This window comes from Protomyctophum bolini (genome assembly GCF_963924005.1).
Source record: "Protomyctophum bolini genome assembly, chromosome: 11".
Lineage (NCBI taxonomy): Eukaryota > Metazoa > Chordata > Actinopteri > Myctophiformes > Myctophidae > Protomyctophum > Protomyctophum bolini.
In genome coordinates, this window is record NC_137872.1 from 6,876,641 (window position 1) to 6,948,729 (window position 72,089).

Below are 72,089 nucleotides of genomic sequence, written 5' to 3' on the forward strand. Positions count from 1 at the left end.
AAAATTTCAAAAAACATGGGCTATAACCCACCGTTTTTTTCATTTTTCATTTTTTTCAAATCCTCAAAAATTATGAAAAACGGCGCGCTATAGTATGCCGTACGATATGGGCTATAGCCCACGGTCAAAAATGATGAGAAACGAGGCTAACTTTTTTTTTCAAAATTTCAAAAAACATGGGCTATAACCCATCGTTTTTGTCATTTCGTCATTTTTTTCAAATCTTCAAAAATGATGAAAAACGGCGCGCTATAGTATGCCGTACGATATGGGCTATAGCCCACGGTCCAAAATGATGAGAAACGAGGCTAACTTATTTTTTCAAAATTTCAAAAAACATGGGCTATAACCCATCGTTTTTGTCATTTCGTCATTTTTTTCAAATCCTCAAAAATGATGAAAAACGGCGCGCTATAGTATGCCGTACGATATGGGCTATAGCCCACGGTCCAAAATGATGAGAAACGAGGCTACCTTTTTTTTTCAAAATTTAAAAAAACATGGGCTATAACCCATCGTTTTTGTCATTTCGTCATTTTTTTCAAATCCTCAAAAATGATGAAAAACGGCGCGCTATAGTATGCCGTACGATATGGGCTATAGCCCACGGTCCAAAATGATGAGAAACGAGGCTAACTTTTTTTTTCAAAATTTCAAAAAACATGGGCTATAACCCATTGTTTTTGTCATTTCGTCATTTTTTTCAAATCCTCAAAAATGATGAAAAACGGCGCGCTATAGTATGCCGTACGATATGGGCTATAGCCCACGGTCCAAAATGATGAGAAACGAGGCTAACTTTTTTTTTCAAAATTTCAAAAAACATGGGCTATAACCCATCGTTTTTGTCATTTCGTCATTTTTTTCAAATCCTCAAAAATGATGAAAAACGGTGCGCTATAGTATGCCGTTCGATATGGGCTATAGCCCACGGTCCAAAATGATGAGAAACGAGGCTAACTTTTTTTTTCAAAATTTCAAAAAACATGGGCTATAACCCATCGTTTTTGTCATTTTGTCATTTTTTTCAAATCTTCAAAAATGATGAAAAACGGCGCGCTATAGTATGCCGTACGATATGGGCTATAGCCCACGGTCCAAAATGATGAGAAACGAGGCTAACTTTTTTTTTCAAAATTTCAAAAAACATGGGCTATAACCCATCGTTTTTGTCATTTCGTCATTTTTTTCAAATCCTCAAAAATGATGAAAAACGGCGCGCTATAGTATGCCGTACGATATGGGCTATAGCCCACGGTCCAAAATGATGAGAAACGAGGCTAACTTTTTTTTTGCAAAATTTCAAAAAACATGGGCTATAACCCATTGTTTTTGTCATTTCGTCATTTTTTTCAAATCCTCAAAAATGATGAAAAACGGCGCACTATAGTATGCCGTACGATATGGGCTATAGCCCACGGTCCAAAATGATGAGAAACGAGGCTAACTTTTTTTTTCAAAATTTCAAAAAACATGGGCTATAACCCATCGTTTTTGTCATTTCGTCATTTTTTTCAAATCCTCAAAAATGATGAAAAATGGCGCGCTATAGTATGCCGTACGATATGGGCTATAGCCCACGGTCCAAAATGATGAGAAACGAGGCTAACTTTTTTTTCCAAAATTTCAAAAAACATGGGCTATAACCCATCGTTTTTGTCATTTCGTCATTTTTTTCAAATCTTCAAAAATGATGAAAAACGGCGCGCTATAGTATGCCGTACGATATGGGCTATAGCCCACGGTCCAAAATGATGAGAAACGAGGCTAACTTTTTTTTTCAAAATTTCAAAAAATATGGGCTATAACCCATCGTTTTTGTCATTTCGTCATTTTTTTCAAATCCTCAAAAATGATGAAAAACGGCGCGCTATAGTATGCCGTACGATATGGGCTATAGCCCACGGTCCAAAATGATGAGAAACGAGGCTAACTTTTTTTTTCAAAATTTCCAAAAATATGGGCTATAACCCATCGTTTTTGTCATTTCGTCTTTTTTTTCAAATCTTCAAAAATGATGAAAAACGGCGCGCTATAGTATGCCGTACGATATGGGCTATAGCCCACGGTCCAAAATGATGAGAAACGAGGCTAACTTTTTTTTTCAAAATTTCAAAAAATATGGGCTATAACCCATCGTTTTTGTCATTTCGTCATTTTTTTCAAATCCTCAAAAATGATGAAAAACGGCGCGCTATAGTATGCCGTACGATATGGGCTATAGCCCACGGTCCAAAATGATGAGAAACGAGGCTAACTTTTTTTTTCAAAATTTCAAAAAACATGGGCTATAACCCATCGTTTTTGTCATTTCGTCTTTTTTTTCAAATCCTCAAAAATGATGAAAAACGGCGTGCTATAGTATGCCGTACGATATGGGCTATAGCCCACGGTCCAAAATGATGAGAAACGAGGCTAACTTTTTTTTTCAAAATTTCAAAAAACATGGGCTATAACCCACCGTTTTTTTCATTTTTCATTTTTTTTCAAATCCTCAAAAATGATGAAAAACTGCGCGCTATAGTATGCCGTACGATATGGGCTATAGCCCACGGTCCAAAATGATGAGAAACGAGGCTAACTTCTTTTTTCAAAATTAAAAAAAACATGGGCTATAACCCACCGTTTTTTTCATTTTTCATTTTTTTCAAATCCTCAAAAATGATGAAAAACTGCGCGCTATAGTATGCCGTACGATATGGGCTATAGCCCACGGTCCAAAATGATGAGAAACGAGGCTAACTTTTTTTTTCAAAATTTCAAAAAACATGGGCTATAACCCACCGTTTTTTTCATTTTTCATTTTTTTCAAATCCTCAAAAATGATGAAAAACTGCGCGCTATAGTATGCCGTACGATATGGGCTATAGCCCACGGTCCAAAATGATGAGAAACAAGGCTAACTTTTTTTTTCAAAATTTCAAAAAACATGGGCTATAACCTACCGTTTTTTTCATTTTTCATTTTTTTCAAATCCTCAAAAATGATGAAAAACTGCGTGCTATAGTATGCCGTACGATATGGGCTATAGCCCACGGTCCAAAATGATGAGAAACGAGGCTAACTTTTTTTTTCAAAATTTCAAAAAACATGGGCTATAACCCACCGTTTTTTTCATTTTTCATTTTTTTCAAATCCTCAAAAATGATGAAAAACTGCGCGCTATAGTATGCCGTACGATATGGGCTATAGCCCACGGTCCAAAATGATGAGAAACGAGGCTAACTTTTTTTTTCAAAATTTCAAAAAACATGGGCTATAACCCACCGTTTTTTTCATTTTTCATTTTTTTCAAATCCTCAAAAATGATGAAAAACTGCGCGCTATAGTATGCCGTACGATATGGGCTATAGCCCACGGTCCAAAATGATGAGAAACGAGGCTAACTTTTTTTTTCAAAATTTCAAAAAACATGGGCTATAACCCACCGTTTTTTTAATTTTTCATTTTTTTCAAATCCTCAAAAATGATGAAAAACTGCGCGCTATAGTATGCCGTATGATATGGGCTATAGCCCACGGTCCAAAATGATGAGAAACGAGGCTAACTTTTTTTTTTCAAAATTTCAAAAAACATGGGCTATAACCCACCGTTTTTTCCATTTTTCATTTTTTTCAAATCCTCAAAAATGATGAAAAACTGCGCGCTATAGTATGCCGTACGATATGGGCTATATCCCACGGTCCAAAATGATGAGAAACGAGGCTAACTTTTTTTTTCAAAATTTAAAAAAACATGGGCTATAACCCACCGTTTTTTTCATTTTTCATTTTTTTCAAATCCTCAAAAATGATGAAAAACTGCGCGCTATAGTATGCCGTACGATATGGGCTATAGCCCACGGTCCAAAATGATGAGACATGAGGCTAACTTTTTTTTTCAAAATTTCAAAAAACATGGGCTATAACCCATCGTTTTTGTCATTTTTTCATTTTTGTCAAATCATCAAAAATGATGAAAAACTGCGCGCTATAGTATGCCGTACGATATAGGCTATAGCCCATGGTCCAAAATGATGAGAAACGAGGATAACTTTTTTTTTCAAAATTTCAAAAAACATGGGCTATAACCCATCGTTTTTGTCATTTCGTCATTTTTTTCAAATCTTCAAAAATGATGAAAAACTGCGCGCTATAGTATGCCGTACGATATGGGCTATAGCCCACGGTCCAAAATGATGAGAAACGAGGCTAACTTTTTTTTTCAACATTTCAAAAAACATGGGCTATAACCCATCGTTTTTGTCATTTCGTCATTTTTTTCAAATCCTCAAAAATGATGAAAAACTGCGCGCTATAGTATGCCGTACGATATGGGCTATAGCCCACGGTCCAAAATGATGAGAAACGAGGCTAACTTTTTTTTCAAAATTTCAAAAAACATGGGCTATAACCCATCGTTTTTGTCATTTTTTCATTTTTGTCAAATCATCAAAAATGATGAAAAACTGCGCGCTATAGTATGCCGTACGATATGGGCTATAGCCCACGGTCCAAAATGATGAGAAACGAGGCTAACTTTTTTTTCCAAAATTTCAAAAAACATGGGCTATAACCCACCGTTTTTTTCATTTTTCATTTTTTTCAAATCCTCAAAAATGATGAAAAACTGATTTTTGAGGATTTGAAAAAAATGACGAAATGACAAAAACGATGGGTTATAGCCCATGTTTTTTGAAATTTTGAAAAAAAAAGTTAGCCTCATGTCTCATCATTTTGGACCGTGGGCTATAGCCCATATCGTACGGCATACTATAGCGCGCAGTTTTTCATCATTTTTGAGGATTTGAAAAAAATGAAAAATGAAAAAAACGGTGGGTTATAGCCCATGTTTTTTGAAATTTTGAAAAAAAAAGTTAGCCTCGTTTCTCATCATTTTGGACCGTGGGCTATAGCCCATATCGTACGGCATACTATAGCGCGCAGTTTTTCATCATTTTTGAGGATTTGAAAAAAATGAAAAATGAAAAAAACGGTGGGTTATAGCCCATGTTTTTTGAAATTTTGAAAAAAAAAGTTAGCCTTGTTTCTCATCATTTTGGACCGTGGGCTATAGCCCATATCGTACGGCATACTATAGCGCGCAGTTTTTCATCATTTTTGAGGATTTGAATAAAATGAAAAATGAAAAAAACGGTGGGTTATAGCCCATGTTTTTTGAAATTTTGAAAAAAAAAGTTAGCCTCGTTTCTCATCATTTTGGACCGTGGGCTATAGCCCATATCGTACGGCATACTATAGCGCGCAGTTTTTCATCATTTTTGAGGATTTGAAAAAAATGAAAAATGAAAAAAACGGTGGGTTATAGCCCATGTTTTTTGAAATTTTGTTAGCCTTGTTTCTCATCATTTTGGACCGTGGGCTATAGCCCATATCGTACGGCATACTATAGCGCGCAGTTTTTCATCATTTTTGAGGATTTGAAAAAAATGAAAAATGAAAAAAACGGTGGGTTATAGCCCATGTTTTTTGAAATTTTGAAAAAAAAAGTTAGCCTCGTTTCTCATCATTTTGGACCGTGGGCTATAGCCCATATCGTACGGCATACTATAGCGCGCAGTTTTTCATCATTTTTGAGGATTTGAAAAAAATGAAAAATGAAAAAAACGGTGGGTTATAGCCCATGTTTTTTGAAATTTTGAAAAAAAAAGTTAGCCTCGTTTCTCATCATTTTGGACCGTGGGCTATAGCCCATATCGTACGGCATACTATAGCGCGCAGTTTTTCATCATTTTTGAGGATTTGAAAAAAATGAAAAATGAAAAAAACGGTGGGTTATAGCCCATGTTTTTTGAAATTTTGAAAAAAAAAGTTAGCCTCGTTTCTCATCATTTTGGACCGTGGGCTATAGCCCATATCGTACGGCATACTATAGCGCGCAGTTTTTCATCATTTTTGAGGATTTGAAAAAAATGAAAAATGAAAAAAACGGTAGGTTATAGCCCATGTTTTTTGAAATTTTGTTAGCCTTGTTTCTCATCATTTTGGACCGTGGGCTATAGCCCATATCGTACGGCATACTATAGCGCGCAGTTTTTCATCATTTTTGAGGATTTGAAAAAAATGAAAAATGAAAAAAACGGTGGGTTATAGCCCATGTTTTTTGAAATTTTGAAAAAAAAGGTTAGCCTCGTTTCTCATCATTTTGGACCGTGGGCTATAGCCCATATCGTACGGCATACTATAGCGCGCAGTTTTTCATCATTTTTGAGGATTTGAAAAAAATGAAAAATGAAAAAAACGGTGGGTTATAGCCCATGTTTTTTGAAATTTTGAAAAAAAAAGTTAGCCTCGTTTCTCATCATTTTGGACCGTGGGCTATAGCCCATATCGTACGGCATACTATAGCGCGCAGTTTTTCATCATTTTTGAGGATTTGAAAAAAATGAAAAATGAAAAAAACGGTGGGTTATAGCCCATGTTTTTTGAAATTTTGAAAAAAAAAGTTAGCCTCGTTTCTCATCATTTTGGACCGTGGGCTATAGCCCATATCGTACGGCATACTATAGCGCGCAGTTTTTCATCATTTTTGAGGATTTGAAAAAAATGAAAAATGAAAAAAACGGTAGGTTATAGCCCATGTTTTTTGAAATTTTGAAAAAAAAAGTTAGCCTTGTTTCTCATCATTTTGGACCGTGGGCTATAGCCCATATCGTACGGCATACTATAGCGCGCAGTTTTTCATCATTTTTGAGGATTTGAAAAAAATGAAAAATGAAAAAAACGGTGGGTTATAGCCCATGTTTTTTGAAATTTTGAAAAAAAAAGTTAGCCTCGTTTCTCATCATTTTGGACCGTGGGCTATAGCCCATATCGTACGGCATACTATAGCGCGCAGTTTTTCATCATTTTTGAGGATTTGAAAAAAATGAAAAATGAAAAAAACGGTGGGTTATAGCCCATGTTTTTTGAAATTTTGAAAAAAAAAGTTAGCCTCGTTTCTCATCATTTTGGACCGTGGGCTATAGCCCATATCGTACGGCATACTATAGCGCGCAGTTTTTCATCATTTTTGAGGATTTGAAAAAAATGAAAAATGAAAAAAACGGTGGGTTATAGCCCATGTTTTTTGAAATTTTGAAAAAAAAAGTTAGCCTTGTTTCTCATCATTTTGGACCGTGGGCTATAGCCCATATCGTACGGCATACTATAGCGCGCAGTTTTTCATCATTTTTGAGGATTTGAATAAAATGAAAAATGAAAAAAACGGTGGGTTATAGCCCATGTTTTTTGAAATTTTGAAAAAAAAAGTTAGCCTCGTTTCTCATCATTTTGGACCGTGGGCTATAGCCCATATCGTACGGCATACTATAGCGCGCAGTTTTTCATCATTTTTGAGGATTTGAAAAAAATGAAAAATGAAAAAAACGGTGGGTTATAGCCCATGTTTTTTGAAATTTTGTTAGCCTTGTTTCTCATCATTTTGGACCGTGGGCTATAGCCCATATCGTACGGCATACTATAGCGCGCAGTTTTTCATCATTTTTGAGGATTTGAAAAAAATGAAAAATGAAAAAAAACGGTGGGTTATAGCCCATGTTTTTTGAAATTTTGAAAAAAAAAAGTTAGCCTCGTTTCTCATCATTTTGGACCGTGGGCTATAGCCCATATCGTACGGCATACTATAGCGCGCATTTTTTCATCATTTTTGAGGATTTGAAAAAAATGAAAAATGAAAAAAACGGTGGGTTATAGCCCATGTTTTTTGAAATTTTGAAAAAAAAAGTTAGCCTCGTTTCTCATCATTTTGGACCGTGGGCATACATCGTACGGCATACTATAGCGCGCAGTTTTTCATCATTTTTGAGGATTTGAAAAAAATGAAAAATGAAAAAAACGGTGGGTTATAGCCCATGTTTTTTGAAATTTTGAAAAAAAAAGTTAGCCTCGTTTCTCATCATTTTGGACCGTGGGTTATAGCCCATATCGTTCGGCATACTATAGCGCGCAGTTTTTCATCATTTTTGAGGATTTGAAAAAAATGAAAAATGAAAAAAACGGTGGGTTATAGCCCATGTTTTTTGAAATTTTGAAAAAAAAAAGTTAGCCTCGTTTCTCATCATTTTGGACCGTGGGTTATAGCCCATATCGTACGGCATACTATAGCGCGCAGTTTTTCATCATTTTTGAGGATTTGAAAAAAATGAAAAATGAAAAAAACGGTGGGTTATAGCCCATGTTTTTTGAAATTTTGAAAAAAAAAGTTAGCCTCGTTTCTCATCATTTTGGACCGTGGGCTATAGCCCATATCGTACGGCATACTATAGCGCGCAGTTTTTCATCATTTTTGAGGATTTGAAAAAAAAGGACGAAATGACAAAAACGATGGGTTATAGCCCATGTTTTTTGAAATTTTGAAAAAAAAAGTTAGCCTCATGTCTCATCATTTTGGACCGTGGGCTATAGCCCATATCGTACGGCATACTATAGCGCGCAGTTTTTCATCATTTTTGAGGATTTGAAAAAAATGAAAAATGAAAAAAACGGTGGGTTATAGCCCATGTTCTTTTTTAATTTTGAAAAAAAAAGTTAGCCTCGTTTCTCATCATTTTGGACCGTGGGCTATAGCCCATATCGTACGGCATACTATAGCGCGCAGTTTTTCATCATTTTTGAGGATTTGAAAAAAATGAAAAATGAAAAAAACGGTGGGTTATAGCCCATGTTTTTTGAAATTTTGAAAAAAAAAGTTTGTCTCGTTTCTCATCATTTTGGACCGTGGGCTATAGCCCATATCATACGGCATACTATAGCGCGCAGTTTTTCATCATTTTTGAGGATTTGAAAAAAATGAAAAATTAAAAAAACGGTGGGTTATAGCCCATGTTTTTTGAAATTTTGAAAAAAGAATTTAGCCTCGTTTCTCATCATTTTGGACCGTGGGTTATAGCCCATATCGTACGGCATACTATAGCGCGCAGTTTTTCATCATTTTTGAGGATTTGAAAAAAATGAAAAATGAAAAAAACGGTGGGTTATAGCCCATGTTTTTTGAAATTTTGAAAAAAAAAGTTAGCCTCGTTTCTCATCATTTTGGACCGTGGGCTATAGCCCATATCGTACGGCATACTATAGCGCGCAGTTTTTCATCATTTTTGAGGATTTGAAAAAAATGAAAAATGAAAAAAACGGTAGGTTATAGCCCATGTTTTTTGAAATTTTGAAAAAAAAAGTTAGCCTTGTTTCTCATCATTTTGGACCGTGGGCTATAGCCCATATCGTACGGCATACTATAGCGCGCAGTTTTTCATCATTTTTGAGGATTTGAAAAAAATGAAAAATGAAAAAAACGGTGGGTTATAGCCCATGTTTTTTGAAATTTTGAAAAAAAAAGTTAGCCTCGTTTCTCATCATTTTGGACCGTGGGCTATAGCCCATATCGTACGGCATACTATAGCGCGCAGTTTTTCATCATTTTTGAGGATTTGAAAAAAATGAAAAATGAAAAAAACGGTGGGTTATAGCCCATGTTTTTTGAAATTTTGAAAAAAAAAGTTAGCCTCGTTTCTCATCATTTTGGACCGTGGGCTATAGCCCATATCGTACGGCATACTATAGCGCGCAGTTTTTCATCATTTTTGAGGATTTGAAAAAAATGAAAAATGAAAAAAACGGTGGGTTATAGCCCATGTTTTTTGTAATTTTGAAAAAAGAAGTTAGCCTTGTTTCTCATCATTTTGGACCGTGGGCTATAGCCCATATCGTACGGCATACTATAGCGCGCAGTTTTTCATCATTTTTGAGGATTTGAAAAAAATGAAAAATGAAAAAAACGGTGGGTTATAGCCCATGTTTTTTGAAATTTTGAAAAAAAAAGTTAGCCTCGTTTCTCATCATTTTGGACCGTGGGCTATAGCCCATATCGTACGGCATATTATAGCGCGCAGTTTTTCATCATTTTTGAGGATTTGAAAAAAATGAAAAATGAAAAAAACGGTGGGTTATAGCCCATGTTTTTTGAAATTTTGAAAAAAAAAGTTAGCCTCGTTTCTCATCATTTTGGACCGTGGGCTATAGCCCATATCGTACGGCATACTATAGCGCGCAGTTTTTCATCATTTTTGAGGATTTGAAAAAAATGAAAAATGAAAAAAACGGTGGGTTATAGCCCATGTTTTTTGAAATTTTGAAAAAAAAGTTAGCCTCGTTTCTCATCATTTTGGACCGTGGGCTATAGCCCATATCTTACGGCATACTATAGCGCGCAGTTTTTCATCATTTTTGAGGATTTGAAAAAAATGAAAAATGAAAAAAACGGTGGGTTATAGCCCATGTTTTTTGAAATTTTGAAAAAAAAAGTTAGCCTCGTTTCTCATCATTTTGGACCGTGGGCTATATCCCATATCGTACGGCACACTATAGCGCGCAGTTTTTCATCATTTTTGAGGATTTAAAAAAAATGAAAAATGAAAAAAACGGTGGGTAATAGCCCATGTTTTTTGAAATTTTGAAAAAAAAAGTTAGCCTCGTTTCTCATCATTTTGGACCGTGGGCTATAGCCCATATCGTACGGCATACTATAGCGCGCAGTTTTTCATCATTTTTGAGGATTTGAAAAAAATGAAAAATGAAAAAAACGGTGGGTTATAGCCCATGTTTTTGAAATTTTGAAAAAAAAAGTTAGCCTCGTTTCTCATCATTTTGGACCGTGGGCTATAGCCCATATCGTACGGCATACTATAGCGCGCAGTTTTTCATCATTTTTGAGGATTTGAAAAAAATGAAAAAAACGGTGGGTTATAGCCCATGTTTTTTGAAATTTTGAAAAAAAAAGTTAGCCTCGTTTCTCATCATTTTGGACCGTGGGCTATAGCCCATATCGTACGGCATACTATAGCGCGCAGTTTTTCATCATTTTTGAGGATTTGAAAAAAATGAAAAATGAAAAAAACGGTGGGTTATAGCCCATGTTTTTTGAAATTTTGAAAAAAAAGTTAGCCTCGTTTCTCATCATTTTGGACCGTGGGCTATAGCCCATATCGTACGGCATACTATAGCGCGCAGTTTTTCATCATTTTTGAGGATTTGAAAAAAATGAAAAATGAAAAAAACGGTGGGTTATAGCCCATGTTTTTTGAAATTTTGAAAAAAAAAGTTCGCCTCGTTTCTCATCATTTTGGACCGTGGGCTATATCCCATATCGTACGGCATACTATAGCGCGCAGTTTTTCATCATTTTTGAGGATTTGAAAAAAATGAAAAATGAAAAAAACGGTGGGTTATAGCCCATGTTTTTTGAAATTTTGAAAAAAAAAAGTTAGCCTCGTTTCTCATCATTTTGGACCGTGGGCTATAGCCCATATCGTACGGCATACTATAGCGCGCAGTTTTTCATCATTTTTGAGGATTTGAAAAAAATGAAAAAAAATGAAAAATGAAAAAAACGGTGGGTTATAGCCCATGTTTTTTGAAATTTTGAAAAAAAAAGTTAGCCTCGTTTCTCATCATTTTGGACCGTGGGCTATAGCCCATATCGTACGGCATACTATAGCGCGCAGTTTTTCATCATTTTTGAGGATTTGAAAAAAATGAAAAATGAAAAAAACGGTGGGTTATAGCCCATGTTTTTTGAAATTTTGAAAAAAAAAGTTAGCCTTGTTTCTCATCATTTTGGACCGTGGGCTATATCCCATATCGTACGGCATACTATAGCGCGCAGTTTTTCATCATTTTTGAGGATTTGAAAAAAATGAAAAATTAAAAAAACGGTGGGTTATAGCCCATGTTTTTTGAAATTTTGAAAAAAAAAGTTAGCCTCGTTTCTCATCATTTTGGACCGTGGGCTATAGCCCATATCGTACGGCATACTATAGCGCGCAGTTTTTCATCATTTTTGAGGATTTGAAAAAAATGAAAAATGAAAAAAACGGTGGGTTATAGCCCATGTTTTTTGAAATTTTGAAAAAAAAAGTTAGCCTCGTTTCTCATCATTTTGGACCGTGGGCTATAGCCCATATCGTACGGCATACTATAGCGCGCAGTTTTTCATCATTTTTGAGGATTTGAAAAAAATGAAAAATGAAAAAAACGGTGGGTTATAGCCCATGTTTTTTGAAATTTTGAAAAAAAAAGTTAGCCTCGTTTCTCATCATTTTGGACCGTGGGCTATATCCCATATCGTACGGCATACTATAGCGCGCAGTTTTTCATCATTTTTGAGGATTTAAAAAAAATGAAAAATGAAAAAAACGGTGGGTTAATAGCCCATGTTTTTTGAAATTTTGAAAAAAAAAGTTAGCCTCGTTTCTCATCATTTTGGACCGTGGGCTATAGCCCATATCGTACGGCATACTATAGCGCGCAGTTTTTCATCATTTTTGAGGATTTGAAAAAAATGAAAAATGAAAAAAACTGTGAATTATAGCCCATGTTTTTTGAAATTTTGAAAAAAAAAGTTAGCCTCGTTTCTCATCATTTTGGACCGTGGGCTATAGCCCATATCGTACGGCATACTATAGCGCGCAGTTTTTCATCATTTTTGAGGATTTGAAAAAAATGAAAAATGAAAACAACGGTGGGTTATAGCCCATGTTTTTTGAAATTTTGGAAAAAAAAAGTTAGCCTCGTTTCTCATCATTTTGGACCGTGGGCTATAGCCCATATCGTACGGCATACTATAGCGCGCAGTTTTTCATCATTTTTGAGGATTTAAAAAAAATGAAAAATGAAAAAAACGGTGGGTTATAGCCCATGTTTTTTGAAATTTTGAAAAAAAAAGTTAGCCTCGTTTCTCATCATTTTGGACCGTGGGCTATAGCCCATATCGTACGGCATACTATAGCGCGCAGTTTTTCATCATTTTTGAGGATTTGAAAAAAATGAAAAATGAAAAAAACGGTGGGTTATAGCCCATGTTTTTTGAAATTTTGAAAAAAAAAGTTAGCCTCGTTTCTCATCATTTTGGACCGTGGGCTATAGCCCATATCGTACGGCATACTATAGCGCGCAGTTTTTCATCATTTTTGAGGATTTGAAAAAAAAGAAAAATGAAAAAAACGGTGGGTTATAGCCCATGTTTTTTGAAATTTTGAAAAAAAAAGTTAGCCTCGTTTCTCATCATTTTGGACCGTGGGCTATAGCCCATATCGTACGGCATACTATAGCGCGCAGTTTTTCATCATTTTTGAGGATTTGAAAAAAATGAAAAATGAAAAAAACGGTGGGTTATAGCCCATGTTTTTTGAAATTTTGAAAAAAAAAGTTAGCCTCGTTTCTCATCATTTTGGACCGTGGGCTATATCCCATATCGTACGGCATACTATAGCGCGCAGTTTTTCATCATTTTTGAGGATTTAAAAAAAATGAAAAATGAAAAAAACGGTGGGTTATAGCCCATGTTTTTTGAAATTTTGAAAAAAAAAGTTAGCCTCGTTTCTCATCATTTTGGACCGTGGGCTATAGCCCATATCGTACGGCATACTATAGCGCGCAGTTTTTCATCATTTTTGAGGATTTGAAAAAAATGAAAAATGAAAAAAACGGTGGGTTATAGCCCATGTTTTTTGAAATTTTGAAAAAAAAAGTTAGCCTTGTTTCTCATCATTTTGGACCGTGGGCTATAGCCCATATCGTATGGCATACTATAGCGCGCAGTTTTTCATCATTTTTGAGGATTTGAAAAAAATGAAAAATGAAAAAAACGGTGGGTTATAGCCCATGTTTTTTGAAATTTTGAAAAAAAAAAGTTAGCCTCGTTTCTCATCATTTTGGACCGTGGGCTATAGCCCATATCGTACGGCATACTATAGCGCGCAGTTTTTCATCATTTTTGAGGATTTGAAAAAAATGAAAAATGAAAAAAACGGTGGGTTATAGCCCATGTTTTTTGAAATTTTGAAAAAAAAAGTTAGCCTCGTTTCTCATCATTTTGGACCGTGGGCTATAGCCCATATCGTACGGCATACTATAGCGCGCAGTTTTTCATCATTTTTGAGGATTTGAAAAAAATGAAAAATGAAAAAAACGGTGGGTTATAGCCCATGTTTTTTGAAATTTTGAAAAAAAAAGTTAGCCTCGTTTCTCATCATTTTGGACCGTGGGCTATAGCCCATATCGTACGGCATACTATAGCGCGCAGTTTTTCATCATTTTTGAGGATTTGAAAAAAATGAAAAATGAAAAAAACGGTGGGTTATAGCCCATGTTTTTTGAAATTTTGAAAAAATAAGTTAGCCTCGTTTCTCATCATTTTGGACCGTGGGCTATAGCCCATATCGTACGGCATACTATAGCGCGCAGTTTTTCATCATTTTTGAGGATTTGAAAAAAATGAAAAATGAAAAAAACGGTGGGTTATAGCCCATGTTTTTTGAAATTTTGAAAAAAAAAGTTAGCCTCGTTTCTCATCATTTTGGACCGTGGGCTATAGCCCATATCGTACGGCATACTATAGCGCGCAGTTTTTCATCATTTTTGAGGATTTGAAAAAAATGAAAAATGAAAAAAACGGTGGGTTATAGCCCATGTTTTTTGAAATTTTGAAAAAAAAAGTTAGCCTCGTTTCTCATCATTTTGGACCGTGGGCTATATCCCATATCGTACGGCATACTATAGCGCGCAGTTTTTCATCATTTTTGAGGATTTAAAAAAAATGAAAAATGAAAAAAACGGTGGGTTATAGCCCATGTTTTTTGAAATTTTGAAAAAAAAAGTTAGCCTCGTTTCTCATCATTTTGGACCGTGGGCTATAGCCCATATCGTACGGCATACTATAGCGCGCAGTTTTTCATCATTTTTGAGGATTTGAAAAAAATGAAAAATGAAAAAAACGGTGGGTTATAGCCCATGTTTTTTGAAATTTTGAAAAAAAAAGTTAGCCTCGTTTCTCATCATTTTGGACCGTGGGCTATAGCCCATATCGTACGGCATACTATAGCGCGCAGTTTTTCATCATTTTTGAGGATTTGAAAAAAATGAAAAATGAAAGAAACGGTGGGTTATAGCCCATGTTTTTTGAAATTTTGAAAAAAAAAGTTAGCCTCGTTTCTCATCATTTTGGACCGTGGGCTATAGCCCATATCGTACGGCATACTATAGCGCGCAGTTTTTCATCATTTTTGAGGATTTGAAAAAAATGAAAAATGAAAAAAACGGTGGGTTATAGCCCATGTTTTTTGAAATTTTGAAAAAAAAAGTTAGCCTCGTTTCTCATCATTTTGGACCGTGGGCTATAGCCCATATCGTACGGCATACTATAGCGCGCAGTTTTTCATCATTTTTGAGGATTTGAGAAAAATGAAAAAAACGGTGGGTTATAGCCCATGTTTTTTGAAATTTTGAAAAAAAAAGTTAGCCTCGTTTCTCATCATTTTGGACCGTGGGCTATAGCCCATATCGTACGGCATACTATAGCGCGCAGTTTTTCATCATTTTTGAGGATTTGAAAAAAATGAAAAATGAAAAAAACGGTGGGTTATAGCCCATGTTTTTTGAAATTTTGAAAAAAAAAGTTAGCCTCGTTTCTCATCATTTTGGACCGTGGGCTATATCCCATATCGTACGGCATACTATAGCGCGCAGTTTTTCATCATTTTTGAGGATTTGAAAAAAATGAAAAATGAAAAAAACTGTGGGTTATAGCCCATGTTTTTTGAAATTTTGAAAAAAAGAAGTTAGCCTCGTTTCTCATCATTTTGGACCGTGGGCTATAGCCCATATCGTACGGCATACTATAGCGCGCAGTTTTTCATCATTTTTGAGGATTTGAAAAAAATGAAAAATGAAAAAAACGGTGGGTTATAGCCCATGTTTTTTGAAATTTTGAAAAAAAAAGTTAGCCTCGTTTCTCATAATTTTGGACCGTGGGCTATAGCCCATATCGTACGGCATACTATAGCGCGCAGTTTTTCATCATTTTTGAGGATTTGAAAAAAATGAAAAATGAAAAAAACGGTGGGTTATAGCCCATGTTTTTTGAAATTTTGAAAAAAAAAGTTAGCCTCGTTTCTCATCATTTTGGACCGTGGGCTATAGCCCATATCGTACGGCATACTATAGCGCGCAGTTTTTCATCATTTTTGAGGATTTGAAAAAAATGAAAAATGAAAAAAACGGTGGGTTATAGCCCATGTTTTTTGAAATTTTGAAAAAAAAAGTTAGCCTCGTTTCTCATCATTTTGGACCGTGGGCTATAGCCCATATCGTACGGCATACTATAGCGCGCAGTTTTTCATCATTTTTGAGGATTTGAAAAAAATGAAAAATGAAAAAAACGGTGGGTTATAGCCCATGTTTTTTGAAATTTTGAAAAAAAAAGTTAGCCTCGTTTCTCATCATTTTGGACCGTGGGCTATAGCCCATATCGTACGGCATACTATAGCGCGCAGTTTTTCATCATTTTTGAGGATTTGAAAAAAATGAAAAATGAAAAAAACGGTGGGTTATAGCCCATGTTTTTTGAAATTTTGAAAAAAAAAGTTAGCCTCGTTTCTCATCATTTTGGACCGTGGGCTATAGCCCATATCGTACGGCATACTATAGCGCGCAGTTTTTCATCATTTTTGAGGATTTGAGAAAAATGAAAAAAACGGTGGGTTATAGCCCATGTTTTTTGAAATTTTGAAAAAAAAAGTTAGCCTCGTTTCTCATCATTTTGGACCGTGGGCTATAGCCCATATCGTACGGCATACTATAGCGCGCAGTTTTTCATCATTTTTGAGGATTTGAAAAAAATGAAAAATGAAAAAAACGGTGGGTTATAGCCCATGTTTTTTGAAATTTTGAAAAAAAAAGTTAGCCTCGTTTCTCATCATTTTGGACCGTGGGCTATATCCCATATCGTACGGCATACTATAGCGCGCAGTTTTTCATCATTTTTGAGGATTTGAAAAAAATGAAAAATGAAAAAAACTGTGGGTTATAGCCCATGTTTTTTGAAATTTTGAAAAAAAGAAGTTAGCCTCGTTTCTCATCATTTTGGACCGTGGGCTATAGCCCATATCGTACGGCATACTATAGCGCGCAGTTTTTCATCATTTTTGAGGATTTGAAAAAAATGAAAAATGAAAAAAACGGTGGGTTATAGCCCATGTTTTTTGAAATTTTGAAAAAAAAAGTTAGCCTCGTTTCTCATCATTTTGGACCGTGGGCTATAGCCCATATCGTACGGCATACTATAGCGCGCAGTTTTTCATCATTTTTGAGGATTTGAAAAAAATGAAAAATGAAAAAAACGGTGGGTTATAGCCCATGTTTATTGAAATTTTGAAAAAAAAAGTTAGCCTCGTTTCTCATCATTTTGGACCGTGGGCTATAGCCCATATCGTACGGCATACTATAGCGCGCAGTTTTTCATCATTTTTGAGGATTTGAAAAAAATGAAAAATGAAAAAAACGGTGGGTTATAGCCCATGTTTTTTGAAATTTTGAAAAAAAAAGTTAGCCTCGTTTCTCATCATTTTGGACCGTGGGCTATAGCCCATATCGTACGGCATACTATAGCGCGCAGTTTTTCATCATTTTTGAGGATTTGAAAAAAATGAAAAATGAAAAAAACGGTGGGTTATAGCCCATGTTTTTTGAAATTTTGAAAAAAAAAGTTAGCCTCGTTTCTCATCATTTTGGACCGTGGGCTATAGCCCATATCGTACGGCATACTATAGCGCGCAGTTTTTCATCATTTTTGAGGATTTGAAAAAAATGAAAAATGAAAAAAACGGTGGGTTATAGCCCATGTTTTTTGAAATTTTGAAAAAAAAAGTTAGCCTTGTTTCTCATCATTTTGGACCGTGGGCTATAGCCCATATCGTACGGCATACTATAGCGCGCAGTTTTTCATCATTTTTGAGGATTTGAAAAAAATGAAAAATGAAAAAAACGGTGGGTTATAGCCCATGTTTATTGAAATTTTGAAAAAAAAAGTTAGCCTCGTTTCTCATCATTTTGGACCGTGGGCTATAGCCCATATCGTACGGCATACTATAGCGCGCAGTTTTTCATCATTTTTGAGGATTTGAAAAAAATGAAAAATGAAAAAAACGGTGGGTTATAGCCCATGTTTTTTGAAATTTTGAAAAAAAAAGTTAGCCTCGTTTCTCATCATTTTGGACCGTGGGCTATAGCCCATATCGTACGGCATACTATAGCGCGCAGTTTTTCATCATTTTTGAGGATTTGAAAAAAATGAAAAATGAAAAAAAACGGTGGGTTATAGCCCATGTTTTTTGAAATTTTGAAAAAAAAAGTTAGCCTCGTTTCTCATCATTTTGGACCGTGGGCTATAGCCCATATCGTACGGCATACTATAGCGCGCAGTTTTTCATCATTTTTGAGGATTTGAAAAAAATGAAAAATGAAAAAAACGGTGGGTTATAGCCCATGTTTTTTGAAATTTTGAAAAAAAAAGTTAGCCTTGTTTCTCATCATTTTGGACCGTGGGCTATAGCCCATATCGTACGGCATACTATAGCGCGCAGTTTTTCATCATTTTTGAGGATTTGAAAAAAATGAAAAATGAAAAAAACGGTGGGTTATAGCCCATGTTTTTTGAAATTTTGGAAAAAAAAGTTAGCCTCGTTTCTCATCATTTTGGACCGTGGGCTATAGCCCATATCGTACGGCATACTATAGCGCGCAGTTTTTCATCATTTTTGAGGATTTGAAAAAAATGAAAAATGAAAAAAACGGTGGGTTATAGCCCATGTTTTTTGAAATTTTGAAAAAAAAAGTTAGCCTCGTTTCTCATCATTTTGGACCGTGGGCTATAGCCCATATCGTACGGCATACTATAGCGTGCAGTTTTTCATCATTTTTGAGGATTTTAAAAAAATTAAAAATTAAAAAAACGGTGGGTTATAGCCCATGTTTTTTGAAATTTTGAAAAAAAAAGTTAGCCTCGTTTCTCATCATTTTGGACCGTGGGCTATAGCCCATATCGTACGGCATACTATAGCGCGCAGTTTTTCATCATTTTTGAGGATTTGAAAAAAATGACGAAATGACAAAAACGATGGGTTATAGCCCATGTTTTTTGAAATTTTGAAAAAAAAAGTTAGCCTCATGTCTCATCATTTTGGACCGTGGGCTATAGCCCATATCGTACGGCATACTATAGCGCGCAGTTTTTCATCATTTTTGAGGATTTGAAAAAATGAAAAAAACGGTGGGTTATAGCCCATGTTTTTTGAAAATTTGAAAAAAAAAGTTAGCCTCGTTTCTCATCATTTTGGACCGTGGGCTATAGCCCATATCGTACGGCATACTATAGCGCGCAGTTTTTCATCATTTTTGAGGATTTGAAAAAAATGAAAAATGAAAAAAACGGTGGGTTATAGCCCATGTTTTTTGAAATTTTGAAAAAAAAAGTTAGCCTCGTTTCTCATCATTTTGGACCGTGGGCTATAGCCCATATCGTACGGCATACTATAGCGCGCAGTTTTTCATCATTTTTGAGGATTTGAAAAAAATGAAAAATTAAAAAAACGGTGGGTTATAGCCCATGTTTTTTGAAATTTTGAAAAAAAAAGTTAGCCTCGTTTCTCATCATTTTGGACCGTGGGCTATAGCCCATATCGTACGGCATACTATAGCGCGCAGTTTTTCATCATTTTTGAGGATTTGAAAAAAATGAAAAATGAAAAAAACGGTGGGTTATAGCCCATGTTTTTTGAAAATTTGAAAAAAAGTTAGCCTCGTTTCTCATCATTTTGGACCGTGGGCTATAGTCCATATCGTACGGCATACTATAGCGCGCAGTTTTTCATCATTTTTGAGGATTTGAAAAAAATTAAAAATGAAAAAAACGGTGGGCCCATGTTTTTTGAAATTTTGAAAAAAAAAAAGTTAGCCTCGTTTCTCTTCGTCGTACGTGTTCCATGCTGAAAATAGCTGATCTACAAGTTCACAACGCGTTGCGTCCGCGGCGCGTTTTCAGCTTGTAGCACGCAGAGATATGCAGGCTGTGAGAACTAAACTGATAGTGATAACTGATAGCCTTCACAATAAAAGCATGCAGCTTTCACAAGTAGCCTACAAGTTAGCCCATAATAAAGACAAGGGAAATTATTAAGAATTCGGTGGCATTTCACATTGCAAAAGAGCTATTTCCCCCCCCAAAAAATATAAATAAGGAATTAATTTGCATAATGGTAATGGATATTGTAAAAGTTGTCACTTTATTAAGGTTTGGACTTCATTCCAAATAGGAATAAAGTCTGCGGTTCTATGGCTATGGGCTGTGGCAACAATAAAAAAAACAAAAACAAAAAACAAAAAAATACTAAAATAGTTGGAACCAACCAAAATGTTGAATTATGATCTATGAACTGAACAAGTTCATTTTTAACTTTTTTAACTGTGAACTGAACTAGTTAAAAAAAACTGCCCAATACTACCAGAATCCACTGAAAAAAATAATTATTTTGTCTGGGAGTTAAACCACATATTGACCCATCTATAACTAAGTAAACATGTCATGTTCATTTTGCAGAGTAACTATAAGCTGAAGTTAGGCAGGCAGCCATTTTTATTTCATTATTTAGTTTTTGCCGATTCACAAGCAGAAGTCACAGCCAGCGTCCACGTTCGCTGCAGTCGGCGGTCGCTGACTCACGGACGGACGGATGGTCATCCGGCGGTTTAGGCATTTTTATTTTCAGTTGAGTCACTATCAGAAGGTCAAGAAAGACGCTGGGCGGCCATTTTGTTGACTTGGAACGGCAATGTCCTCCTTTTTAAGCGGTCGACGGGGGTCGAGTCTTTGAGATTTCTTTGTTAGAATACAACACAAAACATGTTGTAGTTATATGTTCATTGTTCGATATATTAAAAAAACAATCCAAGTCGTCTGGTCCAGTTCCAGTTCCAATTCCAGTTCCAGCCAGTTCAGTCCAGGCTCGTTCCAGTGTCCAGGTCCATCCAGACCCAAAATAACAACTCCCAATCCGAGGAGTTTGTTTATTTTTTTGTCCACAAAATGTGAGAACTGTAAACTGTGAATCAGTACAAATAACACTGAAAGGCCTGCTGTGTGCTTCCTCGTATGTATGAGGGTGTCTGGCATTGAACATGGCCAACCCCAGGCTCTAACACCCCGAACGCCCGGGGTTAACGCCCAGCCATTTATAACAGCGGAGCACATTTAGCGACGGACCGGATGTTATCCCGGGTGTGGCTGAACTAGCTAGATGTAGCCAAAACACTCCCGAGGCGAACGACAACAACGGGAGGTAAGATCAATTCTAACGCAACTAGCGACGGGACCGCGATGGCGCGGCTAAAACATAATCTTTGATTATAATTGGACGGAATTATTTAGATCAAGAGTTATTCACGTTTTAAGATCTTCAATCTCGTCGGCTAAAATGGGGGGGGGGGGGGGGGACAGTTTCGATGACGTCCCACCGGAAAATAACATCGAATGTTGCGCAACAGACGCTCCCAGCCTGTGGAGCGATGCGGTCCGTTTTTATATCAATAATCTCCGTCCTGAGCGCTGGGCGTTACTAATTGAAAGGGTGGAGAACTTCGTCCTGTGCACTCAGGGTGTTAACGAGGTGCCTTATGAGCACCCTCGTGGGCGGTGGGGTCCATACGTTGGCTAGACACACTAAATGGAAACATGGGTGGTGGGGTGCATACGTTGGTTAGACACACTAAATGGAAACGTGGGCGGTGGGGTGCATCGTGGGTCTTGGGGTGAATAGGCTACGTAGGTTAGACACACTAAATGGAAACGAGACCTGGAATGGATCTATCCCTTCACATGCAGCCCTCGTGGGTCGGCCATGTTCAGCACGAGACACCAGCGAACGACGAAGCACACATCGCTCTCCTGTCCTCAGTTCACGTCCAGTTTACCGGTAGTCGTTTTGCTCTTGTCATCTTTGTTCTCAGTTAAAAGCACTTTGTGAGGAACCTGCTTTGTTAAAAAGTGTTTTATTTACAACGAAACGATGCCGTCGTTTTTTTTTGTTCCTGGTATTATTTAGCTGTTGAAGTGTCAGAAGAGATTAATACTGTTGTTAGCTAGCTGTCACAGAAGGCTAGGTAGCTGTTAGCTATCTGTCACAGAAGGCTAGGTGTTAGCTAGCTGTTACAGAAGGCTAGGTAGCTGTTAGCTAGCTGTCACAGAAGGCTAGGTAGCTGTTAGCTAGCTGTCACAGAAGGCTAGCTAGCTGTCACAGAAGGCTAGCTAGCTGTTAGCTAGTTCTCACAGAAGGCTAGGTAGCTGTTAGCCAGCTGTCACAGAAGGCTAGGTAGCTGTTAGGTAGCTGTCACAGAAGGCCATGTAGCTGTTAGCCAGCTGTCACAGAAGGCTAGCTAGCTGTTAGCTAGCTGTCACAGAAAGGCTAGCTAGCTGTTAGCTATCTGTCACAGAAGGCTAGGTTGCTGTTAGCTAGCTGTCACAGAAGGCTAGCTAGCTGTTAGCTAGTTCTCACAGGAAGCCTAGCTAGCTGTTAGCTAGTTCTCACAGGAAGGCCAGCTAGCTGTTAGCTAGCTGTCAAAGAAGGCTAGCTGTTTTTGTGCTAGCGTGCAGAAAGAAGGTAACGTCACACAGGGACGGATGCTATAAGCAGCCGGTTGCTAAGCAGCCACGGATGCTAACACTGGTTGTTAAGGAGCCACGGATGCCGACACTGGTTGTTAAGCAGCCACGGATGCTGACACTGGTTGCTAAGCAGGTTGCCATGGCAACACGAGGGTTTCACAACATTCTGGGTATAGAGCGGCGCAGTCCCTCCCCCTTTCAGAACAACGAACGGCCCAGGAAATGAAAACGCAATGCATTTCCCCATAGGCAGTTCTTATTTAATTTATTTAAAGACCTTTTAAGCGTCGTACGAAGCCAACTTTTGTCGTGACAAATCATGACAACACACACAATATTGCGTGTGGAAATGGGGAAATGCATTGCGTTTTCATTTCCTAGGCCGTTCGTTGTTCTGAAAGGGGGAGGGACTGCGCCGCTCTTTTGAAGAAGAAGCACAAGGGCATTCTGGGATTGGTTTATGATTGGTGGAGCAGTAAACCAATAGCGGAAGAGTTGGTATGTTTTGTGTTTGTTTTCTGTCCCTGTGTTTGTGTTGCTCCTCCCATCCTCTTCTCTTCTCTCGGTCTCTCATCGCTCCGTTTTCATTTAATTTTTTTTGCCGTCTTCTACCCGACGACCCACGGGGTGGTGAAGGCTGATTGGACGATGCAGCGTTAGGGTGCGAAGGCATTTTTAAAGCGACGTGTGCCCCGCCCACCTCCTGTCCCCCCCCCCCCCCCCCCCCCCCCCCCCGACAGGAAGTAGGAAGTGGAGGAGGGGTCTAGGAGGGCTCGGCGGTTTTGAGAGCGCCGACTTTGGTCTCCAGATCTGAGATCTGAAAAGAAATATATGCACGCACGCAATATTTATATACAGTATAGTAGTAATAGTGTTATATATTTACATATATTATAATACCTCCTCATGCAGGTTCTCTGTAGTAATAGTGTTATATATTATAATATATTTACATACATTATAATATATTATAATACCTCCTCATGCAGGTTCTCTGTAGTAATAGTGTTATATATTATAATATATTTACATACATTATAATATATTATAATACCTTCTCATGCAGGTTCTCTGTAGTAATAGTGTTATATATTATAATATATTTACATACATTATAATATATTATAATACCTCCTCATGCAGGTTCTCTGTAGTAATAGTGTTATATATTATAATATATTTACATACATTATAATATATTATAATACCTCCTCATGCAGGTTCTCTGTAGTAATAGTGTTATATATTATAATATATTTACATACATTATAATATATTATAATACCTTCTCATGCAGGTTCTCTGCCTGTTCTTTGTGTGAAGCTTCGGTCTGTTCCTGAGCCTGACGCTGAGCGGTCTCCTTCTGGAGGTACTCTGTCTCTCTGTGTGGGCGCACACACACACACACAGTCATGCACACACAGTCACGCACGCACACGCGCACGCACACACACACACACACACACACACACACACACACACACACACACACACACACACACACACACACACACACACACACACACACACACACACACACACACACACACACACACACACACACACACACACACACACACACACACACACACACACACACACACACATAGCATAGGCTCAACTTATTATGTACTATTTTTTCATCAGGTGCTTTAGATAGCATACTGTTAGAATGGACAGTGTGTTGTCCTCACTGACTGTAAACGGCTCTGGGATAAATGCCTATACATTTTAAATTCTCTCTCTCTCTCTCTCTCTCTCAGTACATACTTGTGTTGGTACTCTCTCTCTCTCTCTCTCTCTCTCTCTCTGTGTCTCTATGTCTCTCTCTCAGTACATACTTGTGTTGGTACTCTCTCTCTCTCTGTGTCTCTATGTCTCTCTCTCTCAGTAGCCTACATACTTGTGTTGGTACTCTCTCTCTCTCTCTCTGTGTCTCTATGTCTCTCTCTCAGTAGCCTACATACTTGTGTTGGTACTCTCTCTCTCTCTCTCTGTGTCTCTATCTCTCTCTCTCTCAGTACATACTTGTGTTGGTACTCTCTCTCTCTATCTCTGTGTCTATATGTCTCTCTATCAGTACATACTTGTGTTGGTACTCTCTCTCTCTCTCTCTCTCTCTCTCTGTGTGTGTCTCTATGTCTCTCTATCAGTACATACTTGTGTTGGTACTCTCTCTCTCTCTCTCTCTCTCTCTCTCTCTCTCTCTCTGTGTCTCTATGTCTCTCTCTCAGTACATACTTGTGTTGGTATTCTCGTATCATCCTCTTGGCTTTGTTGTACTTCCTCTCCAGGGTCTGATACTGAGACTGAGTCTCCTTCAGGTGTTCGTCTACGGCCTGCAACACACGCCACGCACGCACGCATGCACGCACACACGCACAGCATCAAGACATCCATACAGACACAGAACACAACACACGTCACACACAGTGTTCCAGCGAGAGGTGAAAACATCAAACTAATTCTCACGTTCTGACGCTCCCATTTTATATTATTTTGTGGAAAGACGGGAGACAATACATTCTGAACAGAACTACTAGGGTTTTCAACTACAGTACTTTACTAACAGACGGAAGGCAATTGACCTTTTTACCAATAAAATAACATTAAAGGAACTGTTAACAGGTTAACCCATTTAGACCTAAATTCGATTCTACAAATGTCTTCTAAATCCTGACAGTTTTCTGAAAAACCTCATGTTTCTATGTCAGTTGGTGCTCAACCTTTTTTCATGTCAAGGACCCACAGAATTATCTGTATTTGGCTGCGGACCCACATCTGAAAATATGTTGTGCCAGTGACCCCCCAGAAGCAACGATTTGAGTTAAAAACGCTCGCTCTGAAAGAATATAGACTAGATCCATTTGCCTCCATCCAGTAGATTACAGTAACAGATTACAGTAACAGATTACCTGACACAGCGACTGAGCCTCCATCCAGTAGATTACAGTAACAGATTACAGTAACAGATTACCTGACACAGGGACTGAGCCTTCACCCAGTAGATTACAGTAACAGATTACAGTAACAGATTACCTGACACAGGGACTGAGCCTCCATCCAGTAGATTACAGTAACAGATTACCTGACACAGGGACTGAGCCTCCATCCAGTAGATTACAGTAACAGATTACAGTAACAGATTACAGTAACAGATTACCTGACACAGGGACTGAGCCTCCATCCAGTAGATTACAGTAACAGATTACAGTAACAGATTACCTGACACAGGGACTGAGCCTCCATCCAGTATCCTTCCAGTTTCTCCATCCTGTCTTTATTGTCTCGGATGTTTTGCTCCAACTGAGCGCGCTCCATACGCCACCGCAGCTTGTCCTGCTCCGCGTGGGCCAACTGCACGCACACACACACACACACACACACACACACACACACACACACACACACACACACACACACACACACACACACACACACACACACACACACACACACACACACACACGATGCATTGACATGCATTAGTCTACGCACCCCCATTTAATGGCATTTCTATCTCTGGGACCCCCAATTTATATTGCAATAAAATCATCATTTTAATTTAACTCTGAAAGTGTACCAAATATTTGGTTCCATTTGTACACTCTCAGAGTTACAGACCCATAAGGGTCCATTCGGTTCCGTTTGTACACTCTCAGAGTTACGGACCCATAAGGGTCCATTTGGTTCCGTTTGTACACTCTCAGAGTTACAGGCCCATAAGGGTCCATTCGGTTCCGTTTGTACACTCTCAGAGTTACAGACCCATAAGGGTCTGTACGTTAAAATTAATTAGACGGTAAAACCGGAAGTTGCTGTGTTTTTGGTCATAGTAAACCAGGGTTTTAAATTGAGCAAAACCGCCCAACCTTAATCCACACATCAGTCATATCAAAACTTGACTATTGTAACTCGCTCCTTACTGGCCTACCGGCATGCACACTTAAGCCTCTCCTATTGTAACTCCCTCCTTACTGGCCTACCGGCATGCACACTTAAGTCTCTCCAATAGCCTCTCAACTTCTGTAGCTTAGATGGTATGTTATGTACACATAGCACTCTATAGTTATTATACTCATAGTTTCATCATTATAGTTAATAGCTTAGGTAAGATCCTTGAAGACTATTTATATTGTATGTGATGTATTACCATGTGTTGTTTACTGTAAATCGCTCTGGATTAAGAGCGTCTGATAAATGAATACATTGTAAATTGTGATTGTGAGATGAAGTGCCTGGTTGGCCCAGCAGAGGGAGCCCGTGTTGCTGCCAGATGCTGGACACCTGCTCTGAGGTCAGAGATGTAATGAACTGTGGATCTAAAATACTTTGTTGGCAGTTTAATAAAATTACAAAAAAATTATAAAAAAACGCCAAATGGACTTGGACTGGAAAAAACAAAGCTAACTATGACCAGTTAGTGTGAAGATTTCCTAAATCTTCCAAGATCATTTATCCCTCACATCCCTCACTCCCTCAGGTCCTTATAGGAAGAGATCTAGGATCAGGTAGCCCAGCAGGTCCTTATAGGAACGGATCTAGGATCAGGTAGCCCAGCAGGTCCTTATAGGAACAGATCTAGGATCAGGTAGCCCAGCAGGTCCTTATAGGAACAGATCTAGGATCAGGTAGCCCAGCAGGTCCTTATAGGAACAGATCTAGGATCAGGTAGCCCAGCAGGTCCTTATAGGAACAGATCTAGGATCAGGTAGCCCAGCAGGTCCTTATAGGAACAGATCTAGGATCAGGTAGCCCAGCAGGTCCTTATAGGAACAGATCTAGGATCAGGTAGCCCAGCAGGTACTTACAGGAACAGATCTAGGATCAGGTAGCCCAGCAGGTACTTACAGGAACAGAGGCATCTAGGATCTTGAAGACCAGACACAATGAGAGCTGACATACTCTCTCTTCCACTCTTAGCCATCCCAGGCTACTGAAGTGGGCGGAGGTAAAGATGAGACCTGCCCCCTTTTTGAAACTAGCTCCTTGCCACTCGCCCTACACACTTCCACTTGGTTTGAGCATAGATATATAAATCATAGAGACAGCACTGGATGGGAGGGGAATCCCGGTGCTGTCTCTATTATTTATATATCTATGCTCAAACCGAGTGGAAGTGTGTAGGGTTTCAAAAAGGGCCCTGGCGCTCAATTTTAGTAGTAACCTCACAGCTTTGTTTTCAAATGGCTTAGAGATACCTCTGTACCATGAAGTATAGCATAGTCGAGGTGGCACTGGATGAGGGCACCGGCCAAGGTCCTCATAGCACTGCTGTTGACATATAGGGGGATATCCTGCCCAATAAACCAGTTCTCTGGTTGACCCTCGAGATCACTTTCATTGCCATTTTCTCACCCGTGAGTTTGTTATCCAGGATACAACCCAAGTAAGACCTCTTCCTTATTTGTGACCACATTGTCACCCACTCTAACTGTGAAGCCCTGGGGCCTTGTTGAGGTTTAGACTTGAACTGATTATGTCATGATGATGTCATGATGATGTCATGAACTGTGGACCAATGAGAGAAACATGTTGATTCTCACCTTCCTCTTCAACAGCTGCACCTCCGCCTGCGTCACTGCATGTTTGATCTGGAGCTACGTGCACGCACACACACACAAACACGCCACACACAGACACGCATGCAAGCGCCACACACACACACGCACACACACACACACACACACACACACACACACACACACACACACACACATGCCACACACGCACGCATGCACACACACAGAGAGAAAAAACAATAGACATGAATACCAGCTTCATTCTTACTACTTTGGAAATATTATTCTGTGCACAGCTGCACGCACACACACACCTCTTTGAACTTGTGGGCCAGTTTCTCGGGGTCGACCTCCAGCGGTGACATCACTTCCTGTGCGTCAGCGAGGTCAAACACCTCCACGGAGTTTGGAAAAATAGGACTCATCTCCCCTTCCTCGTCTGTGGCGTAGTCTCCCGTCTACACACGCACACGCACACGCACACACACACACACACACACACACAACAAAATTCAAAAATACATTAATAATAAAATTATCTGTTTTTGGCCACGGACCCCCCATCTTAAATTATGTCGTTCCAGGCCCCCCCAGAAGCAAAGATTTGAAAGAATATATATTCAAAGATTTGCGCCACATTTTGACGATTTAAAAAAAATAGCAGACCTACAAGCTCGTAGCGCGGCACTCAGTGGCGGGCTACAAGCTTGTGGATCTGCTATTTTTCAATATCTAAAGCATAACATCATTCTTAAAACACCAAAATGGGTTAACTTTGTATAAAGAACTATGTTGAGTGACTATGATGTCGGTTACTAGGCAACTGCCTCCAGAGAACTTAAACAATAATGCTTGACGTGTCAAAGTGGTGTAGAGCAGTGGTTCCCAAACCTTTTCATGTCAAGGACCCCCAAATTGACACAAATTAGCCCCGCGGACCCCCAGTTGAAGAGATATGCCATGCAGGGACCCCCATGAGAGAAGATCTGTACGGCTCTATAGTCAGTGATTCTCAACCCGTTTAATTTCAAGGACCCCCAGTTTGACATGCATTAGTCTATACGGACCACCATTTAATGGCATTTCTATCCCTGGGACCCCCAATTTATATTGTAAAATCAATTTTAATTTAACAAATGGACCCGTCATCCATGTGTTGGTTATATCTCTGCTCCATCATCTCTCTGTGTGTGTGTGTGTGTGTGTGTGTGTGTGTGTGTGTGTGTGTGTGTGTGAATGTGTGTGTGTGTGTGTGTGTGTGTGTGTGTGTGTGTGCGCGCTACCTCCTCCTCCTGTATGTGTGTGTGTGCGTGCGCTACCTCCTCCTCCATGTAGTGGATGTGTGTGTGCGTGCGCTACCTCCTCGTCCTCCTCCATGTAGTGGGTGTGTGTGTGCGTGCGCTACCTCCTCGTCCTCCTCCATGTAGTGGGTGTGTGTGCGCGTGCGCTACCTCCTCCTCCTCCATCATGTAGTGTGTGTGTGTGTGCGTGCGCTACCTCCTCCTCCTCCTTGTAGTGGGTGTGTGTGTGCGTGCGCTACCTCCTCGTCCTCCTCCATGTAGTGGGTGTGTGTGTGCGTGCGCTACCTCCTCCTCCTCCATGTAATGGGTGTGTGTGTGCGTGCGCTACCTCCTCGTCCTCCTCCATGTATTGGTTGTAGCGTTGCTCCATCATCTCTCTCTGCCACCTCTCCTGCTCCACCGTCTGCTGGATCAGCTGAGCCACCTCGCTCTGCTCGCCCGGCTTCTCTCGGCCAATCAGGAACCTGACGACGTTATAGAGGTCTTCCAATTTGACCAACACGTACCCAAATAGGCACCAAATGGACCCGCGGCTATTATTAGAATACTACAGGCTATTATTAGTGCGTGCTTGCGTGCGTGCGTATGTGCATGTGTGTGCGTGCACGTGTGTGTGTGCGTGCGTGTGCTACCTGACTGTTCCAGTAGTATTCCTGAGGACAGAAGCAGCGAAGCTCTGAGTGACTCCAACCAGACTGGTTCCATCCACCTCCACGATGAGGTCATTCACCTGGATGCTACACACACACACACACACACACACACACACACACACACACACACACACACACACACACAAACAGACACAAAATAAAAATAAAGTGTGATTACTGACATAATGCTACAATAGCGTAGTTCTTGCCCTAGCCTCGACGGACTTTCAGTCCTATGTGAAGGTTTAGCACATTTGATGCTACAGACGAGTATACTGGTCTCATCAATGAAAAGCGCTCGGCGCTTTAGTCACCAGGGGTTCTCAACGTTTTCGTCTGGGGACGCCCGGGAATTATGTATTCCCCGGCACCCCAGAGCTCCTATTTTGAAGGAATCCCGGGGAAAGATTGCGTTAAAATATGTTTGTACATTGAAAATAAAACAGACAAAACAGACTCTATGGCTCTGGTCTGGAACTTGAGACTAACATCACTGTGCAGATATTAGTCTGGAACTTCGGTGTGGAAGTTTTATTTCCAACTCGCGGTTACAAAGAGATTCCAACGTCAGAGCAAAAAATAAAAGTCTCGCTTTGAATAGTGGGCTCCGATTGGTCACCCACAACTCTGGGGTGAGCGAAATGCAATTGAAACCGAGGAGTGCCAGACCCAATCGGATTCCTCTGGTTTCCAGGCCATCTAACCCGCCAACAATTACCCATGATGCATTGCGACGGTCATGCTCTTACCGTGTGTCTCTGTGCGCCGCTCCGCCGTCCGTCACCGTCTTCACGAAGATCCCCAACTTCTCCAGTCCCATGTCTGCCCCCGCCCCCATGCCGATGATGCTGATGCCCAGGCCGTCTGCGTCTGCAACCATAGAATATACACACCCATCACTATGATATACACACACCCATCACTATGATATACACACACCCATCACTATGATATACACACACACAACCATCACTATGATATACACACACACACCCATCACTATGATATACACACACACACCCATCACTATGATATATACACACACCCATCACTATGATATACACACACACACACACACACACCCATCACTATGATATACACACACACACACACACACACACACACCCATCACTATGATATACACACACACACACACACACACACACACACACACACACACACACACACACACACACACATCACTATGATATACACACACACCCATCACTATGATATACACACACACACACCCATCACTATGATACACACACACACCCATCACTATGATATACACACACACACCCATCACTATGATATACACACACACCCATCACTATGATATACACACACACCCATCACTATGATATACACACACCCATCACTATGATATACACACACACACATCACTATGATACACACACACACACACCCATCACTATGATACACACACACCCATCACTATGATATACACACACACACCCATCACTATGATATACACACACACACACCCATCACTATGATATACACACACACACCCATCACTATGATATACACACACACCCATCACTATGATATACACACACACACATCACTATGATATACACACACCCATCACTATGATATACACACACACATCACTATGATATACACACACCCATCACTATGATATACACACACACCCATCACTATGATATACACACACACATCACTATGATATACACACACCCATCACTATGATATACACACACACCCATCACTATGATATACACACACACACCCATCACTATGATATACACACACACCCATCACTATGATATACACACACACATCACTATGATATACACACACCCATCACTATGATATACACACACACACCCATCACTATGATATACACACACACATCACTATGATACACACACACCCATCACTATGATATACACACACACACCCATCACTATGATATACACACACACATCACTATGATACACACACACCCATCACTATGATATACACACACCCATCACTATGATATACACACACACACCCATCACTATGATATACACACACACATCACTATGATACACACACACACACACACCCATCACTATGATATACACACACACACCCATCACTATGATATACACACACACATCACTATGATACACACACACACACCCATCACTATGATATACACACACCCATCACTATGATATACACACACACCCATCACTATGATATACACACACACACACACCCATCACTATGATATACACACACACACACACCCATCACTATGATATACACACACACACACACCCATCACTATGATATACACACACACACCCATCACTATGATATAAACACACACACACACACACACACACACCCATCACTATGATATACACACACACACCCATCACTATGATATACACACACACCCATCACTATGATATACACACACACACCCATCACACATCACTATTATATACACACACACACACACACACACACACACACACACACACACACACCCATCACACATCACTATGATATACACACACACCCATCACAGATCACTATTATATACACACACACACACCCATCACACATCACTATTATATACACACACACACACACACACACACACACACACACACACACACACACACCCATCACACATCACTATGATATACACACACACACCAATCACACATCACTATGATATACACACACACACCAATCACACATCACTATGATATACACACACACCCATCACACATCACTATGATATACACACACACCCATCACACATCACTACTATATATACACACACACACACACACACACACCAATCACACATCACTATGATATACACACACACCCATCACACATCACTATGATACACACACACACCAATCACACATCACTATGATATACACACACACCCATCACACATCACTACTATATACACACACCCATCACTGTTTTTAGTGCAATCGCCGTGTCTGCTGTTTTAGGCTGTTGAAGAACTCTAAACGTCTCACATTATCCCAACTCAGGACGAGGATAATATTAGAACCAAGTCCCATTCAGCCGCTCAACGAGCCTATAAACCAAAGGTGACCTAAGGGGCCTTTTCACTAATTGCCCCCAAACTCTGGAACAGTCTCCCACTACACATCAAGTCTAGCCCCACCATCGGAAGTTCCAAATCCTCCCTAAAAACTCACCTTTTCTCCACTGCCTTCAGCTCTTAGACCGTGAACGTTTTTAACCTCTTTGTAATTAGTAGGCTATTGCGTGTTCTCATGTTCCTTGTGATGTTGTTATATTGTATTGTTCTTGTGTGAAGTATTGCTAAACGTTCGTTTTATTTTATGTATTTTATGAGGTCCTTTTATGAAAGCACTTCGACGAGACGTTCCGCAGTTTGTGCACATCACTTTTTGCCTTCAGCTCTTTTTGCCTTCAGCTCAGGACAGCTATACGGTAGTAAATAAATATGGTGTGTTGACTGACAGGCACAGGATTCCACCAAGCACACCGCTCCATATCGATATAGAATGTATACACTATAGTATACACACTATACATGGACCTCCATTGATGATCATAAAACAAATACGTTTGAGTTGTTGTCCCCTCAAGCTGCATGTTGTTTCCATGTCGGGTCCATTTGGTACCTCGTTACAAAAACACCAAAAAACATTTTAATGCCAACAGAAAAATCTGTGACATACACACTATATCTCATTCTAACACGGTAATCCTATAGTATTATACTCAGTCCTGATGGTGGCGGTATCTTCACCATTATGCCGATTTTGATCAAATAGAGTGAATCTGGCGATGTCATTTCCTGTCCACATGATCACAACATCCGCTAGTTTTCTCCACTGTGTTACACAGTCAGATGTCTGGGATGCTAAGCTATCATCGTTTATTTTAATAACCAAGTCAAATTTAGCTCTAATCAAGCCCCAAATATCGCACATTACGCAGCGATGCACATAAAGACCGTGCGCGTGCGTGCGAGAGCGTGCACGTGAGGATTTCGGCCGGTTTTAGGTAGGTTACATCGGCCGTTAGCCAAACAAGCTAAAGGTTGCTACCTTTTGCTACATTAAGCCCCCGATTATAGGGAATAAAACCTTTACGTCATTTACGTCAAGGGTTATGATGGCTTTTTTTATTCATTACCTCAATTACGTAAATAGCCATAAGGGGGTTAAACATGCTCCACCCGACTATGCAGTACCCGTTGTACCCGTGTCAGAGTACCCGTTTGTCAGGCATGCCAAAATATGTGTGATGTAAAAACAGGCCAGCTCCATATATGGATACCATTTAGATATTCTACAATATGACGTAATCATGCAATGACATCACAACTGTGTAATTGTTCTTTTAAAAGACGTGTCCGATGCACTAAACAGCAGTTAGTGACTTTCAACAAGGAACCCGAGCTGCCTTCATCCTAACAAGTTCATCTGTAAACTAGTTGTCAACACTCATTGACGGTGGAGCTGCTGTGTGAAATGTTTCACTGGACGATACATCTGGAAGTAGAACATAGGAAGAAGGAAGACGAACAGGCTGCTGTGGTGGTCGGACTCGGACACGAGATCTACTGCTTTGGAGGAAAGGCAAACCAGAAAGGAAGAGATCCCATTGAAGTGTTCGTCTTCAACACACTGTCTTTACGCTGGAGGAAGTTGACCCCTGCACTGACCCCTGGAAGAGGAGAACCTCACCTTGAGGCTCCCTCCAGGCGCTTGGGCCACACAGGTATTCTGATTGGAGATACGGTCTACCTCTGGGGAGGGGGGAATAACCAAGGTTACTGCAACGTGCTTTATACATTTGATGTTGACGCCCACATATGGTTCAAACCCAGGGTTTCTGGGACTGTTCCAGAGGGGAGGTGGGGCCACTCAGCCTGTGTGTTGGGGAAGGTCATGTTCATCCATGGAGGACTGACCCAGAGATTAGACTGCACTAATGACACCTACAAATTGGACACCAGCACACTGGTCTGGACTTTAATTAACACCAGAGAAACTTATTCACCTGCTACATGGCTTCACTCTGCCACCATCATCGGGACAAAGATGTTCGTATTTGGGGGCTGGTCGGATCAGTACTACAACACCATCAGAGTGTTGGACACAGAGACCAACCACTGGATGAAAACATCTTCTCCACAGCTTCTTCCAGAAGAACGCTGGTGGCATTCATTCTTTACCTACAATGGAGAGCTGTACATATTTGGTGGTTGGAACGGTAACCAGAGCTTCAATGATCTGTGGGAATTCAGTCCAGAGACGTTCTCCTGGAAGAAGATTGAGCCCAAGGGGACACGCCCGTCTAAGATGCATAGGATGTGCTGTTGCATGATGGGAGATCGTGTCATCCTCTTTGGAGCACGCAACAGACCAGGTGACCTGTATGTCTTAGACTTCAGTCCTAGCCTCAATACATTATGTAAGCTAACGGTTATTCAGTATGGTCTAGATCAGTCTGAACTCCCACACAACATCAGGTGGGAACTGGCAGCCATGACTAGCTAAAATAATACAGCGAGGCAACAGAGACTATACCGACAGCAGCTTAGAAGATAAACAGTCCTCTACACTAGTGCTTCTCAATCGGTGTTCCGGGGACCACCAGGGGTCCTTGAGGAAGTTCCTGGTGGTCCCCAGATAAATGGAGAAGTTGGTAACGAAATGGACCCATATAGATATTTACCTCTTGAGAGTTTTACACTCAAGTGTTTAATTATTATTATACATCTGCGTTTAGCGATTAGCGATTAGAGTGGGTACATACCCTTCTGGAGCTCCACAGGGAACAGGTCCAGGCGCTCCACTCTCTTCTCCAGCTCGTACTCTGCCGAGGCCGCCATGGGGTCGACGTCCTCGTTGCGACGGTCGTAATCCTCGTTAGAGTACGTGCTGAACACCTGGGGGGGGGGGGGGGTCGGAGGGCAAAGGTCATTCAACGGAGAGAGGTCACAGTTTCACCTTCACACACACACACACACACACCGCAGGATCATCTGAGATACCGTTGTCCTAAATCGGTGGTCCTGAGGGGGTTCCAGGTGGTCCCCAGCTAAATGAGGGAGACCAGGTGGTCCTTGAGGGGGTTCCAGGTGGTCCCAAGCTAAATGAGGGAGAGTTGGTGACCAAATGGACCCTTATTAGATCTTTAAAGTAGCTATAGGCAATAATATGGTAACCTTGAACCTTGAATATGTCAAAATTGTAATTACTTTTTATTTTTATTTTATTTTTCAGACAGCCAGCAATGGGTAGAACGCTCCCAAAACATGTAGTCTCTGTGACACATCTAGGGGCCCAATATGCATAAAAAAAAACGCCAAAGCCAACTCGGATCGTGACAAATCATGACAATGAACACAATGTTTTGGGCCAATCAAATAATTTAAAAGAAGAAAAACAAAACAAATAAGTGTTGTCTCCTGCCTTTATTTTCTTCTTTCCAATGATTTGATCGGCCCAAAATATTGTGTTCATTGTCATGATTTGTCACGTTCCGAGTTGGCTTTGACCGCGGCGTAACCGTCTTTAAATAAATACTTTAAAAAAGCCTATGGGCAAAATGCATTGAGATTAATTTCCTGGGCCACTCGTCTTTCTGAAAGGGGAGGGACTGCGACGCTCTATAGTGTAAAAATGTACGAGTAAAATTAGTTTTAGTTTACCCTGTCACCTGAATGTACTGTATTCAATACGTGCGTGTGCATGTGTGCACATGTTTATTCTTGCACCCTCATTCCTCAACATAAAAACAGCTCCCATTGTCATGATAGTTCCTGTCCACACCTCTGTGTGTGTACTGCTCTCTCTCTCTCTCTCTCTCTCTCTCTCTCTCTCTCTCTCTCTCTCTCTCTCTCTCTCTCTCTCTCTCTCTCTCTCTCTCTCTCAACAAAAGTTCTATTCAGGACAAACGTAGTTATCTCTCAACTCCCAGAGAAAGCGAGAGTGTGTCGTGACACTCTCTCTCTGTGTGTGTGTGTGTGTATGTATGTATGTGTGTGTGTGTGTGTGTGTGTGTGTGTGTATGTGTGTGTGTGCGTGCGCGCGTGTGCGAGCGTGCGCAAGGCCGTGTGTGCGCGTGCGCACAACATTCCACATACATTTAGTAGTTTTAAATCAATTGTGCATTACATTCACCCATCCACAAACACACTTTCACACACCAATGCCAGAGGAAACCATGAGGCACCAACCAGCACATCAGTAAAAATGAGGGGTTCAGAGTCTTGCTCAAGGACACTTTGACACTAACTCTGGGGGAGCTCCACGGGGTTCGAACTGGCAACCTTGCGGTTACCATCCAGCCATGCACTCTAACCCTGAGCCACCCCCACACCGTGCGTGTGTGCATGATGACTGTGATGTCACTGTGCAGAACACGCCCCCACACTGTGATGTCACTGTTCTGAAGACACGCCCTTGCGCGCACGCACGCACACAGTGACTCTCTCTAGAGGAAGTGCGCACACACAGACAGAGAGAACTGAGAACTGTATGCCTTAACCCATTTTGGGCGGGTGTTTTAAACATTATGTTATAATTTAGCTATTGAAAGATAGCACATCTACAAGCTCATAGAGCTCATGAAAAATCATGAACATGTGGTGCAAAGCTTTGAATATATTCATTCAGAGTGAACGTTTTTAGCTCAAATCTTTGCTTCTGGGAGGTGGTCCCTGAAACAAAATATATTCAGATGGGGGTCGGGGGCCAATTTCATATATTTTTGGGGGTCCTTGACATGAAATATTGAGAACCACTGATACAGAAACATGAGGTATTTCAGAAAACTGTCAGAATTTAGAAGACATTTTTTTATTTTCGAGGTCAGGCCTAAATGGGTTAACTAATCCCAGGTTTAATTCCAGACAGCACATGCTCACACGCGCACACTAGACATGTGGAAAATAATCGATACGTATCGATACATCGATTATGACGTGCGCGATGCGAGTGAATCGGTTCATTCACTGTGTGTCGGTAAAATTGACGGGTGAAATCTCGATGGATCGTTCGCGGAGTGCTTGCACCGGTAAAATCCGTGGTTGCACTGTTTTTTCATGGTAAATTTCACCCTATCCTGTGTTTCCGAGGCGCATTGAACGTACCATCAGAAAAGGAAGGAAAAAAAAAGGTCTCTCGCAGCCAGCTCCGCACAGTGTGCGGCTGTGCGCTGCGAGCACGCAGCTACTCTGTGCAGAGTATACACGTTGAGACAACAGACTATAAAGAGCACCCGCGACGAACAGAAGTGAACCCCACGCACAAAGGAAGCACAACCTTTAGCTTTATAAAATAGCTGTCCGTCGATCAGTTGACTTTTCACTGTAGCGCTGCGTGCTGCAAATGATCCACACCCCACAGCTGTTCTAGCTGATTCTCCGACGCGAATCTGCGTCGCGACTCGCGATCATCAATTTGTAATTAAAGAAAGCTTCTGCTTCTGCTTCTGCACACGTGTACAACAACAACAACGCCACAGCTGGGTCAGTGTACTGCTTGCGTTTAAAGTCGTTTACAACCGTTCCACAACTTTCCACTGTCCAGCTTTCCCCTGCTATTCTCTGGGATAGAAGCCTTATTTATATTCTGCAGCAAGACGGTGTCGCACGCCTAAAATTGCAGATCCACAAGCTCACAGCGGGGCGTGGATGAGACGCGTTGTGAGCTTGTACATCTGCTATGTATTTATAACGTTAATAATACATGCAGGCCAGGGTCTTCAATGTTTTTTAGGTCAAGCCAAGGACCACTTAGCTGAGAGTGAGAGATCAAGCAGGGACCCCCACTATACATAGGCAATTATATTATTAAACTGTGTTGCAGATTAAACTACTTGTTTGACAGCACTACGAGTGTGACCTGTCATTTTTGTTTTGTTTATTTGTTTATTTTCTATTTATATGTTGGTAACATTAATTGAGCTATTACATAGGATATTACATTTTAATCTCTTGAACCCTCTATACTCAAAACCTCAAATTGACCTTTGAGATATAATTATTATACTATAGCCTATGATTATTAGTAATCTAACAATTCCACAATAACCAGCAGAGAGCAGACCCTTTGTTTACTTACATAATTCTATAATTTGGGTTGTTTGAGATGCAGAGCTATAATACTAACCTACAGTAAAACAATAAATTGCTTTGAATTTAAATGTAATGCATTTTTACATGTTTTGGGAAATTAATAGAGCTTTAATATAAATCCTTTCTATTGTGATGAATCTCCATCAAATCGCATCGTATCGGTAGAGGGGTGAATCGCATCGTATCGCATTGATTTGAACTAAATGGTTATCGCATCGCATCGCATCGGGAAGAGGGAGAATCGTATCGCATCGTATCGCCAGGGGATTCCATGTATCTCTAATGTATCGTATCGCTGGCAGTGCATCGAGATGCGTATCGAATCGTGAGATGAGACGAGATTCACATGCCTAGCGCACACACACACACACACACACACACACACACACACACACACCTTGATCGGTCCCGTGCTGAAGCAGATCTTCCTATTCGCCGGCGGAGGCTCCTCCTCCTCGGGCAGCCCGTCAACCTCGTGGCAGCTGCTGATTGGCTGGTACGGCCGCCCGTCATCCTCCTCCTCCTCGTCATCCTCGTCCAGCTGGCTTCCTGCCGAGTCGCTGTAGGCGCTGATGTCAATCATGTCTGACTCCTCCCCCCTGTCAAGCATGTCTGCTTCGGACACCTCCACCTCCTCCTCCTCCTCCCCCCTCCACTCCTCTCCTAGCTCCTTGTCTCCTAGCTCCTCATCTCCTAGGACTGACACCAGACAAAAGAAATTCTCCATGAATTCATAATTCTCCAGAAATGACTTCTTATATGACACGATGGTAAGATGGTAAGTAACATTCAGAATGTAAGGGTGTGTGTGTGCATGGACGATATTGGTTCATTATGGCGATGAGATACGATACGATTCAATGATTTCAAATCGATACAGTAACTATTTAAAATACATTGACATTATTTTTTTATTTTTTCTTAAAATATAGTATTGATACAATCAATTAATTGCATAGCAAAACGATTCGATACAGATTATTCACATTGCAAAACGATACGATACGATACATAGTCAATGTTGCCGTTTTCATTTCGATATACTTCGATTCCTGAAATTAAAACCATATAGTAACTGCAATTTTTTACTATAGCGTTAGACCACCAATTGCGATCATCCCTACCTCCCTCCTCCTCCTCCCCCTTCCTCTCTGGCTCCGCCTCCTGCACGGCGGTGGGAGGAGTTTCTCTCTCTCCGTTCTCCAGGGGGGCGTGGCTCTCCGGGGGGGCGTGGCTCTCCAGTAGGGCTGTGACACGATATGGGAAAAAATAATAATACTTATACGGTATTTATGCAAAATATTGCAATATCGATACGATATTATCGTTAAATTGCCATAGTCTATATTTTAAGTCTTGCAACATTGAAAACTAAACATTATTAAAAAAATATTAGTAACAATAGATATTTTTCAAAAAAAAAGCATGGATGGGATGTTGCTGGCTTTAGAAATGGACGAGCGTGGCAGTCCCGCCCCATTTCCTCATGACCATGACAGTCCCGCCCCCATTCATGACCACGACAGTCCCGCCCCCATTCATGACCACGACAGTCCCGCCCCATTTCCTCATGACCATGACAGTCCCGCCCCATTTCCTCATGACCATGACAGTCCCGCCCACATTCATGACCATGACAGGCCCGTCCCCATTCATGACCACGACAGTCCCGCCCCCATTCATGACCACGACAGTCCCGCCCCCATTCATGACCACGACAGTCCCGCCCCCATTCATGACCACGACAGTCCCGCCCCCATTCATGACCACGACAGTCCCGCCCCCTTTCATGACCACGACAGTCCCGCCTCCATTCATGACCACGACAGTCTCGCCCTTTTTCATGACCATGACAGTCCCGCCCCCTTTAATGACGACAACAGGCCCGTCCCCTTTCATGACCATGACAGTCCCGCCCCCTTTAATGACGACAACAGGCCCGTCCCCTTTCATGACCATGACAGTCCCGCCCCCTTTAATGACGACAACAGGCCCGTCCCCTTTCATGACCATGACAGTCCCGCCCCCTTTAATGACGACAACAGGCCCGTCCCCTTTCATGACCATGACAGTCCCGCCCCCTTTAATGACGACAACAGGCCCGTCCCCTTTCATGACCATGACAGTCCCGCCCCCTTTCATGACCATGACAGTCCCGCCCCCTTTCATGACGACAGTCCCGCCCCCTTTCATGACCACAGTCCCGTCCCCTTTCATGACGACAGTCCCGCCCCCTTTCATGACCACGACAGGCCCGGAAGAGAATTCCCCGTTCATTTCCCTCACTAAACGTTTCAGAAAGTATTTATTTAAAGACGTTTACGCCGCGGACAACGACAACTCTTGTTGTGACAAATAATGACAATAAATACCGCGGCGCTCTATATAGAGACGATATATCGCAATACCGTTGCCGTAGCCAAATGACCTCACATTGTAGGCTCTACAGAGCCGAAGCGACTTTTATTCGGCTCTAAAATAGGAGTATGAATCGGCCCTTACTCTCCAAGGGGGCGTGGTTATCTCGGGGGGCGTGGTTATCCAGGGGGGCGTGGTGGACGTCGGCCTGCACCAGGTGGGACACCGTAAACTCTGCCCCCTCGGGTCGGGACTCCGCCTCCCGGTCGGCCGGCGCAGGGCTCCGATTGGTGGGTTCGGCCGTGGTGGGCGGGTCCGCTCTGATCCTGCTCTGCGATGATGCAGTAAGCTCCTCCCTCTCGGACCCCTGAGACACACCCACTTCCTCTCCTTTACCCCAAAGCCCCTCCTTCACCTGAGAGAGAGAGAGAGAGAAAGAAAGAGAAAGACAGAGAGAGAGAGAGAGAGAGAGAGAGATTTAGCCCTTCGCTAAACCCCACCCCAAAAGCCACCCAGGTGATGGCAATAATACTAATGACCGTAGTCTGACCGTGCAACATGAAAACACAGACTGGGCGAAATTATTACTTGCGCGCTCTGCTTGCGCAAGTAATAAAACTTTATATGTATAGCACCTTTCATGACATGAAATGCAGCTCAAAGTGCTTTACAGAACAATGGAGACTAAAAGAAAAGCAAGGCAACGACAATACAAAAACAAGCAGTAATGCAATACAGTGAGGACATGAATAACAAAAAAAATAAAAGATAAATTAAAAGCAATGTTGTAGAAGTGGGTCTTGAGCTGAGCTTTAAAAATGTCTACAGAGGTTGCCTGACGAAGGTACAGTGGGAGCTTGTTCCATGCCGACGGCCCGTAGAAGCAAAAAGCTGCTTCCCCGTATTTTTTTGTTGCCATTTTTTTAGGCAAAGCGAGCAGGCCAGCAGTGGAAGACCTCAGGGGGCGGTTTGGGACATATTTAGACAAGCAGTCATGTAGGTAGGAAGGTGCGAGACCATTGAGAGCTTTATAGACAAGTAAAATCATTTTAAAATCAATCCTAAAAACCGGATGCCAAAACTGGAGTAATATGTTCTATATGGCCAAGGAGTGTATTTTGTGTTTAGTCAAAACTAATGCTTGGAATGGATTCAGAATCATGAAAACCCTCTAGTTTGACATGTCGCATGCTACTTAAAGCAAAAGGAAAGTCTCACATTTCTGACATTTTTGCCTGCCATAGGATGTTAATGGTAGGGTCACAAGAAACCCCTATAAAGAAAATTGCCCAATACCGACAGCCGGTCAGAAAGTGGATTCATGAATATACAGTATGTATATAGACAATATTTTAGGCCAATAAAAAAAGACTATATACCAAATGTCCCACCCGTCCACCTCGACTGCCGGACCAATAGGCACTCAGTGAAGGGCTAACTGCCGTCCCCTGATGACCTAAATGATGCCTGGGCTGCTTAACCCATTCTGACCTGAGATCAGATTCTAAAAATGAAATGTTTGAAAATGACAGTTCTCTGAAAAAGCTATGTTTCTATGTCAGTCGTTCCACTCGGTGGCGCGCTATGAGCTTGTAGATCTGCTATTTTTCAATAGCTAAAGGGGTTCAAAAGGGGTTCCCGACAAAAATGGGTTAAAGGATTTCTCCTGAAGCAGAGGAAGTTGTCTCACCTTGGTCTCCAGTGGAGGCGGAAGGGGAGGTTTGGGCGGTCTGGATGGGGCCGTCGGGCTCTCTCCCCTGGGGAGCAGAGGGGGGTCCGAGGACCCCCCCGGCCCCACTGGGGGGTCCTTCAGAGGGGGCTCCGGGGAGCCCCCCGGCTCCGCTGAGGGGTCCTTCCTCTCGAACACGGCGCTCAGCTGCTGCACTGTGGGACTGACGGCCTCCCGGGACCCCCCAGGTGGGGCAGGGAGGGCAGGGGGTCCCAGACCCTCAGAGGAGGGGAGGGGGGGTCCCAGACGACCCCCAGCGGAGATAGGCCTGTCACAATTACACATTTAAGTTAACGACTGTCATCACACAAATCATTTCACAATTAAAGATTGAATTGGGTTTTTGGTATTGGAACATAATGAATACAAAATAAATGTCTGTTTGCCTGGTAACAGTTGTAAAACATGCACAGGGCAGATTATGACAAATAACTGATATATACAAAGAAATTACTGACATTTTTATACATAAAAAAGGTAAAAGAAACTAGCGAAACTAGCTGATCTACAAGCTTACATCACGTCTCGAAGTGACACGTTGTAAGATTTGTAGATCTGCTGTTTAGTTTTTGTCTTTTTTAAATGTATGAACATTTTTCAACATGGAAACAATTAGCCCCAAATCCCACCCCAAAAAGCGATTGTCCAATCAATGACAATCCAAATAGTTTAGCAACGGTTGCTATGCAAGTCAAGCTTTCTTCGCTGCCAACATGCCTATTGGACAAGGATGGGTTTGGGGAGGGACTTAGTGAAGGGCTACTTATGACGATTATGAAAAAATCTCAAATGGTTCCGAATAGAGTGGCGATGATGAAAATGACTGCGACTAGTCAGGCCTACCCAGGGGACGGGACAGGGGCATCGTCGAGGCGCTCCACCCCCCCAGAGGAGGAGGAGGAGGGTACGGGGGGTTCGCTTGGTTCGGGGGGGTCGTCTAGGCGGTCCAGCGCCTCCGTGGAGCCGTTGAAACGCGCCACCACGTCCAGGCGGCCATCTTGGAAGCCGGACGCACGCTCTTTCTTCAGCAGGATGCGGTTGTTGGCCGCCTGCTTCTCCTGGAGCGCAGACAGACAGGCAGGATGCACACAGACAGGCAGGATGCAGAGAGACAGGCACCATGCACACAGACAGGCACGATGCAGAGAGACAGGCACCATGCACACAGACAGGCAGGATGCAGAGAGATAGGCACCATGCACACAGACAGGCAGGATGCAGAGAGACAGGCACCATGGACACAGACAGGCAGGATGCAGAGAGACAGGCAGGATGCAGAGAGACAGACAGACAGACAGACAGACAGACAGACAGACAGACATACAGACAGACAGACAGACAGACAGACAGACAGACAGACAGACAGACAGACAGACAGACAGACAGACAGACAGACAGACAGTTGAGAGAGTGACATTTATATTCCACACAGACACACTGTACTGTCACAGCAACATTGTTTATGTTTGCTTTGTTCCAATATAGCCATCCTTGCTCTAGAAAGCACCAATGTTTCCATCTAGACCACCGGATTATCAGCAAAGACCTCCGAACATCGCGCTAATTGACTAAACCATGGAGAGATCCGTAGATTAGGAGTTATTCAGCTTTTAGTCTGCCTGTATAATGGGAGGTGGACGGCAGCGTGCATGCGCGATCCGGTCTAGGATCGCTAAAGAAGGAAAGGCCGACCCAAAATAATAATGAAAAAATTGTTCTCAGCGATGCGGATTGATATCCATGGATAATAAAGCTAATCTGACGGAGCATTCCGACACGAGCGGAAGGTTATTACAGTCCTTATGGCGGAGCATTCCGCCAAAAGTAGGGATTGTGTTAAGCCTGTCCCCAGCAAGTGGTCACAATTTCAAACTGCCAAAAAAGTGTCTAATACTGTTACAATCACATAAATATACATACTAAATGAAAGTAGATTGTCAACAACATAGCAAACAATATACAGTTAATTTTAATTTATATTTTCCAATACATCTCATATCAAATGTGTGTCCCACATCTCCGTCAACTCCGTCAGGTTTTTTAAAAGTCTTAAATTAATCCGAATATATTGACGACAGATTTAGCCTGAAGACTCCTTTTCCAAGTCCCATTTATATTTGTTGCAACAGTGGAGCACCTGGTCTGACAAGCATTCAATTGTTTGATATTTTAAACAAACAATGTTGATATCAATGTGGTCACAGCTTTTACATGTCAACTCCGTTGTTTAGTATTTTAGTTTAGGGTTGGGTTTAGCTAACAACTGAAGAAAAAACAAAACATATCGATATGTCGACGATATATCTAAATCGCGATACCTTTTTTGCGATACTGATATTGTGCATGTTCATACCTCGATAACGATACGATAACGACATATTGTGCAGCCTTAGTGCCTGCCTGGAACAACATACTTTCAGATGGGGGTCGGCGGCCAATTACATATCATTTTGGGGGTCCTTGTTGTGCCCATGTTTGAGCACCACTTATATGTGACCAGATTTGACTGAGAGACTGCCATCGCGCACATTCCAGCTTTTCACCAGAGGAGAAAAACTATATATATTTTTTTCCAAAATGAGTTAATAGCACATGCAGACTCTTCACATACTAGACAACTAGAGCATGTCTGAAATAAGTGTCAAAGCTGAAATTGACATGTAAATATGAAATAAATGCTTAAACATGTAGCTAGGTGTAATGTTAGAGACCACAGAAGTGAACCTTTCAAACCTGTTTTCTCAACTCGCTGATTTCTACAAGACATCACTCTATAAGCCATATCTCCAAAACGGGGTCAATCTGAACAACCAATATGTCAATTTGAAGCTATGATTCCCTGCTTTGATATGAAATGAAAAAACAAATTAAAAAAATCCAATGGCAGTCTCCTAGTCAAATTTGGTCACATATAGAAACGTGGGTTTTTCAGAAAACGGTCATCATTTAGAAGAACATTTTGTAGAATCTGGTCTCCATGAACAGCGCCGCCCTAGGAATTATCGTGCAACCACGGTTCAGACCTGCGGGCCGGCGCTGTTTCACTAATATGTATGATGGTGTCATGGTGGTTCAGACCTGAAGGGTGGCGCTGTTTCACTAATATGAATGATGGTGTCATGGTGGTTCAGACCTGCGGGCCGGCGCTGTTTCACTAATATGTATGATGGTGTCATGGTGGTTCAGACCTGCAGGGCGCGCTGTTCGAACATCCTCCTGGTCTCGTGCAGCTTGGAGAGTCCTCCCGCTGTGGCCTTGGCTCCGCCCCCTCGGGAGGCCCCTCCCCCCACGGCCTGGGGGTCGAAGCGGGTGACCCTCTCGGAGACCGTGGACCCCAGCTTGAGCAACGCACCGCTGTCCACGGTGTCGTTGAGACTGGACACCTTGGGGAGAGAGAACCTCACCTCTGACCCTGCTGGAAAACATTATCATCATTATCATTATTATATTTATTATTATCACGTAGTCCACCAGCATTTTTATTGATAACTTGCGATATAATTTACACCAGCATTTGTCTCTGTTGTTCAAACTCTTATTTTGAAGAGCCAAAAACCCTAGTCGTTGGTTAGACCAGTCATATATTGTGATTTTACAATATACATTGGGGGAGATATAAATGCCAACAAATGGGGGGTCCGTAGACTAATGCATGTCAAACTGGGGTTCCTTGAAATTAAACTGGTTGAGAATCACTGCAAGAACCGTAAAACTGTTCTCTTATTACATATGGCATATCTCTTCAAATTGGTGTCCTGTCCGCGGGGCTGATTAGTGTCAAATTGGGGGTCCTTGACATGAAAAGGTTTGGGAATCACAGGCGAGATAGAGCTCTGCTTCTCCACCAATACAAACACACAGTGACTCACCGCTCTCTTTAGCGCCCTCTAGAGGCGAGCTCTGCATCTCCAGGAACATGCTCTTGATGCGGTTGACGTTGGATCCATAACGCCCTCCCTGGCCCCTCCCCGGGGGGCGGGGCAACAGGGCAGGCTTCTGGGACGGGGGGCGGGGCTTGTTGTTCAGGTGGTCCGTGGCCTGTTTGGGAGGAGGAGCAACACTTAGTTATTTTGACTGTTTGACATAAGAATTGTGTAAAACATTGTATTGGGACTCCAAACAATAATCGGACAAAAACCCATGTATAAAAAACTTTAAAAAGGTAGAATTACATTAACCCATTTAGACCTGAGGACGATTCTACAAATGTCTTCTAAATCCTGACAGTTTTCTGAAAAACCCCATGTTTCTATGTCAGTCGTTCTCAAACATTTTCATGTCAAGGACCCCCAAGATTATCTGTAATTGGCCGTCGACCCCCATCTGAAAATATTTTATTCGAGGGAAGCAAAGTTTTGAGTTAAAAACGTTCGCTGTGAAAGAATATATATTCAAAGATTTGCACCACATTTTCACGATTTTTCATCTTGCTTAAAACACCAAAAGGGGTTCCCTCCCAGAATCGGTTAAAATATACATTCTATAACGGTTAGTCCCAATACCTGATTCTGATTGGCTGTTTTCTGATTAGACCATAGCAGTGTTGTTTTTGGCAGCAAATTTTGATTTTACTTTTAGTCATAGACTTTTGAATAGTTTTCCTTTCGTTTTAGTCACATTTTAGTCACCAGGAATGTCAACTACATTTTCAGTTGTTTTAGTAGACTACAATGTATTTTGGCGGGCCATGATGCCGTCGTAACGACTGATTTTACACTTCCTGAAAATAGCAGATCTACAAACTCGTTTCCCCGACTTGGGATCACAAATTGGATCGACAAGATTTCCAAAGAAATCCATAATATGTGACCAGATTTGAGTGAGAGCCGGCCATCACGCAAACTCCAGCTTTTCACCAGAGGAGAAAAACAAAAAAATAATTTATCCAAAATGCACAGGCAGACTCTTCACATACTAGAGCATGTCTAAAATAAGTGTCAGAGCTGAAATCGACATGTAAATAAGAAATAAATGCTTAAACATGTAGCTAGGTGTAATGTTAGAGACCACAGAAGATATGTAAATAGGAAATAAATGCTTAAACATGTAGCTAGGTGTAATGTTAGAGACAACAGAAGTGAACCTTTCAAGTTTCAAGCCTGTTCTCTCAACTCGCTGTTTCTCTGCAAGACATTACTCTAAAAGCCATATCTCCAAAACTGGTGGGTCAAACTGAACAACCAATATGTCAATTTGAAGTTATGATTCCCTGCTTTCATATGACATGAAAAAAAAAGGAAAATTCTAAAAAGATCCAATGGCAGTCCCTCATTCCAATTTGGCCACAAATGTCGTACCTGTTTGAGAGCGGCCAGGCCGGCCTCGTACGCGTTCCGGTGAGGGGACGCGCTCCGCAGGTTAGACCCGCCTCCTCCGGATGGGGCGGGGTTGTTTGGGGTGGAGGTGGGCGGGGCGTTGCCCCCGGCGACCGGCGGGGCTTCGGTCTTCATCATGGTTTGAATGAATCAGACGCACCCGAGGACTGAGGAAGATGAGGATGAGGACGGTGGAAGCATTCTGGGGGACGTTTGATATTCACCTCGTCGTGTGTCTGTGGAAGAGAAACACATTTTAAATGATGCATTTATGTAGCAGCTTTATCCAAGGCTCTTTACATAGATGGTGCATTACATTCACCCATTCACACACACATTCATACACCTTTACATAGATGGTGCATTACATTCACACACACATTCATACACCTTTACATAGATTGTGCATTACATTCACCCATTAACACACACATTCATACACCTTTACATAGATGGTGCATTACATTCACTTATCCACACACACACACACACACATTCACACACCGATGGCGGAGGAAACCATCAAAGGCACCAACCTGCACATCAGGAGCAATTGGGGGTTCAGAGTCTTGCTCAAGGACACTTCGACACCAACTCTGGGGGAGCCCACAGGGTTCGAAATGGCAACCTTACGGTTACCATCTGGCCACTCTACCGCTGACCACCACCACCGAGAGCATATGAGGACACTCATATTAAAAAGGTAGTTAGCAAAATAACAGTGTTTCCGTCCCCCCCACGACCCGCCATATAAATGTACTGCTACAATAACCTTAATAATAGAGACAATACACCATAAATAAATACTGAAACCAGATATAATCATCAGGGAAGGTGTATGCATGTATACTATATGTAAACTCTTCATTTCCACTTTCTAGCCATTCAGTTGAAAAAAAAAACGTTTTTTTGGGGACCCCCCATTTTGGGGACCCCCCCCCCCCCCCCCGAGGGGTCGCGACCCATGGGTTGAGAACTCTTGCTCTAGGCTGGGGTCAAAGGTTATCTCTAACACAGACACTTCTCTGGACACTTCTCTGTCTCTCGACTCTCATCAGAGCATTTAGCTGTGAAAGACGTGAAGATGTGTGGGTTATCACAGAGATGCACTCACTGGCGCATCTCACGCACACAGGCACGCACGGCACGCACGCACTGGCGCATCTCATATACGCAGGCACGCACGCACATTTATAAAAAAGGTTTGGGTCATTTTGGGCAAAAAAATCTATGACGCACGCTCTCTTTCTCTCTCGCTCTCTCTCTCACATCATTGAATACAGGACATTGTTCTGTTGGTGCGGGACGGGGCGATTGAGGGACAAACGTCCCATTTGGGGGACTCTCTCTCTCTCTCTCTCTCTCTCGCCCCTCGGCCTTTCTCTCCTCATGTCTTCAGTCTGACAGGAATGTTACGACCAGTGGATTCACAACAACAGGCTGAGGTTAGGATGTGTTCCTGCATGTTCACATGGAAGGTTAGGATGTGTTCCTTAGGTTAGGATGTGTTCCTGCATGTTCACATGGAAGGGTTGAGCAACACTCTGACAGACAGACAGGCAGGCAGGCAGGCAGGCAGGCAGGCAGGTAGGCAGGCAAATGAACACAACAGAATGATCATGTGACCAGAAGAGAAGATGTCATAACACACACAAGCACACACACACACACACACACACACACACACACGCACACACACACACACACACACACTACAACAATACAACAATAGCATTGTTATAGTTGTTATAAACAGACACTATAAACAGTGACACATCATGTAAACTGATTTCACACACACACACACACACACACACACACACACACACACACACACACACACACACACACACACACACAATCTTGTGCTCCTAGCTTATTTCCTGTTATTGTTAGAAGGGCGCATGACAACACTGAGACACACACACACACACCCTACTACCCTAGTTTATTTGCTCTGCTTCCATCTCATCTTCCTCCCTTACTGAAAACTACAATGATGGAGTCTGTATGAATAAAACTACAATGATGGAGTCTGTATGAATAAAATTACAATGATGGAGTCTGTATGAATAAAACTGCAATGATGATTGGGTACTGTATGAAATAAAACTACAATGATGGAGCCTGTAGGCATAAAACTACAATGATGGTGGAGTCTGTTTGCTTAAACCTATACACTGATGGTGGAGTCTGTATGAATAAAACTACAGTGATGGTGGACTCTGAGCCTGTATGAATAAAACTAAAATGATGGTTGAGCCTGTATGAATAAAACTACAGTGATGGTGGAGCATGTATGAATAAACGCACAACGATGGACGTCTCTCTCTCTCTCTCTCTGACACAAACACATGTTCAAATGGGGATCCCTCTCTCTCTGACGGAACTGGGGGTCCTTGGGCAGTGATGATATAGAACTGGGGGTCCATGGGCAGTGATGATATAGAACTGGGGGTCCTTGGGCAGTGATGATATAGAACTGGGGGTCCATATAGAACTGGGGGTCCATATAGAACTGGGGGTCCTTGATCGAAAAGAAAAAGGTGAGAAAGAAATAATGATGGATGATTCCCTGCTAAATGTCCTCTGCAGTGTAGAGGAGACTCACTTATCTGCACCAGTCCAGGTGTCATACTGTGCGTGCGTGCGTGCGTGCGTGCCTATAAAGGACTTACTTTAATTTGATATAAACAATGACAATGAACCGACATGACATCACACTCAATGATCAAACCAATTAAAACAAGCTTCGTATAATAGTTCATATACTGTAACATATATAATAGTTCATATACTGTGTAAAGAGTATAATAGTTCATATACTGTAACATATATAATAGTTCATATACTGTGTAAAGAGTATAATAGTTCATATACTGTAACATGGCACTGAAATCCACTATAACTCGAGAACCGTACGCTGCACACCCCCGCAGGGAGTGCAGTGCCTGGTGTCGGGTCGGTCGGACCCACGCTTTGTCCAGAACCGCCACAAAAGCCCCTGCCAAATCTGCAGGCTCTGGACAGGGTCCAAATTAGCCAACTGATCACACCTGATCACCCCTAGATATATGGAGCTGGCCTGTTCCGCCATCACTGTTGTAACGTCTGCATATAGACTCCCATGTTTGGGCATGCCTGACAAAGAACTCCATATATGGGTAAAAAGGGACACAGGCATAATAACTGGGTGCACAGGGCACCGCTATGGTAAATATAATTATACAACAAACAAAATAAAATAAAATAAAATCCCCCATTGGGCCTGTAACAGGAGACCAGACATGGACCTACTTGAAGAGCTGAGACAGTCTTCTACACTCGGCTCTAGAAACAAACTGTGCCGTCTTAAATACTTCACAAATTAAACAGATTCTGCCAGGACGGTTAGCTGTAGGTCTATAGTCGACTAAAATCGTATGCTATTTAGTCGACTAAAACTAGACTAACACTAATGCATTCCAGGTCACTAAAATGTGACTAAAACTAAATTAAAACTATGACTTTGAAAAAAACAAAAATCTAAATGTGCCATAGCAATAAATTGTCAACGTTCATTGTACACATACAAAATGCACATAATTTTGATTGTCCACGAATGTAACCTTTTAAATGTGAGGGACATTAGACTATTTATTTGACTGTTTACTAAAAATCTTCTCTCTCACTCTCTCATGCCAGTGTGCCAGTGTTTGTGCCAATGTTACAAAAAAAAAGCAATCCATCCAAATCTGTTCTAAAAAAATGTCGATGTGTGTGTGTGTGTGTGTGTGTGTGTGTGTGTGTGTGTGTGTGTGTGTGTGTGTGCGTGCGTGCGGTTGCTACTGGGCTTGCTGGCTAGAAAGAGGCTTTTGTTGACAGTCAGTCAGTCTCAGTCACACAGAAACACAACCACAGCTTCTGGTGTGACTCAAACCGGCGTCGCATTGGTGCGTGTGTTGCTTTATTTATTGTCACACAAACGGCGTCACATTATCATTAATATTATTATTATGACGTCATCATAAAATAAAGCATATGAAGCAGAAAGCTGTCGGGACGTTGTGTCGCTGCTTGTTGTGGTTCCACGCGGATAGCGGTGACCCGGTGAATGCAGTGCCCGCAGGGGGCGCTGTTGCTGTGTGTGTGTGTCTGTGTGTGTTTCATTGTATCGACTCAGTCAGTCAGCTGTCATTTAATTTAATATGATTACAATGTTTCCGGTTTAAATAACGTCAACAACATATTAACAAGACATTGTAAATATCTCTATAGTGTCTTCGTTTCTAATTGTTATTTCCATTCACTGAAACTGATTTTCCACCTCAAATTAAACAACAACAAGTGTGTTTTTTTGTTTTGTTTTTTAAGACAAACGCCCCCCCCAAAAAGGTGTTTTAAGACAAAAGTGTTTTACTTGAAAAACACCTTATTTGTGTTTGTGTTTCATTTGCAACATGGTGACCAAAACAATGCTGCAGACAGGCAGACATGCAGACAGACAGGCAGACAGGCAGGCAGACAGACAGACAGACACAGGCAGGCAGGCAGGCAGGCAGGCAGGCAGGCAGGCAGGCAGACAGGCAAGCAGGCAGACAGACAGACAGACAGACAGACAGACAGGCAGGCAGACAGGCAGGCAGGCAGACAGACAGACTTGTCAATGAGGAGTCACACAATAGTTTAGGTCACCGATGTCTGTGTGACCGGGCCCTGTCAGAGATAGCGAGAGAGAGAGAGAGGCCTGCAGTGTGTTCTGTGTTTCCTTCCTGCATCTCGAGAGCTTCCTTTATTTATCACACACACACACACACACACACACACACACACCCCCCCCCACACACACACACACACACACACACACACACACAGACACACACACACGCCACACATCCTTACCGTTTAGTTCATTTTGTGTTGTGTTCGGGTCTCACCGAGTCTCACTCAGAATAAATCCTCCTACGATCTTCATCACGCTTACTTCCCTTCAATGAAAAACCTCCATTGTCTGTCTGTGTATGCGTCTCTCTCTCTCTCTCTCTCTCTCTCTCTCTCTCCCCACGTTCTGCCTCCGTTCGTGCGTTTGTGAGAGACAGTCTCCTCCTCCTCTCTTGCTTGCTCGCTCGCTCTCTCTCTCTCTCTCTCTCTCTCTCTCTCTCTCTGACTCTCTCTCTCTCTCTCTCTCTCTCTCTCTCTCTCTCTCTCTCTCTCTCTCTCTCTCACACACACACGCACACACAGAGACACACGCACGCACAGACTGTTTAATACCCCGTGTTGATCGAGCTGCCATTCATTAATTTCTCGCAGGCTACAATTCATAGTTTATTTTATTTTAATTACATTTTGGTATTGTCTTCAAAAGTGATTGACACATTATGTGTCACTCACGAAAAATATATACGCCTACTTGAACGATGATAAAACAAATCATACGATTACAAGGTATACAATTCCATGCAAAATACAACAGCGGCCTCTGGTGGCAATCATGTTCATGTGAAAGTACAGCATCTCCTGAATCAGTATGTTTATTCTATAATGTATAAAATGTAGGGCTAAACGATTATGATGTTAAGACCGATATCCGATTATTTGTAGGGTCATATCTGCCGATACCGATTCAGATGTGAGGACCACAATGGAAACAAGCCTATAGGGCCCTATAGGCCCAAAGCCTGTTAATAAAGTATTCAATCAATCAATAAATAGCATACTATATTCTAAGTGTCTGTTTTCACAAATGAATGAATGACTACTGAATGAGATGAGTACACAAATTAAATGTAGAATTCATTTGAATTCAATTCTATTTAGATTTTGAATTTATTTTTCTGGTGAAAATAATCTGTTTTATTATGAGACGTTCCGATACCGATAATATGGCACACAAAGACATCAAAGGGGGCTTCGCAGCGCGACGCGTTGAGAGCTTGTAGATCTGCTGTTTATGTCCAAAAGTGCCGTCTTACTGGGGGGGGGGGGGGGGGGGGGGTCCCTGGAGGGTCCCGGTGGAAAAGTGATTGATGTGCGTACTATAGTGTGTAGTTGACCATTGTCCCACATAAGAGGCAAGTTAGTAAATAGGTCGGAGAGGCTCATTGTTGGTTTCAGCCGAGAGTGCGTTCTCATGGGAGATGTTGGCCTACAGCACTAGTGACCCTGAATGAAGGCTGATGCACAGCCTACGAATTATAGATAGCATGTTATGTCATGTTATGTTATGTAGACCAGGGGGGGGGGGGTCCCCAAGTTATATATAAAAAAATAAGTTTTCTTTATTTTATTATTTTTGCAACTGAATGGCTGGAAAATGGAAATGAAGAGTGTACACAGTAGCCTACACATAGTGCATGCATATAACTTTCCTTAATGATTATTAGTTGCTGCGAGAGAACACCAACTAGGGATTCCTGGATCACTGCCCTCCACACTTTCATATCCAGCATCAGGTTCTTGAGCTCTGCCGTGTTGTTAGTCAACAAAGGGGGTACGCTTCTTTCCCCTCCTGGCTTTGCCCAGCTGGGTTGGCTCCCATAGAGTCAATTTACGTGCCTCTAGTTCTGGGTGCCTGACGCAGTGCCCTGCCAGCCTCTAGTTCTGGGTGCCTGACGCAGTGCCCTGCCAGCCTCTAGTTCTGGGTGCCTGACGCAGTGCCCTGCCAGCCTCTAGTTCTGGGTGCCTGACGCAGTGCCCTGCCAGCCTCTAGTTCTGTGCCTGACGCAGTGCCCTGCCAGCCTAGTTCTGGGTGCCTAACGCAGTGTTAGCCTCTAGTTCTGGGTGCCTGACACAGTGCCAGCCTCTAGTTCTGGGTGCCTGACGCAGTGCCCTGCCAGCCTCTATAGTTCTGGGTGCCTGACACAGTGCCAGCCTCTAGTTCTGGGTGCCTGACGCAGTGCCAGCCTCTATAGTTCTGGGTGCCTGACGCAGTGCCAGCCTCTAGTTCTGGGTGCCTGACGCAGTGCCCTGCCAGCCTCTATAGTTCTGGGTGCCTGACACAGTGCCAGCCTCTAGTTCTGGGTGCCTGACGCAGTGCCCTGCCAGCCTCTATAGTTCTGGGTGCCTGACGCAGTGCCCTGCCAGCCTCATCCTTCTCTCGCTGACTTTGTCTGTGACCCGTGGTACCCATAGAGGTCCACATTTATGATGCGGTCCGTCCATGTGACACCTTTAGTGCCATTCTGATTGGTCCGTCCATGTGACACGTACAGTGCCATTCTGATTGGTCCGTCCATGTGACACCTACAGTCGCATTCTGATTGGTCCGTCCATGTGACACCTTTAGTGCCATTCTGATTGGTCCGTCCATGTGACACCTAGTGCCATTCTGATTGGTCCGTCCATGTGATACCTAGTGCCATTCTGATTGGTCCGTCCATGTGACACCTATAGTGCCATTCGTAGCATTCTTACTCCATCCAGGGCTTTTTCCTGTTGTACTGTGAGGGTCCATAAAAGGGTACATAAATATTCTTTGGGACTATTTTCCTCCATGTTTTGCCTTCATTTTCCTACAAATATTAAAGGACCACTTCACCACTATTCGTCGGGTGTCTTTGAGACTTGGATTTATTATGTGTTTTCTTCCACTAGAATCAATTGAAATGACAGCTGTCAAAGCTGACCATACTCACGACTCCGCCCATCATTAGTGTTGAGCCTATTATATTACCAGAATTATAGGGTTAAAGAGAGAGAGAGACCCATTGAAATGTGTCATAACTTCACACATTGTGTCTGATACTGATACTGTGTGTTATGTGTTCATAATTATTTAGCCTATATACTGTAAATGTCTTTGATCTTTGCCTCTCCTTGACATGTTAACCCATTATGGGCAGGAACCCCTTTTGGTGTTTTAAGCATTATGTTACACTTTAGCTCTTGAAAAAATAGCTCTAAAAAAGCTCTTGTAGGTCTGCTATCTTTTTAAGAAGTGGCGCAAATTTTTGAATATATATATTCTTTCAGAGCGAACGTTTTTAACTCATGTCTTTGCTTCTGGGGAGGGTCCCTGCAATAACATGGACGGGGGGACGGGGGGGGGGGGGGGGATTTAACCCATTTATGACTGAGGCCGGTTCTAAACGGGTCATCCGAACACTGATACTTACGTTTTCAGAAAAACATCACATTTTTATAAATTAAAAAATCACACCTGTGTGAAGTGCGGGGCGCTCTTATCATACATCATCTCATGAACAACTGAGTGTATAGTGATTGGTTCGCCTACATATGACATAAATTATACAACAGGTCGTTTGGTTGAAACAGCCTTCTAGCCGTGGTTCAAACGAGCACCACTCCACACCTAATTAAAACAAAGAATTCAGCTGCTCTGTTCTCCCAGAGCACAGAAAACTCGGTGGCTAGGTTTGTTAGCTATAGTTTCTTGGGACATTGTGGTCGTATAGTGACTACATCTGTCATTAAAAAAATATGTTTTTTTCAGCGATGTTCTTATAGTTTTAAGGCTAGGCTAACTGTTGTATAATTGTAATATTACACTCGAGGGGGTGGTTTAACGTCATTGATGCACATTAATAATGACGTTAAACCACCCCCTCTTGTGTAATATTACTTAATTCTCCTTTTCATTGTCAACGGCAAATGTGACACGAGTTAAGGACGAAAAGCTGTATATAGGAGGGGCTAGCGCCCCTCAAAATCACACCTGTGTGAAGTGAGGGGCACACAGTATACTATAGGCGAAAAACAGCTTAAGTCCACACTAATTATCCATACTGTATAAATGATGCATAAGGGGTCAGGACAATGAGGCCTTTTCGTGGAGGGGTCAGAATAACATTTGGACTTAAACTGCTATTCGTCTGTATAGTACTTAATATTGACCTCATACCGACCTTGAAACATACCTAGTTACGTCCCCAAGAATGGTGGTCCCTGATTGGCCAATAAGGGTTTCCACCCACCGACATACCGATGGCCGATTGGCTGAGACACACATGACGTGTGCTCAGACAGAGGGCTCCATCTTGCACCACCCTTATCCCTTACATTTTTTAATATCCGACCTGTACGTCGAGATATTGTGTGCTTGTAGATCGGCTATTTGAACTATTTTAAAAGGCTTTTTAAAATAGTAAAAAATGGCAAAACAGTTTATAGGGATAAGGGTTAAGGGGTGGGGCAAGATATAGCCCATAGAATCAACACTATAGCTGTTTATAGGAGGGGCTAGCACCTCTCAAAAGTCACACCTGTGTGAAGTGAGGGGTGCTCATCATCATCATCATACATCATCTCATTCCGGCCAATCACAATTTGCGTCTTCACTTTTCTTGCCCTCACTTTTAGCTTAAATTTCCACAATTTCCGCTCAGCCAATCAAATCATCGCTATGGGGTGTTGATCAGCCAATCACAAGTCAATGTTTGTGTTTCACACAAACCCGGAAAGCATGGGCATATAGAGCTCCCCTCAAAAATCACAAAAATGTTATGTTGCTAAATTTGCTACTGTACATATAGCTTCAAGAACACCACAAGAGGTTCCCGTCCTGCCAGTGAACAGCGATGAAGCAACGTAGCGCCAAACAAGCACACACACGCACACACAAATGCACACACACACACACACACACACACACACACACACACACACACCCACCCTCTGGGTATTGTGGACATAATAATAGTTCGTCCCTCAGGGACATGTCATTGGGGGTATTAAGGTAAGGTGACGTCGAGGGGCGTTGGTGTTCTGGCTCCAACTGGCTGTCTTTCTCTCTCTCTGTCTCTCTCTCTCTAGTCCAGTGGTTCCCATAATTTTCCATGTCAAGGACCACCAAATTCACACTAATTAGCCTGCGGACCCCCATTTGAAGAGATACGCCAGGGACCCACATAAGAGTAGATTTGTACGGCTCTAGACAGAGATACGCAAACTCTGTTCACTTCATGGGGCTTCAGTTCAATGCCGGCGGTCCTACATAGACTTATATTGAGAATGGGGACAACCAACTGGGACAAGTCCTGGACCGGAAGTAGGCAGAAATGCATTGGACTCAGGCAACAGCCCAGCTTTAATGATCTTAAAATCCCTTTATTTTAGATTGTTTTGTAGTAATAGTAAAACATAAACATTAAAGATATACTTTAGTTGTTACTGTACAATACTTTAAAACAGTTGTCATGCTGCACACATACTTAAAATAGCTCTTATCTGCGCCGCCCTCGTTGAAAACAATGTCCAGCTTGTCCCTCTCCAGGCTGCATGAACAGCGCTCAAGAGCTCGGTTTCTGCCCCCTCAATGTCGTAACTCTTCTATTATATTGCTCTGGTTCTGGCCAGGGGGAGTGGTTATATGAAGTGTTTTCCAGGGGGAGTGGTTCTGACCAGGCTAATCTCGACCCACATATGGGACCAACGTGTCCAGAGGCACTCCGGTAGCTATGAGGACGGTGTCCGTTACGTAAACGCACGCCTTCACAGCTCTTCATGTTGGACGTGTAAGGACGGTGTCGGTTACGTTCGCACGCCTTCACAGCTCTTCATGTTGGAGCTGCACGTCTCTGACGAGAACATTGCCCTGACCTTTTAGCCATTGTCCGTGTCTCAGCGTGCACAAGAAGACACAAGAAGACACACAGAGCGACAGAGACTTGGAGGAAGATGAGCTCCATTTAACCGTTTAAGACCGGGTCATCATCTGTGTCAACCACTTTTTGTACTTTGATGTTAGCTGTTCAAAAAATAGCATGATCTACAAGCTGGCAGTGTGCCATTTCGTGCCACGCTGCAAGCTTACATGTATTTGCTATTTAGATTAATTTGTTTGAATAGTGCATTTATATAGCGCCTTTATCCAAAGTGCTTTAGGCTACAGAGATTGTGCATTACATTCAGAGGAAACCATGCAAAGCACCAACCTGCACATCAGGAGCAATCAGGGGTTCAGAGTCTTGCTCAAGGACACTTCGACACTGACTCTGGGGGAGCCCACAGGGTTCGAACCGGAAACCTCCCGGTCCCTATCCGGCTGCTCTACAGTCCACTCTACCGCTGAGCCACTGCTGCCCCTTGAAAGTATCTGCGAATATATGAATGTATGACATTTTTAACTCAAATCGTTCAAATGGGAGGCTCTCCTGGAATTAAATATTATGAGATAGGGGGGGTTGGCGGCCCAATATGTATATTATTTTAATTTTGGGGGTCCTTGAGAACCACTGATACAGAAACCTGTTACAGGATTTAGAAGACATTTGTAGAAGCGCCCCTCAGGTCTAAATGGGTTAACAGAACAATGGTGTTGTTGCCGGATAGAAGTCCCGTATCTCCATTATTTCAACTTTGTTAATGTTTTGTTCTTGTGTAAATGAAGGGCCTCCTACAGTGTCCCACAGAGGTGACACACACAACAAGTGTGTCTCTCTCAATCAATCAATCATTATTGTCAGATCACATTACCGTGCAAATTCTTAATTGTGCATGATTGATTGATTGATTGATTGATTGAAATGTGTATTCACAGTATGCATGTACAGTAGAATGGGTACATTTCAAATGAATGCACAGGTCAATCAATACAAAAACTGCTAAGAGGATGAAGCCAGGAAAAGCACTAAGACTTGTTTACATCAGGGTCCTCCATGTTCAATTCATCAGAATGCTCATTAACCCTGGAAACCCCAGCGTATAGTTTCAGGGCAACATTTTCATTTTAATAATTACTTAGTTTCTGTTTTTTTTTCTTCACTCCTTCTTGCAATGGAATTGGCATATATTATTGCCTGTAATATACTTTTTGACTAAATAAAAACTGTACACTGATTGGAACAAGGGTTATTATATTAATAATAATATCTGTATACACTGATCAATTAGAACATATTATATTATAATAATGATATCTGTATATACACTGTAAATCATTAGAACATGTTATTATATTCCTGGACATGTGAGGTTTGGTCCAGACGGAGACAATAAGGACAAGACGCCTGAAACGCAACAAAGGACCGTCAGCGTAAGAAGATTTAAAGTACAACAACGCCTGTTGTTCTCCAGCGTCCTCTGTGGACCGTCCACACCCTGTTCACAAGAATATCATGTTAGTACCTGTGTGTGCCCATGTGTGTGTGTGTGTGTGTGTGTGTGTGTGTGTGTCGTGCGCATGTCGACCGTGCGTGTGTGCTATATAACTGTCGGTCTTCGGCCAACTTTGACTCAAACCCACCTGTGTGAGCATAAAGAAGGTAAGTTCAAGACTCTTTATCGCATAAAGATTGTGTTTAAATGACAGAGTTTTTATATCGTATATCAGTGGTTCTCACAGTGGGTGTCGTATGCGTGGCTCCTTAGGGTGTCTCACAGTGGGTGTCGTATGCGTGGCTCCTTAGGGTGTCTCACAGTGGGTGTCGTATGCGTGGCTCCTTAGGGTGTCCCACAGTGGGTGTCGTATGCGTGGCTCCTTAGGGTGTCTCACAGTGGGTGTCATATAAGTGGCTCCTTAAGGTGTGTTGGCGCGAGTCCAGGGGTGTCAAATACTTTGATAACATTTGGAATTTATCAACATCACTTCAGTTGAACCACTAAGACCAGCGTTGTCCAAAAGGTAGCTCGCGATCTACAGTAGATCACAAATGCTGTGCAGGTGGAACACAACATGCCCCTATAATGAATATTGAAATATTTAAAAATATATATATGTTTGGCATCTGCCACTTAAATTAAGGTTTGAGTTTGAATCTTTATTTCGGTCATTTATGAACAAAACTAAATGGTTGTTAAGTGTAGCATAGCTATACTGTTAGTGATATGGGAATATGATTGGACCAGTACTGCTGTCAGAAGTAGGTATATGGAATATGATTGGACCAGTACTGCTGTCAGAAGTAGGTATATGGTAGAAAGGAATTTGCATTGAAGAACATAAAGAACCAAGAGACTGAAAATTATACTTCATGATATTATTATTGAAAAAACAAAAGAAAAATAAACAACAACAATTAATTCAACAATTAAGTCAACCCAAAATATAGATTCAGTCGTCCAAGTCAATTGTTCATATAGTCACTCAAGTCAGGGGGGAATGTGAGGCAGTTCTTGGAATGTATGCAGCAGTTATAGAGGGGAAGTGTGTGTGTGTGTGTGTGTGTGTGAGTGAGCAGTGATTCCTACCGTCCAGGTAGGACAGCAAGGGGGGCATTGCTCTGGATCGCTCTGGGGGCTAGCTCGCCATTGTGTTCGTCATGGGTGTTATGACCTATAGGAAAAACCTGGCCTGAACACAAAACATCAAAATAATAATTAAAGTAGCTGTCCATCCGTTAATCCCGCATGTACAAATGTCAAATTATCTTTTAAGTTTTAAGCTTCAAAATGAAAATAAACAAAACCAAACAAAACAGTTCAAACAAACAACATTTCAAACAAACATTTCAAATATATAATTTCAAACAAACTCATTTCAAACAAACTCACCAATTCAGTTCAATCAGTTCAGGTCATCAGTTCAGTTCATCAAATCAGTTCAGTATTGTATTTGGAGTCTAAAATCAATCATCATTTCAAACAAACTCACCAATTCAGTTCAATCAGTTCAGTTCATCAGTTCAGTTCAGTATTGTATTTGGAGTCTAAAATCAATCATCAGGGTCAGTGTTAATATCATGTATTGTGAGGAAGAGTAAGATGGTAAAATGTTTGCAGAAGAATGGGAATACAGACCTGCCACAGCCAGTGATGTGCACCTCACCTCACTGACTGAGACAAAATGGCTGTGCTTTATACTAGGGTGTGGTGATGATTAGGGTGTGGTGATGATTGCTGATTGAAACTGGTGTGACTGAGTGAGTGAGTGAGTGAGTGAGTGATGAGCTGTGAACTGATGCAGTACCTGTGACCATACAAATGCATGCATACTGATGCATACAACCAGATACAATTTACATTGTTTAGTCAACGTTGTGACTATTTTGACGGAAATGGAACAAAAAGTAAACAAATCTTTGGTTTACATCCGTTTTTCAGACATAACAGTTCATGAGGTCCGTGTACTTAATATGTTATATCATATAAGTACTATACATGTGTATTGTATACATATTATTCGTACATACAATTTTACATATGATATCTGAAGAGGTGGGTTTTCAGACTACGGCGGAAGGTTGGGAGTGAGGCTGTAGTTCTGATTGTAATGCGGGAAGTGCATTCCATATAGTTTTGGAGCCAGAAGGGAGAAGAGTTTGGGACGTGTGGAGCATTGTCCCAGCATTTTTAGTGAAGGTACTTCCAGCTTCCCTGCATTGGCTGATCTGAGAAATTTGTAGGGTTCAGTCATACTTGCAAGATATGGGGGAGCCATACCTTTGGTTGCTTTGAATGCCAGCATCAGAGTTTTGCTCTCTGTGCGGGCAGCGACCGGGAGCCAATGGAGGGAGCGGAGTAGGCGGGGAGACGTGTGAGAATTTAGGCTGCGGTTGAAGACTGATCAAGCTGCGGCATTCAGTTGGAGAGGGTTAAAGGAGAATTCCATGCTAGAATGCTTTCTTATCTTTCTTACCTTTCTTTGTAGTTGTTACGTCCCCACCAAAGAGGTCCAGGTGTTATTTTGTGCAAAAACTCCTTATTGGCTATTTTCCCTACCATAAGCCCTCAATGAATTGCATTGAATTGAATGGGAATTGAATGGGGCTATGGGGTGTTGTGCTAGTTTGCTTATTTCCATCGAAAGAAGTAGTAAAGTGTGCCGCTTGGGATATTATTTACATTATGAAGAGAGGATATATATAAAGAAATTATAATTTTGAGCGATGGAAATAAGCAAATTAGCACAACACCCCATAGCCCCATTCAATTCCCATTCAATTCAATGCAATTCATTTAGGGCTTATGGTAGGGAAACAGCCAATAAGGAGTTTTTGCACAAAATAACACCTGGACCTCTTTGGTGGGGACGTAACAACTACAAAGAAAGGTAAGAAAGCGTTTTAGTATGGAATTCTCCTTAAAGTGCACATGCCGGTAGGCCAGTAAGGAGGGAGTTACAATAGTGACGTTTTGACCAGACTGTTGTCTGGATTAGGAGCTGGGCTGACTCCTATATGCTATACTGTGCAATGAATGAATGCATTTCAAGGAAATAATAGGGATTAAATCCGAGCCGCAGATCTTTGCTAAAACGGTCAGGAATCATGTTTCAACGCAAACTATTGTTACCTAGAGTGGTTTTACTGCAGGCTCGCCCTTCTTCATTCTCTGCGACGGTTTAACCTGAGGACGATAAAAAGGACGTGCTTGACATAAAACGGTTTGAGCACACCTTTTCATGTCAAGCACTTCCAAAGTTATATGTAGCTCTATTTGGCAGCAGACCCCCATCTCAAAATATTGTGTCTGTACCCCCCCCCACACACGCACACACACGCGGTGGTGGCTTCAGCCGTAGAGTGGCTGGATGGTAACCGCAAAGTTGCCAGTTCGAACCCTGTGGGCTCGCCTCCCCCAGAGTTAATGTCCGAAGTGTCCTTGAGCAAGACACTGAACCCCTAATTGCTCCTGATGTGCTGGCTAGTGCCTTGCATGGTTTCTGCCGCCATTGGTGTGTGAATGTGTGTGCGAATGGGTGAATGTAATGCACAATCTTTGTAAAGCGCCTTGGATAAAGGCGCTATATAAATGCACCATTTACCATTTAGAAGCAAAGATTTGATTTGAGAATATTCCCAGTTTTTTGAGGGACGCTAGACCCTCCTATATCCAGCTGTTTGTGTATGTTCAAAAACGTTGTCCAACGCAAACATTAGATTCACATTTACAATATAACAAATGGAGAATTTCACGTCATAGTGTCTGAGCCAATAGGCATTTAGGGGCTGCATTTTGCTTTTGATTTTTATGTAATTGTATGTATGTCCACACAGAGAGAAGATGGCTGCTGCTGCTGGCCTGGTCATCTGGACGGTCATCTGTCTCTGTAGCGGGCGGAGCTACATGGTGGAGGCGTTTCCATTTGTGACATACACTAACCCTAACGCAAGTACGTACCTGTCTGTCTGTCTGTCTGTCTGTCTGTTTGTTCATATAACTGAGAGGCGCCACTTTTCTGCGTGAAAATGTGCAAACATGCGAACAACCAGGATCACTTAAAGCCCCCCCCAGGCTCGGCCCCAGGATGAAATTACTGAGGGGGGGGGGGGGGGGGGGGCAGTTAAAAATGGCTTGGGTGGGGGGGGGGCAGTTAAAAATGGCTGAGGGGGCACAGACCATTTTCATATAGCAAAATATGTAGGAAATTTAGACTGAAGGGGCCGAATTTGCAACTGATGGTTTCGGACCCCCTCTGTGTCACTGGGCCTGCTAACCACTCAGCTATGCCCCCCCCTCCCTCAGCTATGCAATCTGCTTAAGAATGTGCAACATTGTTCTCATCACTCAATAGTAAACAAACCAGTATACTATAGTATAAGTGTTTACTATCTGCTGTAAAGTGACAATTTAGAGAGATTTCTTTCCCCCCAAAAAAATATGAAAATGATGTATGTTGTGTATTTATCTGTGTTTTCTGTCTTTGTGTTCCGTACAGCAAGTACAAATGCAACAACAAGTACAAATACAACAACAATAACACCAACATCACCATCCAGTGAGTGAGGTTTCCGTTCACGTTCACGTTCTTTCTCGTCTCGGCTTGTTACTTATACTGTTTTAGTTCTAGCCTGGTTCCCCCCCTTCAAATCACATTTCATTCATTTAATGATGTTTCAAGGAGGAGTGGTTAACCAGGCTATGCTTTTTTTCTTGAACACAATTAATGTTCAAATGTTTTAAGTAGCCTATATGTTGTTATTATATGGTTTACCTGTGATCCTATTGTCTCTCTGCATTCTGTGTCTGTGTGTGCGTGCGTGTGTTTACCTTCACTGTGTGTATATTCCAGGTGACCAGAATATGATCCGCCTGGTGAACGGTCTCAACGGCTGCTCTGGCAGGGTGGAGGTGTTCCTGGGGGGTCAGTGGGGGTCAGTGTGTGATGACCACTGGGACCTGAATGAAGCCAGGGTGGTGTGCAGGATGCTGGGATGTGGTGAAGCCATCCGGGCGCTCACCGACGCTCACTACGGACCCTCCAGCGGTCCCATCTGGCTGGACAACGTCCACTGTCGCGGAGACGAGACTTCGCTCAGAGGTGTTTAGTTTAAAAAATAACAACAACAACAGCTTCATTTGGAAGTATTCCAATTAAATGACGACCACCATGACCACCTTTCACATCTTCATTGTAATTGGTAATTGGTCCTCACGATCATTGACGGGGAATCCAAGCTAATGAACTGAACTGCAGGCTTTCTATTCCTGAAAAGTTGCAATGCTATAATATAATGGAAGCCCTCGTTCTCACAATAACAATCTCGTCATGCCTAACGAAGACGTCACTGGTGGACGAGTTTCTGAACTGTCCACAGCCTTCCTATGAGACACAGACTGGTTTCTGAACTGCCCACAGCCCTCCTATGAGACACAGACTGGTTTCTGAACTGCCCACAGCCCTCCTATGAAACACAGACTGGTTTTTGAACTGCCCACAGCCCTCCTATGAAACACAGACTGGTTTTTGAACTGCCCACAGCCCTCCTATGACACACAGACTGGTTTTTGAACTGCCCACAGCCCTCCTATGAAACACAGACTGATTTTTGAACTGCCCACAGCCCTCCTATGAGACACAGACTGGTTTCTGAACTGCCCACAGTTCTCCTATGAGACACAGACTGGTTTCTGAACTGCCCACAGCCCTCCTATGAGACACAGACTGGTTTCTGAACTGCCCACAGTTCTCCTATGAGACAGCCTGGTTTATTAACTGCCCACAGCCCTCCTATGAGTCACAGAGTGGTTTCTTAACTGCCCACAGCCCTCCTATGAGACACAGACTGGTTTTTGAACCGTCCACAGCCCTCCTATGAGACACAGACTGGTTTCTGAACTGCCCACAGCCCTCCTATGAGAGACAGACTGAGTAGAAAAAAATTGTGGTATTTTATCATGAAGATTAGTGATTAAAGTGGTCCTTTAATTAAGTACAATGTTTTGTCAATTCTAATTAACTATAATCTAATGTTTTTCTTCCAGATTGTGAAATGCAGGATCCTGGAGACCATAACTGTGACCACAGCGAGGATGCAGGGGTGATGTGTCACGGTATAAGATCAGTCTTGCGTTGCCATACTGTTGCCTCTTGCAATTTTTAAGAATGAATCTTGCCCTGATGAAGACCTTGTCGTTTTTAACTTTGAGTGCCCGGATCCTCTCTCTTTTTAAACTAAACTAACTAACTAACTAACTAACTAACCTTTGTCCTGGCGGAGACAGTGATGTGTTGTATTTACAGTTTTGTGTCTTTGCGTCCCATACAGGCCAGGACTGGACAGCAGCAGCAACAACAGCAGCAACAGCAGCAGCAACAACAGACGGTCCCAGCGCTTCGTCATCAGGCAGTGAGTGACCTTTACTTTTACTTTACTTTACTTTAAAATAGTGAAAATAGCAGATCTACAAGCGCTTGTAGATCAGCTCTTTTCGGGCCGCAACCCAGCACTCTTTAAAACCTCTTAAACCCCAGGGGGGTCCAGGGGGAAAATCTGCAACATCGGAGTTGGAACCGGAGACCAATTGGGTCTCCATTGACCCGCTGAGCTTTTTCTGAAGGTAAACTTTATTCTATTTGGTTTAGCGGTCTTAACATCTTGTTTTCTTCATAATAATATTGGTCTTTTACATTTTAACATTTGGAAATGGCCTTAAATGGTGGAGAGAAAGCAGGTAGGGATGTAGCTCTGGTCCATGAGTAAGGCTATGGACCAGAAAAAACTATCTGGGGAAAGAATCGGAGATAAAAGTGTTTTAAAAGTCAGATAAGTCATCTTGTTTTCGTTACAAGTAAAATGACGGAATTGAAAATGTACTTGAGTAAAAGTACAAAAGTATCGGCATCAAAATGTACTTAAAGTACTAAAAGTAAAAGTATTGCAGAATGTCACATGTTTCACAAGTTCAAAATGTGTATAAAATCTATTGAAAATAGCCGAAATGTATAGGGTTGAAGTGGTTGATAATCTGTGTATATTCCAGTGTAATAACTGCCTCCATTATTATAATCTCTGTATATTCCAGGTGACCAGAATAGGATCCGCCTGGTGAACGGTACCGATGGCTGCTCTGGCAGGGTGGAGGTGTTCCTGGGGGGTCAGTGGGGGTCAGTGTGTGATGACCAATGGGACATGGGTGCAGCCAGGGTGGTGTGCAGGATGCTGGGATGTGGTGACGCCATCCGGGCGCTCACCGACGCTCACTACGGACCCTCCAGCGGTCCCATCTGGCTGGACAACGTCCACTGTCGCGGAGACGAGACTTCGCTCATAGGTGTTGTTGCCTTTTTTTCACTTGAGTTTTAGTTAAACAAGAGTTTCAGTTAGGTGTGGTTTTCTTGTCTCTTCTTCTCTCTTTGTAATGCCTCGTTTTTATTTGTATTCCAATTAACTAAATTGTTTTGACATGTCTAGTTAACTTGTTTTCTTCCGTCCTAGAATGTGACATGCGGAATCCTGGAGACCATAACTGTGACCACAGCGAGGATGCAGGCGTGATGTGTCACGGTAAGATGGACTAACACTGGGGTGATGTGTCAGGGTGAGATGGACTCAGACTGGGGTGATGTGTCAGGGTGAGATGGACTCACACTGGGGTGATGTGTCAGGGTGAGATGGACTCAGACTGAGGTGATGTGTCAGGTTGAGATGGACTCACACTGAGGTGATGTGTCACGGTGAGATGGACTCACACTGGGGTGATGTGTCAGGGTGAGATGGGACTCACACTGCAGTCTTGCGTTGCCAGACTGTTGCCTCTCGCAATTTCCAAATGCTTCCGTCATACAGTCTGGAGCAACGGAAGCTCTGATCATGAGTAAAATATAAATGCTTCCGTCATACAGTCTGGAGCAACGGAAGCTCCGATCATGAGTAAAATATAAATGCTTCCGTCATACAGTCTTGAGCAACGGAAGCTCTGATCATGAGTAAAATTGAATTGCTTCCGTCGTACAGTCTGGAGCAACGGAAACTCAGATCATGAGTAAAATATAACTGCTTCCGGAAGTTCCGATCATGAGTAAAATATAAATGCTTCCGTCATACAGTCTGGAGCAACGGAAGCTCTGATCATGAGTAAAATATAAAGCAGAAGTGGAGCCTCCTCCCCACTTCCGTTTCGTCTTTACAGTTGCGCAAATTTACCTTAATATGAATAGAAATCATCTAAGCATACTTGTATATAGCTTGCTGCTTAGCAGAAAATGTAATAAAAAAATTAAATGTAAAGATAATTTAAAATATATTTTCGTGAACGGAAATAGCAGCTTCCTTACTCTGATTTTGGGAGCTATAGTTCCAGACTCTATATGTGTAGTTCCAAGCTCTCAACGCTGCGACACGTTGAGAGCTTGTAGATCAGCTATTCTCGGGGCACAACCCAGCACTCTTTAGCTAGTGGAGTTGCGGTGTGTAACGACATGGATTTCTAAACACATTTGTTCAGCGCAAAATACTGTGTTCAAGTTCAGGAGACTTTGGGAAAAAAAGCAATTCTCCTGAAGGCTGCCTTCCTTCCGGCATGGCATGGAAAGGAGAGGAGGGCATTTGCATTTATTTCACCATAAATGCTGCATTCATTCGTGGTCTGGAGAGGGCAGTTGTTTTGCAGACGGGTAAAAGCCCCCTTTGGTGTCTATGTGTGCAAGTCTCTGAACCTTTGTCCTGGCGGAGACAGTGATGTGTTGTATTTACAGTTTTGCGTCGTTGCGTCCTTTACAGGCCAGGGCTGGACGACAACAACAACAACAACAACAACAGCAACAACAACAACAGACGGTTCCAGCAGTTCGCCACCAGGCAGTGAGTGACTGTTTTCAAACATTCACATCCTTTGAGAAAACACTCACTCTGTGTGAGGCAGTGTTATTTTTCGTCGATTAAAACTAAAGACGAAAAATGTTAGTCGACCTTTTTTCACTGACGAAAACTAAATGGAGACTAAATTAAAACTAAGCTATGATGACTAAAACTAAGACTAAATATACTGACAATTTCGTCGACAAATAAAAACTAGACTTAAGTAAAATGTTAGGAAGGGACAAGTGGACAAGAGATCCAGTATAAGTAGATAAGTAGTATAATAGCCGATCTACAAGCTCACAACGCGTTGCAGCATGACACATTGTGAGCTTGTAGATCAGCTATTTTCAGCGAGTGTAAAAACAGTCATCACAACGGCATCAAGGCCTGTCAAAATACATTTTAGTCGACTAAATCAATTAACTGTAGATATTTAGTCAACTAAAACTATAGAACATTGTGGTCCAAAAAATATTGGGTCTCAGCGATATTGTTCTGGGCGGTGATGTGTCGTTTACGATGGATTGTCAGTTGTCAATTGATAATAACTTTTCTTTCAAAAGTGTATCATAACGAAAGGGCCTGTTTAGCACTAGCTATAGCACACCAATTTAACATACTTGTCTCGAGGTCCATGGGGGGGGGGGGGAAAGCTTGCTAACTCGTTCTTCGCAGCCAATGAGTTAAGCAGGAACTGGGGATGTAAAATGAAGGACCAGGAAGTCTGGCGTGGCGTTGTGAAATCCATGATCTCAACAGGAAGTCTAGCGTGGCATTGTGAAATCCATGATCTCAACCGCGGTCGAAAAATTATGATGATGATATGCATACTATGTAGAATAGAATAGAATAGAATGCTCCATTCTAATCTGTGTATATTCCAGTGTAATAACTGCCTCCATTATTATAATCTCTGTATATTCCAGGTGACCAGAATATGATCCGCCTGGTGAACGGTACCGACGGCTGCTCTGGCAGGGTGGAGGTGTTCCTGGGGGGTCAGTGGGGGTCAGTGTGTGATGACCAATGGGACATGGACGCAGCCAGGGTGGTGTGCAGGATGCTGGGATGTGGTGACGCCATCCGGGCGCTCACCAACGCTCACTACGGACCCTCCAACGGTCCCATCTGGCTGGACAACGTCCAGTGTGACGGAGACGAGACTTCGCTCAGAGGTGTTGTTGCCTTTTTTCACTTGAGTTTTAGTTAAACAACAACAACAGTTTCAGTTAGATGTGGTTTTCTTGTCTCTTCTTCTCTCTTTGTAATGCCTCGTTTTTATTTGTATTCCAATTAACTAAATTGTTTTGTCATGTCTAGTTAACTTGTTTTCTTCCGTCCTACTATAGAATGTGACATGCGGGATCCTGGAGACCATAACTGTGACCACAGCGAGGATGCAGGCGTGATGTGTCACGGTAAGATGGACTCACACTGAGGTGATGTGTCACGGTAAGATGGACTCACACTGGGGTGATGTGTCACGGTAAGATGGACTCACACTGGGGTGATGTGTCACGGTAAGATGGACTCAGACTGGGGTGATGTGTCAGGGTGAGATGGACTAACACTGGGGTGATGTGTCACGGTAAGATGGACTCACACTGGGGTGATGTGTCACGGTAAGATGGACTCACACTGGGGTGATGTGTCACGGTAAGATGGACTCACACTGAGGTGATGTGTCAGGGTGAGATGGACTAACACTGGGGTGATGTGTCACGGTAAGATGGACTCACACTGGGGTGATGTGTCACGGTAAGATGGACTCATACTGGGGTGATGTGTCACGGTAAGATGGACTCACACTGGGGTGATGTGTCACGGTGAGATGGACTAACACATGGGGTGACGTGTCAGGGTGAGATGGACTCACACTGGGGTGATGTGTCACGGTGAGATGGACTAACACTGGGGTGATGTGTCAGGGTGAGATGGACTCACGGGTGATGTGTCAGGGTAAGATGGACTCACACTGGGGGGATGTGTCCGGGTGAGATGGACTCACACTGGGGGGATGTGTCCGGGTGAGATGGACTCACACTGGGGTGATGTGTCAGGGTGAGATGGACTCACACTGCTGGGAACACATTAACACAAACATATTCATTTTAAGTTTAAGGGCAAAAACTAAAACAAATAAAGAAAACAAAACAAAACAAAGAAACCAGGAAAAGTACTCCTCGGAGGTCTCTGGTAGTAGAAGTCAATCTTAGCCAATCAGAATGGAGTATATGGCAGGTATACCAATTTCTCTGATGTGATGTGAAAGAAATGCAAGGCAGAGGGTTTTCCTTTCTAGGGAGTGTGCGTGTGAAGTTTTATAGCTCATGTTATAGTGCCACGCATGAGGCTGATTTGAAAAATGTAGGGAGGTTTCTTCCTCTGCCTTGTGGGAATCTGCATGCAAAGTTTGATGTCAAACAAGTGCACAATCTGTATGATTTTTTGGGCATTTTATGTCCCAGCATTTTGGTCAAAACTGACCACTCGTGCAAACTTTGGAAGTAAATCTTAGCCAATCAGGATAGAATATGAATAAATCTGAGAGATACAAAGTCTTGATGTCTCGATGTGCACGTTATTTGGGGTTTTGCAAAACTCTGCCTCCTGGTGGCGCTATAACAGGCCGATGTGAAAGATTAGGGGCAGAGGTTCTGCTCAGG

At 42.1% G+C, this 72,089-nt stretch overlaps 1 protein-coding gene across 3 annotated transcripts; it reads right to left on the reverse strand.

The window, feature by feature from the left end:
- Window positions 1-20,437: 20,437 nt before the first annotated feature.
- Window positions 20,438-53,553, reverse strand: LOC308324200 (neurabin-2-like). Of its 3 annotated transcripts, none has more exons than XM_080776183.1 (19): window positions 53,402-53,553; window positions 48,503-48,756; window positions 47,075-47,243; window positions 46,394-46,617; window positions 44,049-44,263; window positions 43,167-43,473; window positions 41,621-41,891; window positions 40,243-40,365; window positions 39,516-39,817; window positions 35,791-35,923; window positions 30,711-30,831; window positions 29,941-30,045; window positions 29,637-29,772; window positions 28,322-28,465; window positions 28,032-28,085; window positions 25,711-25,842; window positions 24,727-24,824; window positions 23,771-23,867; window positions 20,438-23,302 (listed from the first exon to the last, which is right to left on the reverse strand). In XM_080776183.1, exons 2-19 carry the CDS (start codon window positions 48,656-48,658, stop codon window positions 23,249-23,251), a joined length of 2,841 nt encoding a protein of 946 aa, XP_080632309.1. In that variant the 5' UTR covers window positions 48,659-48,756; window positions 53,402-53,553; the 3' UTR covers window positions 20,438-23,248. The 3 variants fall into 3 exon arrangements, with proteins under 3 accessions (XP_080632309.1, XP_080632307.1, XP_080632308.1); XM_080776181.1 differs by having other exon boundaries at window positions 46,394-46,620; XM_080776182.1 differs by having other exon boundaries at window positions 46,394-46,620; window positions 53,437-53,543.
- Between the last annotated feature and the right edge of the window lie 18,536 nt (window positions 53,554-72,089).

Bases quoted from the DNA above. Each gene is read 5' to 3' on its own strand.
- LOC308324200 (XM_080776181.1), bottom strand. From the start codon at position 48,658: ATGATGAAGACCGAAGCCCCGCCGGTCGCCGGGGGCAACGCCCCGCCC. The intron at 41,892-43,166 runs GTGAGACAACTT...TCTCTCTCTCAG, and splicing joins CGCCTCCACTGGAGACCAAG to GTGAAGGAGGGGCTTTGGGG. The intron at 30,046-30,710 runs GTAAGAGCATGA...GTGTGTGTGTAG, and splicing joins GCGGCGCACAGAGACACACG to CATCCAGGTGAATGACCTCA.